The sequence below is a fragment of the Scyliorhinus canicula genome, chromosome 8 (assembly GCF_902713615.1).
Source record: "Scyliorhinus canicula chromosome 8, sScyCan1.1, whole genome shotgun sequence".
In the NCBI taxonomy this organism is placed as follows: Eukaryota; Metazoa; Chordata; class Chondrichthyes; order Carcharhiniformes; family Scyliorhinidae; genus Scyliorhinus; species Scyliorhinus canicula.
In genome coordinates, this window is record NC_052153.1 from 154,441,478 (window position 1) to 154,502,425 (window position 60,948).

The following is a 60,948-nucleotide window of genomic DNA, read 5'->3' on the forward strand; positions in this document are numbered from 1 at the left end:
CAATGTTTGATTTTCATCCATATTCATCTGTGAAATCCTGTCATTACATTTATTTACAAATTCCAAAGCCTTGCTGTGAACATTATCAAATGTTCTTTTCTGTTCCTTCAACTTTGTTGTAGCTGAATCTACCAAACTCCATGCAGTAAACATATCTAAACCACTTGTCTGTAGAGAACTTGATAACGGGGTTGTAGTTTCAAATATATACAAGTAAGTAAATGCTGTCAATATGGTTTCAAACTTTAGAAGACTTTGAAGTAAAACATTTTCGAACAGGGCAGCACGGTAGCATGGTGGTTAGCATAAATGCTTCACAGCTCCAGGGTCCCAGGTTCGATTCCCGGCTGGGTCACTGTCTGTGCGGAGTCTGCACGTCCTCCCCGTGTGTGCGTGGGTTTCCTCCGGGTGCTCCGGTTTCCTCCCACAGTCCAAAGATGTGCAGGTTAGGTGGATTGGCCATGCTAAAATTGCCCGTAGTGTCCTAAAAAGTAAGGTTAGAGGGGGGGGTTGTTGGGTTACGGGTATAGGGTGGATACGTGGGTTTGAGTAGGGTGATCATTGCTCGGCACAACATCGAGGGCCGAAGGGCCTGTTCTGTGCTGTACTGTTCTATGTTCTATGTTCATGTTTTGTTTTTGCATCAAACTTTTCTGAATCTTGTATCATTGATAAGCATGTCAATAGATTTACGAAAGTACTGGCAGCGGCATCGTCAAAACGTCCAAATATAGTTGTTACTGCATTGGATTTTCCTGACCATCTGGTCTCACCAATTAGCTTTAATCGTTTCATTTTTTCTTGTCCTAGATGTTTTCCAACAACTTCTATCCATACAACCATTCTCTTGTATGATGCTTTCACAAAAGTTGCTATATTCTGGAGCAAATTGAAAAAAGAAACAGCAGGCACAGAACATTTTGTTGTTTCAGTTATCACCAAATTCAAGACATGGGCATAGCACCATATATGAACATGTTGATCAGCCACATCAGCAATTTTACTTTGTAAACCATTATACTGGCCATGATAGCTTGCAGCGCCATCTGTGCTATCAGATAAACATTTTGGGGGTCAATTTTAAGATGCTGTAATGTTTCAATCAATAGATCAAAAGGTCCCTGTCCTGTACCATCATTACTTGGAATGGAATTCCCTTAATTATGCCCGACCCAGGTCCCCCTATTCCACACCCTTCCACTACCTCCCCTGCTTCGTTCCTTTTCATGCACTGCTTATTTGTGTCCTGTTCTCTCTTTTTTCTTATTCCTTTTTATTACTAAAACAGTTGTCTGTGTTTGTTTCTTTATTGCATTTTTATTTGATATAGGAGGCCCACTTCATCAGGGGCCCACTTGCCATCGGGCAAGGTGACACCCTAGCCAGTCTGCCACTGTCTTTAACCTGTCCCTTCTCCACTCCGAGGTCCCCACCTGCTTCAAGAAGACCACCATCATACCGGTGCCAAAGAAAAACCAGGCAACGTGCCTCAATGACTACCGTCCGGTAGCCCTGACTTCAGTCATAATAAAGTGCTTCGAGAGGTTGATCATGAAGCGCATCACCTCCATACTCCCAGAACACCTTGATCCACTGCAATTCGCATACCACCGCAACCGGTCCACAGCAGACGCCATTTCCCTGGCCCTACACTCATCCCTAGAGCATTTCGACAAGGACTCCTTCATCAGACTTCTATTTATTGACTACAGCTCCGCCTTCAACACCATAACCCCAACCAAGCTCATATCAAAGCTCCAAAACTAGGACTTGGCTCCCCACTCTGCAACTGGATCCTTGATTTTCTGACCAACAGACCACAATCAGTAAGAATGAACAACAACACCTCCTCCACAAGGCTGTGTACTTAGCCCCCTACTCTACTCCCTGTACACACGCGACTGCGTGGCAAAATTTGGTTCCAACTCCATCTGCAAGTTTGCTGACGACACGACCATAGTGGGCCAGATCTCAAATAACGACGAGTCAGAATACAGGAGGGAGATAGAGAACCTAGTGGAGTGGTGCAGCGACAACAATCTCTCCCTCAATGCCAGCAAAACTAAAGAGCTGGTCATTGACTTCAGGAAGCAAAGTATTGTACACACCCCTGTCAGCATCAACGGGGCTGAGGTGGAGATGGTTAGCAGTTTCAAATTCCTAGTGGTGCACATCTCCAAAAATCTGTCCTGGTGCACCCACGTTGATGCTACCACCAAGAAAGCACAACAGCACCTATACTTCCTCAGGAAACTAAGGAAATTTGGCATGTCCACATTAAACCTTACCAACTTTTGCAGATGCACAAAAGAAAGCATCGTATCTGGCTGCATCACTGCTCTGCCCAGGACCGCAAGAACCTTCAACCGCCCTGTACATCACACGAACCTGCCTCCCATCTATTGACTCCATCTACACCTCCCGCTGCCTGGGGAAAGCGGGCAGCATAATCAAAGACCCCTCCCACCCGGTTACTCACTCTTCCAACTTCTTCCATCGGGCAGGAGATACAGAAGTCTGAGAACACACACGAACAGACTCAAAAACAGCTTCTTCCCTGCTGTTACCAGACTCCTAAATGACCCTCTTATGGACTGATCTCATTCACACTACATCCCTATATGCTTCATCCGATGCCGGTGCTTATGTAGTTACATTGTATACCTTGTGTTGCCCGATTATGTATTTTCTTTTATTCCCTTTTCTTCCCATGTACTTAATGATCTGTTGAGCTGTTCGCAGAAAAATACTTTTCACTGTACCTTGGTCCACGTGACAATAAACAAATCCAATCCAATCCAAATAAAGGAAAATCCTAAATTGTTTTACAAGTACATTAAGGCATGATAGCACAGTGGTTATCACTGTTGCTTCGATGACCAAGGCCATAGATTTACGGTAAGGGGCAGGATGTTTAGAGGGGTTGTGAGGGGAAACTTTTTCCCAGAGGGTGGTGGGAGTTTGGAACTCACTTCCTGAAAGGGTGAAGGAAGCAGAGACCCTCATAACATTTAAGAAGTACTTAGATGTGCACTTGCAATCCCAAGACATACAAGGCTTTGGGCCAGGTGCTGGATAATGGGATTAGAATAGTTAGGTGGTTGTTTTTGACCAGCGCAGGTGCGATGAGCCAAAGGGTTTTTTCTGTGCTGTATAACTCTATTACGCTTTTAATTCCAGGTTTTTATTGAATTCAAATTTCACTTTCTGCTGTTGTGGGATTCGAACCCGGGACCCCAGAGCATTACCTTGGGTCTCTAGATTACTAATCCAGTGACGAGTCGGGGCTGGTTTAGCTCAGTGAGCTAGACAGCTAGTTTGTGATGCAGATCAAGGCCAACAGCACAGGTTCTGGTACTGGCTGAGGTTATTCATGAAGGCCTCGTCTTCTCAACCTTGCCCCTCTCCTGAGGTATGGTGAACCTTAGGTTAAACCACCACCAATCAGCTCTCTTCCTCGAAGGGGAAAGCAACCTATGGTCATCTGGGACTATGGCGACTTTACCAATACTACTACACCACTGCCTCCCCTGAGGGCAGTTCAGTTGGTGTAGACTTCAGTAAGGCTTCTGACAAGGGCCCGCATGGGAGACTGATCAAATAGTTAAGAGCCCATGAGATCCAGAGCAATTTGGCAAATTGGATCCAAAAGTGGCAAGAGGCTAAGGGTTTTGATCGAAGGTTGTTTTTGTGACTGGAAGCCTGTGTCTGGTGATGTACTGCAGGGATCAGTGCTGGGTCTTTTGCTGTTTATAGTGTATATTAATGATCTAGGTGGGAATATTGGTGGTATGGTCAGTAAGTTCACAGATGCCACAAAAATTGGTGGTGTGGTAAATAGCGAGGAGGAAAGTCTTAGATTACAGGGTGGTGTAAACGAGCGGTCAGATGGGCAGAACAATGGCAAATGAAAAGTGTGAGGTGATGCATTTTGGGAGGACTAACAAGACAAGGGACTATACAATGAATGGTTGGGTGCTGGTAAATACAGATGGCCAGAGGCACCTTGGGGTGCATTTCCATAGGTCCCCGATGGCAGCAGGACAGGTAGATTATGTGGTTAAAAAGGCATATGGGAGACTTGCCTTTATTAGCCGAGGCATAGAATATGAGCAGTTAGGTTATTATGGAGCTGTATAAAATGCTCGTTAGGCCACAGCTAGGGGATTGTGCAGTTCTGGTCATTACACTATAGGAAGGATGTGATTGCACTAGAAAGAGTGTAGAGGATATTCAGCAGGATGTTGCCTGGGCTGGGGTGTTTCAGCTATGAAGAGAAGCTGGTTATGCTGGGATTGTTCTCCTTCGAGCAGAGAAGGTGAAGGGGGATCTGATTGAGGTGTGCAAAATGATGAAGGATGTAGATATGGTAGATGGGAGGAAACCTTTTCCCTTAGTTGAGGGGTCAATAATCAGGGGGCACAGATTTAAGGCAGGAGGTTTAGAGGGTATTTGAGGAATCTGGAACTCACTGCTTGAAAGGGTGCTAGAGGCGGGAACCCTCACAGCATTTAAGAAGCATTTAGATGAATGCTTGAAACACCATAGCATACAAGCATAGATACGTTGCATAAGACCAAGTGCTGGAAAATGGGATTAGGATAGGTGCTTGATGGCTGGCACAGACATGATGGGCTGAAGGTTCTCTTTCTGTGCTGTAAACCTCTATGAGTACACAGACTGCTTTAGTATCTGAAGAGTTGGGAATATTGCTGAATATTGTATAACCATATGTGAACATATCCATTTCTGAGGGAGGGAAGGTCATTGATGAAATAGCTGAATACCGTTGGCCTCAGACACTACCTTGAGGAACTCCTGCAGTGCTATCTTAGAACTGAGATAATTGACCTCCAACAACCACAACCATCTTCATGTACTATTACCAGAATATTGTCAGGGTGCACCACCTGTGCAGCATAGAGTGCCTTCAGCTGTTTCTTGGTATCATGTAGAGTGAATTGAATTGACTGAAGACTAACATCTGAAAATGCTCCAGCTTTGTCTTTTGCGCTGATGTAATGGGCTCCTCTATTATTGAGGTTGGGGATATTTGTGACCCCTCATCTTCCAGTCAGTTGTTTAATTGTACACAGCCATTCACAATTGGATGTGGCAGGACTGCACTGCTTAGATCTGATCTGTTGCTTGTGAGAGCGCTTATCTCTGTCTGTCTTATGCTGCTTCCACCTTTTGGCATCCTACTATTCCAATGTTGTAGCTTCATCAGGTTGGCATGTTATTTTTAGGTATGCCTGGTGTTGCTCCAGGCATGTCGTCCTGCACTCTTCATTGAACCAGGCTTCAGCCTGGCACTGCTAAGGTGCCAGGAGCTGGCATTTTTTGCGTGATTGGGCCAGAGTTGCCAGTATGAATGTTGGGGAGTGTGTGCCAGGGGACCCTTCCATGTTGCGTTCGGGCTGGGGGGAAGTCGGGGATTTTTTTTGTGGGCCTCGGAGATCGGACACCATTTTTCTCTCGCTACAACGGGGAGTTTCGGCAAGCAAAACATGCCGCTAAATGCGCTCGCTCAGGAACTTTGTTCCCTTTTGGGGAGATCGCGCCCAATGTTTCGAGACAGTGTGACCTTTTCCACCAGATTGACTCTTTATCTGACTCCAAACATTAACTTTGTTTCTTTCCACAGATGCTGCCAGACCTGCTGAATGTTTACAGCAGTTTGTTTTTATTTCAGATTTCCCATATGCGCTGTATTATATATCGCATTGATGAATGCTGCAGAAAGCTCTCAACCCTCCGCAGCCTCACAGATGCTGCTGCTGCTTATGCTAATGTATTCATCAAGGCCCGCCGCAAGTTCCACGCGTCAGTCCCGGTCAGGCCAATCGGTGCGTGCGCGGCCCGATGCCCCCGGCCCTGATTGGTTCGCCTGCCCTCGCAAGATTCCGGAAGATGAGCGGAACCGCCAATCCGGAGGAGCGGGGAATCAACAGATCAGCCAATCAGAGGGCGGAGCGGATCGGGCGATGGACGCCGCCATCTTAGGCGGCTGTTCTGTGTTCTGCGGTTGCGCAGAGCTGCGGCTGAGGAGACAGCCCAGAGAGACGGACAGGCGCTGCGGCTGAGGAGACAGCTCAGAGAGACAGACGGATCGGCGGAGCCTGGGTGGTGGAGGAAACCCATCCGGCTTATAAAAAAAACATTTTCGGGGCTTTGTTTTAAATACCGGGGTGACTTTATTTATTTTTTAAACGTCGGGTGTTTATTTCTGGACGGTTTTGTGGTAAAGGCGTCGTCGTTGCTGCCGGTAAGGCCCTGGGGCGGGTGGAAGGCCGCTGGGCCGCTGACTGTGATGTAACTGCCGCCACTTTGTTTTCGCGGGCGGGGGGATTATGGGGAGGGGAGGGATTTTTAACGGGGTCCTCAATGGACGGGTGGGGATGTTCATCATCATCGGCAGGGCCGTGGTCCAGGGCTGTTGACATTCACGCATGACAGGTAGAACCCGGACCCCCATCTCCGCTGAAGGTGACCCACAACAGCCGTGTGGCTGGACCCCCCTATCCCCATCTCTCCCCGCTCTCCCCTCCTCTCCCCGCTCTCCCCTCCTCCCTCTCTCTTCCCTTCCCTGCAACATCGCCATCGGCCGGGAACATAGGAATGAGGAGCAGCCTGCTCTGCCATTCAATCAGGTCATGGCTGATCTCTTTCTGGTCTCAAATCCATCTCCCCACCTGTTCCCCATATCCCTTTAACCTGTTTTTTTTAAAAATCAGTCTCATGTGAACGCTGCTGTTAAAGAGGCTGATCACCATTAGCTGCTTGTCATGTTTATTTTAGTAATATGCCTATTAGTTCTGTGTTGGAATTCGAAGCCAGCTTACTCTCCATCCTCCGCCTCTTCTGATTTGTTTTTATTTAAATGTGCTTTGAAAGTTGGTGTTGCTGACTGCAGCTCATCCTTTTCCAACCCAGTTACAGTGTGCAGATGTATATTTGCAAACCCCCGCCCTGAACTGTGGCCAATGTTCCGCGGTGATTTGACACTGCCATTCAAAAGGCAGCCTACGTTCTATGTAAATTTTAAGTGTGAATCTGCCACCAAAGCTTGGATGTCTATAGATGATCCATATTTGCTTTCTCGATCGGTTTCTGCTTTTTACTTTTTCCCGTCTTTCAAAAAAAATCCCATCGACTTGGTTTATAGCTGAAGAAAAGCAAATATTTGAAGTTTCGGATAAAATGCCCCTATGTATATGTTTGTGTTCTATATTAATGATTTGGATGTGAACGTGGAGAGCATGATTGGGAAATTTGCAGATGACACAAAGATTGACACTAGAGGATAACTATAATATTCAAAATGATATTGGTGGAGTGGGCGATAACGTGACTGATGGAATTTAATGCAGAGAAGTGTGAGGTCATACATTTAGAGAGGTCACACCGTTATAGGGAGTACACAATAAATGGGAATATTCTAAGAGGGATAGATGAAGTGAGAGATCTTGGCGTACAGCTACACAGGTCCCTAAAGGCAGCAATTCAAGTAGGCAAGGTTGTTACGAAAGCACATTGAATGCTCTCCTTCATTGACAGAGATATGGATATAATGTTAGGATTGTATAAAACACTAGTACGGTCACAGCTGGAATATTAGGTGCGATTCTCTGAGCCCCGGCCGGGCCGGAGAATCGCCGCAACTACGACGCCGGCGCACACTTCTCTGACGTGCGGTGAATCAGCGCCGTTTGACGCGGGCCGCTGGAATCGGCAGGGTCGCCGATTCTCCGGCCTGAATGGGCTGAGCGCCCGTGCGGATATGGCAGAGTCCTGCCCGCGCCGTTCACCCCGGTCACTGTTGGCGAGAACTCTGTGCGAAGGGGTGGGGGAAAGCGCTCCTTCATGGGGGGGGGGGCTCCGATGGGGTCAGGCCCACGATCGGCCTACTTTGCAGCGCAGCCGGTCCCTGAACCCCGACGCCATGTTGAGTCGGGGCCGGCGTGCTTAAGAAGCCGCATGCGCAGGTAGGCGCGAGGCTGGAGCAACGTGAACCGCTTCAGCGCCGTGCTGGCTCCCTGTGGGGGACTGAATCGGTCTTCCCCTGTCTGTTTCGCGCCGTCGTGAAATGTGATGGCGTTCATGATGGTGCGAACACTTGGTCTCCGTTTTGGAGAATCGCCCCATTGTGTGCAGTTCTGGTTGCCACATTACTGGAAGGACATTATTGCTTGGGAGAGAGTGCAGGGAAGGTTTACAAAAATGTTGCCAGGGCCAGAAAATGTGGCGAGGAGAGAATGGATATTCCTTGGAATAAAGAAAGCCGAGGGACGACTTAATTGAGGTGTACAAAATTATGAGGGCAAGAGATGTGGACAGGATAAAATTGTTTCCCTTGATGGAGAATTCTAGAACCAGGGGACATAGATTCAAGATAAGTGGCAGAAGGTGAAGAGGGGACATGAGGAAAAACATTTTTACGCAGAGGGTAATGGAAGTCTAGAATGCGCTGCTCAAGTTGGTGGTGGAGGCAGAGACTCTAAAGTTTATAAAAGGTACATGGATCTGCACCTTGAGTTTTCTAAGCTACAGGGCTATGGACTGGGTGCTGGAAAATGGGATTAGAAAGGTAACTGGGTGTCCTCTGGCTGGCATGGACAAAATGGGCTGAATGGCCTCTTCTGTGCTGTAACCTTTTTTGATTCTATGTGTGCATATGTAGGATTGCATTTTATAAAACCTGTCATTCAAAATTAGTTCACAGATATATGGGGTGGCACAGTGGTTAACACTGCTACCTCACGGGGCCAGGGACCTAGGTTCAATTCCAGCCTTGTCTGTGTGGAGTTTGCACAATCTCTGCATGTCTGAGTACTCCGGTTTTTCCCCACAGTAGAAGGATGTTCGGATTAGGTGGATTGGCCAGGCTAAATTGCCCCTTAGTGCCCAGGGATATTCAGGTTAGACTACGGGGATAGGGCATGGTGGCTGGGGAAGTGGACCGATGTGGGGTGCTCTTTCAGAGGGTCGGTGCAGACTCAATGGACATCGTAAAGGATTCTACGATTCTATATTCATAAGAATACATCAGATTTTACTGAATAGTTCTTGTTTCTTGGCTTCCTCGCACCTATTCAACAGTATTCTGTACTTGATTACTTGCTCTCTTTGCTACACCCTGTGAAAAAGAACTGTTGCTCCCTGCTTCTATGTGCATCGTAATTGGGATATTACTATGCATAGAGTAATGGTTTGATCTGTTAAATAAGCTTAATTGATCCATAAAGTCTATATGGAAGGTCCTGCCCATTGGGAACTGAAATAACTTGCATGGTTTCATACATTCTCGTGCTCTACATCTAATGCTAGCCAGTGATTAACAAAACAAGTTTTTGTTGTCGTAATTCCCTTCAGTTCAGTTCTGCCCTTTCATGTCACCCCAATATAGCATTAAATGTATAGTTGGCACTAGGATTGGATGGGATTTGTTTATTACTGTGTTTACAAAGTATTGTTCCGCGTACAGTTCATTCCATACATGAAAAGAAAATACATAGGGCAAACAGGAGCTGTTTAGCACAGGGCTAAATTGCTGGCTTTGAAAGCAGACCAAGCAGGCCAGCAGCACGGTTCAATTCCCGTAACAGCCTCCCCGGACAGGCGCCGGAATGTGGCGACTAGGGGCTTTTCACAGTAACTTCATTTGAAGCCTACTCGTGACAATAAGCGATTTTCACTTTTTCACATCACATAAAATACACAATGTAACTACATAAACACAGGCATCGGGTGAAGCATACAAGAGTGTAGTACTAAGTAGAGAAGATGTGTGAAGAGATCAGTCCGTTATTATAAGAGGGTCATTTAGGAGTCTGGTAACAGCGGAGAAGAAGCTGTTTTTGAATCTGTTGTTGTGTGTTCTCAGATTTTTGTATTTCCTGCCCGATGGAAGAAGTTGGAAGAGTGAATAAGCCGGGTGGGAGGGGTCTTTCATTATGCTGCCCGCTTTCCCAAGGCAGCGGGAGGTGTAGATAGAATTAATGGATGGTAGGCAGGTTTGTGTGATGGACTGGATGGTGTTCATGACCATCTGTCGTTTCTTACGGTCTTGGGCCGAGCAGTTGCCATACCAGGCTGTGATACAGCCAGATAAGATGCTTTCTATGGTGCATCTGTAGAAGGTGGTACGATTCAATGTGGATCTGCTGAATTTCCTTAGTTTCCTGAGAAAGTATAGACGCTGTTGTGCTTTCTTGGTCGTAAGGTCGACGGGGGTGGACCAGGACAGATTGTTGGTGATGTGCACATCTAGGAATTTGAAGCTGTCGACCATCTCCACCTTGGCCCCATTGATGCAGAGGGGGGCGTGTACGATACTTTGCTTTCTGAAGTCAACGACCGGCTCTTTAGTTTTGCTGACATTGAGTGAGAGATTGATGTCGTTACACCACTCCACTAGGTTCTCTATCTCCCTCCTGTATTCTGACTCATCGTTGTTCGAGATCCAATCCACTACGGTTGTGTCGTCAGCAAATATGGAGTTGGAGCCAAATTTTGCCACACAGTCGTGTGTGTGTATAGGGAGTATAGTAGGGGGCTAAGTACGCAGCCTTGCGGGGCACTGGTATTGAGGACTATCATGGAGGAGGTGTTATTGTTTATTCTAGTTGTTGATTGATGTTGTTGGTTCCAGCAGAATATCAAGTAAACCTGCTCTAGTTCCATTTCTGCTTTCTTTATCTGACCCGGTCTCTTTATTGCAGACTGGATAAATCTAGTGCTATACTGTTCTATTACTGTGTTGTAAATAAAAGTTTGGGTTATATTCATCTGCATTCATATTCCTTTCTCTAAATATTTTTCAGAGGGATATCAAAGGTGTCTTTTGAGGAATAGTGGAAAGGAAGCTTGGAATTTCCACTGTTGACTAGTGTAAAAAGGTGCGACTGTTTCCCTGCCAATAAAACTTGGCCACACTACCAGTAAAGAAAGTGAAAGCTGGGAGAAAAATGTAGTTTGGCAGTTGACAGTCCGAAACATAATAGTTTCTCATTCCTCTATGCTGACTCTGCCTTGCTATAAACTAGTTTGAATTCTTGGCTGATTAATATTGGGCACCGCAGTCACCTTTTGTGCCAAACTGGATTTTAGAAACCCCTGCAAATGAAATCACTTTTACAAAAAAAAGTTACATTTATAGCGAATACATTGCTTCTTTGACAAATTTCAAATTGCTACAGCTACTGTTTATCCATAGAAGGGCACTTCACCCATGAAATCTGATACCTTTCCCCATGGGTTTCCTTCTCTAAAAGTATGTATGAATTCTAGTTTAACCAAGAGATTCACTTTGCACCCACATCTTGTATATTTAAAGAAATCTGTCTTTATTTAATTGTTTAGTCATAATCTGACTTTTCTACCTTTTCTGTCTGACCAATGCACACAAATTATCAGATAGTGATAATAATGTGATGAATCAGTGGTGCACCTTTTCCATATTTCAATATCCTTCATGTAATGTGTTAAAGTGTAGGAGATTGTGAAATCAAAGTGATTGGGAAACTATGAACAAGAAACAAGGTTCTGGGTGCTGGGTCACTGTCTGTGTGGTGTTGCACATTCTCCCCGCGTCTGTGTGGGTTTGACCACGGAAACCAGAAGATGTGCAGGGTAGTTCGATTGGCCATACTAAATTGCCCCTTTTATAAAAAAAAAGAAACTAGAGAGTTAAAAAAATTAACCCTGTAGGGTTCATCGCTTCTGCTCAATTTGTTCAACAACAAAATAATTGCACTTTTCCCCTCAGCTTGCCAACTGCAGATTCACGATAAAGTTTTTAACATAAACGTATGTATGTCATCACCTAATTAAACTTGCCGTACAATTAATAATTTGTCTTAATATTTTTACTTTGGAAACCTCAGCCCCTCAAGACTGGGGTTGTGGACATTCGGTGGTGGCCATGCATTAGACGGTCGTGTACCTGGTGACTCTCACCCGGGGGAACTTTTTTCGCCCCAAAGATCCCAATCAGACCTTTAAACAAAGTCCCAATTCTTGTATCTAATGGCATTGGCAATCTTTTGAGTGAGGTCTGGCATGCACATGACCAAGAGTAATGGTTTTTAAAAAAAAAGCAGCGGCAAGCAGACCGCAAGGCACTGGAGAGCATGGTGGAAGGCACGTTGGCGATGGGCCCGGTGTCGGCGTTCCCAGCCCAATGGTCCACATCTCAGCTGGTGCACTTTTTAACAGCTCAATTCCAAAAACAGAGGTTGGAAACCGCTTAAGATCTGGTGAGGGCCATTGATCCGATTTTTAAGGCGGCAGTGGAGTGTGTTGAGCAGTATCTAGAGCAGGGGTGGGCAAACTTTTCCGTGCAAGGGCCACATTCAGAAATTCACAATTTTAAAGGGCCGCATAGTATATTAAGTAAAATAATTAATATTTAAAATAGCCAAAAAAAAGGTTTTTAAAGGGAAAAAAAGCAATTAATTTTAATTAATTAATATTTTAAAGTAGAAACTTCACATGAAACACATGTTGTGCCGAGCAATGATCACCCTACTCAAGTCAACGTATCCACCCTATACCAGTAACCCAACAGCCCCCCATTAACCTTTTTTTTTCATGACTTGACCTTGGTGGGCCGCATAAAGACCTTTGGCGGGCCGCATGCGGGCCGTAGTTTGCCCACCCCTGATCTAGAGGCTCGGTGTGTCGATACAGAAAATGAAGGAGTCCGTTGCCAAACACGAGGACAGGCTGGCCTCGGTGGAAGCAGAGGTGGCTGATAGTTTGGAGAATCACGATCATCGGCAAAATATCTGAATAGTGGATCTGCCAGAGGGGTTGGAGGGCTTGCAAACTTCAGGGAGTATTTTGGACCAGTGCTACAGAATCTGGTAAGGGGAAAAGCTGGTAGGTGAGAAAAGTTTTCGGCCAACCTCTCGAAATTGCTCGAGCACACAGAGCACTAAGGAGAAAGCCAAAGGCGGGTGAGCAATCAAGGCCGATGGTGGTACGACTGCACCATTTCCTGGACAAGGGAAAAATACTGAGATGGGCTAGGCAGGAGAAGATGAGCTCGTGGGAGGGGTGTAATCGGAATATAACCTGATTTGGGGTATGGAACTGGCTAATCAGTGAGCCACATTCAACAAAGTCAAGGCTGTCCTGCAAAAGGAAGGTGTGAGATTTGGAATGCTGTATCCGGCCTGTTTGTGGATCACCTTTCGTAACCAAGAGTATTTTGTAGACACCCCAGAGGAGGCAGACAAGTTTTTTCAAGACCAGGGGATTGGGAATCTGTAAATATGTTGAAATGTGGCAGTTCTGCGATAATGATGTTGATAGTTTGGTTGCTATGCATCTCTACATCTTTGTTATGCTCTTATCTCTATCATTCAGTGGCAGCACGGTAGCATTGTGGATAGCACAATCGCTTCACAGCTCCAGGGTCCCAGGTTCGATTCCGGCTTGGGTCGTTGTCTGTGTGGAGTCTGCATATCCTCCCCGTGTGTGCGTGGGTTTCCTCCGGGTGCTCCGGTTTCCTCCCACAGTCCAAAGATGTGCAGGTTAGGTGGATTGGCCATGATAAATTGCCCTTAGTGTCCAAAATTGCCCGTAGTGATGGATGGGGTACTGGGTTATGGGGACAGGGTGGAGGTGTTAACCTTCGGTAGGGTGCTCTTTCCAAGAGCCGGTGCAGACTCGATGAGCCGAATGGCCTCCTTCTGCACTGTAAATTCTATCTATGTAATTCACCTTCCTGTTTTCTTTTTATTGAGGTGTATTTGGGGAGATGTAGAGGGTGGGATAGTGGTTATTTTTCATAGGGTTTGGGTGATATGGCAGGTTCAGGCAGGCCTCATGCTGATGTGAGTACCAGTGAACAGAAGGAATGTGGGGGACGAGGTGGAGTAACGATGGTAGGCTTTTAAAAATTCTTCTTTTTGGTTCTGTTTGAGGGAGATGGGGTGGGGGTGGAGTTGCATACGGGAATCTGACATTGAGAATTGGAATGTCCAGGGCCTAAATAGACTTGTTAAAAGGTCGCACATATTTGCTGAACCTGAGGGCGACTAGGAGACTCACATAAAAGTGGAAGACCAGATAAGACTGCGAAGGGGGTGAGTTGGTCAGGTCAACAACTCAGAATTTAACATGAAGATGAGAGGGGTGGCTGTGTTAATAAGTAAGAGGGTAGCTTTTTCTTTTTTTTAAATAAACATTTTATTGAGGTATTTTGTTGGTATCCTAACAACTACACAATAAACAATGTACATGAAACTATAAACATAGTGCAAAAGCCAACTACCTCCCTTACAGGTCCCACCTTTATTAACCCCCTACACTTCGCTAAACTAACCCTGAAAATCACCACCTCTGGACTCAGCGCCACCCTTGTTTTTAACACTGTGAACATGACATCTGCAAACCCCTGCCAAAATCCCCTAAGCTTCGGACATGCCCAGAACATGTGGACATGGTTCGCTGGTCCACCCCCACATTTTGCACACCTGTCTTCCACCCCAAAGAATCTGCTCATCCGGGCCACTGTCATGTGAGCCCGGTGAACGACCTTAAATTGTATCAGGCTGAGCCTGGCACACATTGCGAACTTGTTGACTCTACTCAACGCATCTGCCCATAGACCATCCTCTATCTCTCCTCCCAGCTCCTCCTCCCACTTGCGCTTCAGCTCCTCGGTCTGCGTCTCCTCTGACCCCATAAGTTCCTTGTAAATGTCCAAGACGCTCCCTTCTCCGACCCACCCTCTGGAAACTACGGTGTCCTGAATCCCCCTTCGCGGTAGGAGCAGGAAGGTTGACACCTGTTTACGTAGGAAGACCCCCACCTGCAGATACCTGAATTAATTTTCTCTCGCCAGCCAAACTTCTCCTCCAGCGCCCTCATACTCGGAAAGCTCCCCTTTATAAACATATCCTCTATCCTCTCAATCCCTGTTCTCCGCCATATCCGAAACCCTCCATCCATACTTCCCGGGGCAAAGCGGTGATTATTACAAATTGGGGACCGGACCGATGCTCCCACATGCCTCCTCCATTGCCCCCAGACTCTCGGGGCCGCCACCACCTGGTGGAACACCATGCCGGCGGGAACGGCAGAGGCGCAGTCACCAACGCATCCTGACTCGGCTCAAAAATTACCTTCCTTACCCGTGATTTCTTGCCCACCCAAACAAAGCCAGAGATCACTTTGTTGATCCGTTCAAAAAAGGACCGCAGAATAAAGATGGGAAGACATTGAAACACGAACAGGAATCTCGGGAGGACCGTCATCTTCACCGTCTGCACCCTCCCAGCTAATCACAACGGGCGCACGACCCACCTCCGAAAATTGTCCTTCATTTGGTCTACTAGTCGGGCCAGATTTAATTTATGCAGCCGGTTTCATTCCTGCACCACTTGAATGCCTAGGTACCTAAAGCATTGTTAAAGGAAGGCCTTTAACCCCTTCAGATCACCCTTGGCCAACCTCGAGCCTGCGCCCTTAGCTTCCTCAAGCACCCCCACAGGGAGCCGCTGACCCCGACCCTCAATTGGTACCCCAAAATTGATAACCTCCTCTGTCAGCAAAGCACCCCCCACAGACCCACGACCCAAAACCGCCCCTGCCGTGCACCAGCTTTTCAGTGACTTTTTCAAGACTTATAAGAATGTCAGTGGGGGATAGGTGGCAGGGTATAGCAACTATTGGTTATTGGGTGTGGGTATTTTATTTAGGCTAAAAATTCCTTGGGAGGGGGGGGAGATGTATGGCTGATGTATATATGGGGGGGTTCCTGCTATTATATTGCTATGGTGTTGTATGCACTGTTCCTGTATTATGGATTGTTCAATATTGTTTTTTGACTTCCTGCTTTTTGGATTTCTAGATATACCTGTAATCTTTAAAAAAAGACTGGTGTTGTAATTGATTTTACCCAAGACTATTGAGTGTTGCAAATACATCTGTGCCGGCAATTTTCAGGATCTGCAGACTGGGTGGACAATTGTCTAACATGTATTAATTAGTATGATTCCTTGCCCTCTAAGTGGATGTGTGCTTTTCGTTGTGCTGTGATACGACTAGACTTTATTCTGCAAGTTTCACTTGGAAAAAGGCACGTTTGATATTGACAGGTAATCTGTTCCCTCAAAGTTGTAATTTCTGTGTGGCTTTCCCCTGTGTGCTTTTTGATAAAGAAACAGAAGCTAAAATAGAACTATGAAGTTGCATATTTTTGCTTCATTGAGTGACTGGCTCAGAAAGCACATGGGTTACATACAAATGGTTATCACAGCTTGCTTTCTTTGGTTTGTATTCAGAATTCAAAACCACCTGTCGCTGAAGATTTAATTATGCAGATGCTACATATATTCATGAAGGCCTCGCCTTTTCAATTTTGCCCCTCGCTTGAGGTGTGGTGATCCTTGGGTTAAAATCAGCTCTCCCTCTCAAAAGGATAAAGCAGCCTATGGTCATCTGGGACTATAGCGATGTTGTAAATACCCAGCATGTACTGTTGCCAGCCCCAAAATTGATAATCAAAGGCATAAACAGCCAAATTTTGAATGTTTAATATACTATCCAAGTAAGTGTTTAGGATCAGCCTTTTTATCTTCCACCAATGTCTGGTGTTTCTTATTTATGCAATTTATAGTTTCTTGCGGTCTTGAACCGAGCAGCTGCCATGCCAGGCTGTGATGCAGCCAGATAGGATGCTTTCTATGGTGCATCTGCAAAATTTGTAAGAGTCAATGTGGACATGTCCAATTTCCTTAGTTTCCTGAGAAGGTATAGGCGATGTTGTGCTTTCTTGGTCGTAGCGTCGACGTGGATGGTTTTTCAAATGGATGAGACACAATCTCAGAACCAGCCAGTCATTCATGGGTAAATAAGAATGTTTTTTTTTAAGTACGTACCACCCAGTAAACTCACTGTACATACCATCATCTCAACTTTTTCTGTCCTTTCTCCATACTCCTTGACTCTGTTAGTGCCTAAAAATCTATTGATCTCAGTCTTGAGTGCAGTCATTGACTGAGCGTCAGCAGCCTGCTGATGTAGAGAATTATAAAGATTCACAACCCTTTTGAGTCAAGAAATTTCTCATCTCAATCTTAAGTGGCCAAACCAAGTCCAAAGATGTGCAGGTTAGGTTTCGGGGATAGGGCAGGTGGGAGTGGACCTGGATAGAGTGCTCTTTCGGAGGATCGGTGCAGCCTCAATGGGCCAAATGGCCTCCTTCTGCAGTACAGGAATTATATGATTCTAACCCCTTTATCCTGAGACAATGCCCTCTCATTCTAGACTCTTAAGACCAGGGAAAATAGGCTCTTAGCATCTACTCTGCCAAGTCTTCTTTATTTTATTTGTTTCCATGAGATCACATGTACTTTTTCAAACTGCCCATTCTACTCAATCTCCTCCTTGTAAGTCATCCTAGGGAACAACTAATAAACCTTCATTGCATCTGTTTGAAAGAAGTATATTCTTTTTCTGCAAACCAACTGGTCCAAGTTTCCTGGTGGTCAATTTAGAGCAAGATTGTATGAGAGATCCAGGTAGCTTTTGACATATGGAGAAAATAGGAATTTAATGCTTTCTATAAAATTATACATCTTCACTATATTGACAGTTGAGCAAACTTAACTTTTTCTGCTGTGGTCCCTTCCAAAGATCACTTCATTTGGGAACAATAGTGAGTAATATTTTTGACCCTTAATGTTTGTTGATTTTTTTTTTCTTCTACTGTTCCAAACAGGGTTAAATTTGAAACGGAAAAATGCTGTCCAGATTGTTCCGCATGCATGGACTTTTTGTTGCTTCTCACCCTTGGGAGGTGATTGTAGGAACGGTTACAATCACCATCTGTATGATGTCCATGAATATGTTTACTGGTAATAATCAGATTTGTGGATGGAATTTTGAATGTCCAAAGATTGAAGAGGTAAGAACACCACCACAAATATTTCTTTCCTGAGCTCCTGAAATATCGTTACAGACTTAAATGGGTATTTTTTCAGAGCAGGTTTTGTTTTGCAGAGAATGCTTCCCACTTACAATTGAAAACCAGTAAAGGCCAAAAAAAGTATTAGAAGATTATTTTTGCAGGAAGTGAGTGCTTCAAGATTATGTAATGGGTTTCATGTACAGTTACTGGATATTTAAACATATTCAAGCAAAATGCACCCTGAAAATTATATAACCCATATTTTCTTTCTAAAATTACTGTCGAGTATGGTAGCACAGTGATTAGCACTGTTGCTTCACCGCTCCAGGGTCCCAGGTTTGATTCCCGCTTGCGTCACTATCTGTGTGGAGTCTGCACATTCTCCTCGTGCCTGCATGGGTTTCCTCTGGGCGCTCCAGTTTCCTCCCACTAGTCCCGAAAGACGTGCTGTTAGGTAATTTGGACATTCTGAATTCTCCCTCTGTGTATCTGAACAGGCGCCGGAATGTGGCGACTAGGAGATTTTCACAGTAACGTAATTGAAATTTAAGCTTACTTGTGACAATAAAGATTATTATTAAAAAGAGTAGTGGTTAAAATTTTGGTGTTGCCATTCTAATATTTCAAAAATAACCATTCTCTTTGGAAAAAGTTTAATATCAATAATTTAAGTCTACTTGGTATACTCATAAATCCATTGCAAACAGATTAATGTGTCATCTAGATTTCTGTTGCATTTTAGATTTAAGATCAAAGCCTGGGACTTCCTGTATAGGGAGGCAGTGGCGCAGAGGTATTGTTGCTTGACTAGTAATTCAGAGCAAGATCCGGGTTCAAATCCCGCCATGGCAGATGATGGAATTTGTTGTTTTTAAAAAAGAACTCAGGAATTAAAAGTCTTAACAATGACCATGACCATGAAACCATTGTCGATTGTCATTGAAACCATCTGGTTCACTAATGTCCTTTAGGCCTCCAGGTGGTTGACCCTTAAATGCCCTCTGAATGGTTTTAGTTGCTCCACGTACTTTATAATCATGTTCTTTGTTAACCTAAAACCTTGCATAGAAATTGTGACCCATGTATAAATGGCTTTTAGCAAGAAATGCTCTTGGCGTCTGTGGAGAGAGAACAGAGGTAATGTTTCGAGTCTGGATAACTCTGTTAAACCTTTATTCACCTAGATTTTATTTCTCCCTCCTGCCTCAACTGGGGGACTTGATACTTTTAAAAATCCAATAACCAATGCAAAAGCAAAAATCCACATCTCTAAACCTTGCCCACTTGCACTGACTTTGAAGTGGCACTTTGCCTTGCCACTGAAGAACGAATGCAACTTCCATTTTTATAGTATCTTTACCATAGAAAAATGTCTCTGCTTCACAAAAATGGGTGGTGAACTAAAGAAAAAGATACTGGGAACGTCCAGGACGATCAGAGTGAATTCAAAGCACCATCCTTAATGATGCATAGAAAGAAGTGGGGTGATGTACTCATAAGCTGTATTAATTTTAAATGAGAACTGGAATAGTTGAGCCTTGAGGTCACAGAAGTATGGATGCAGGTTTTAACAACAGCTATGCTGAGGTAGGGCAGAGCTATTTTTAAAAAAATAATCTTTATTGTCACAAATATGCGTGGTAATGTTTTGAAAAATGAAAATCGCTTATTGTCACGAGTAGGCTTCAATGAAGTTACTGTGAAAAGCCCCTAGTCGCCACTTTCCGGCGCCTGTCCGGGGAGGCTGGTACGGGAATCGAACTGTTCTGCTGGCCTGCTTGGTCTGCTTTAAAAGCCAGCGATTTAGCCCAGTGAACTAAACCAGCCCCTGTTGGATGTTGATGTTGGCAATATTTATAAATCAAAGCAGAAAATGCTGGAAATACTGAACAAATCTAGCAGCATCCATGGAGAGAAAAGCCGAGTTGTGTTTTAGATTGCTGACTTTTCATCAAAACAGGGAAAAGTAAGGAATGTTTTAAGCAAGTGAAAGGCAAGAGGAAGGTGGTGAAAAAGGATGATCTGTGATGGGGCGGGACAAGGGGAGGGTAAGTGACGACTGGGAGGTGCAAGGCCAAATGGGACAAATGAAGAAGATGTGGCCAGTGAAGTTCTGAATGGCAGAATGATGAACAGCTACCATCTGAAAACAAAAATGAGGGGAAATTGAGAGTAAATCCAGAACCTGCAGGGAAAAAGGAAACTACAAGGGCAGAGATTACAATCTAAAACTATTGAACTGTATATTGTATCCAGAAAGCTGAAGTGCCTTAATAAAAAAATTGAGCTGCTGTCCTTCACCTGCACTGAGCTTTATTGGAACACTGCAGAAAGCTTGAGGACAGGGAGTGCTGTCTGCAAGCAAGACTGAGAATTACAGTGACACATGACCAGAAATTTGGTCATGTAGACTGAACAGAGATGTTGAGATTCTTGAGGGCCTCAGGTTTGATTTATTGACCCTTGGCTTCTATTTCACCCAAGCCCCAACCCAAGAAACAACTGAAGCTCTGAAATTGTTTCTATGTTGAAAGTTATTGAATGTTATTTATTCGTATGTTTAAGTTGTTAACAGTTCTTGTATTTGAATTTTGTACCTGAATGGCCTGAATCTCAAAAATTTGGTTAAATTTAGCTTGTGCACTATATTTTTTTAAAAATCACTTTTCAGCAAGCTGAGAATCTTTTGCATATTTTTGCATTGGCCAATCTGACATACATCTGGGAAAAATGTTAAATATGTTTATACGGAGGTACAATTTGAGGCACAGCTTTTCCTGTAACTGTCAGTGGTTTGCGGTGTTGACCAAATTTCACTGTTGTGACTTTGTTTTATAGGAGATATTGAGCAGTGATATCATTATCCTGACCATCACGCGCTGCTTGGCAATCTTGTACATATACTTCCAGTTCCAGAATCTTCGACAACTTGGTTCCAAGTATATGCTAGGTATGGTCGAAACATCTTTTTAAAAACAAAATGTGCGACCAGTGACTGAGTGCATGCCCTTAAGAACATAAGAACTAGGAGCAGAAGTAGACCGTCCGGCCCTTCGAGCTTGCTCCGCCATTCTATAAGATCATGGCTGATCTTTTCGTGGTCTCAGAACCACTTACCCGCATTCTCGCCATACCCCGTAATTCCTTTATTTTTCAAAAAAACATCTAACCTATCTTTAAATATATTCAATGAAGTAGCGTCTACTACTCCTTTCGGTAGGGAATTCCATACTTTAACCACCCTCTGAGTGAAGAAGTTCCTCCTTGATTCAGTCCTAAATCTGCTCCCCCTGATCTTGAGGCTATGCCCTCTTGTCCTACTTTCACCTACCAGTGGAAACATCCTTTCTACTTCTATCTTATCTATTCCCTTCAAAATTTTATGTTTCTATTAGATCCCCCCTCAACCTTCTGAATTCCAGTGAATATAATCCCAATCTACTCAGCCTCTCCTCATACGATAACCCCCTCAACTCCGGAATCAGCCTAGTGAACCTCCTCTGAACCCCCTCTAGTGCTAGCACATCCTTTCTCAAGTGTGGAGACCAAAACTGCACACAGTACTCCAGGTGTGGCCTCACCAGCACCTTGTACAACTGCAACATTACCTCTCTACTTTTAAACTCAATCCCCTTCGCAACGAAGGACAAAATTCCATTAAATCTGAACTAATGTTTGAATTTGCCTATGCATGCCTATCTGTAGTGTTTATGCAATTGAATTTTAACTTAAAATCTGTTCTTTTTAGGGATTGCTGGTCTCTTCACCATTTTCTCCAGCTTTGTTTTTAGTACGGTTGTGATTCATTTTCTGGATAAAGAACTAACTGGCCTAAAGTGAGTAAAACAATCCTCAACTCTGCATTTTGCTTTGCTGAACATTTTAGATGTGATAGTGCATTCACATTACCACCTTCATAGTGCAAATTTGTACTACATCAACAATGGACCAGATTGTTTTATATTTAATAGAATGTAGAATGTACAATATGTTTTGACATTTTAAGTGACCAGTAATTAAAATTTCAGACAAGCATACAAAGAAATAACGAACTTCCATTTAAATAGTGTCATTCACCACCTCGGGAGGTCCCAGAGTGCTTCACAGTTAATTAAGTGCTGTTGGACTGTAGGAAATTTGGCAACTAACTTGTACATATTAAAGTCCCATAATGGCAATGAAATAAATGATCAATTAAACTCTCCTTGGTGATGGTTGAGGGATAATGCTACCTGCACACCAGGAGAGCTGTCCAGCTTTTCTTTGAAAAGTGCCATGATGAGAACTTGCTTGTTGAGAGGGTAGACCAAACTTCAATTTAACACCACCTCTAAAAGATGGCATCTCCAGTGGAGCATACCCTTGGTATGACTGACTAATAATATGCCAAACTGGCCGACACGCTTTGCTTAATGGTAGCATTCCACCCTCTCAGAGTCAGAAAGCCATGAGCGCAAGATACTTAAGGATTTTAGTAGTTTGGCAGGAACGTTTGCACCAAGATTAACACTAAATTCTTATTTCTTCACAGTGAAGCCTTGCCTTTCTTCTTGCTGCTGATTGATCTGTCCAAAGCCAGTGCGCTGGCCAAATTTGCACTGAGCTCAAACTGCCAGGTACTGTATTACATTTGCCTGTCATGGATTATTTGCAGATGGTATTGAACCAAAAACTAGATTTAAACAATTTTGGTAAATCCAGACTGAGGACTGGTTACAAATAAACAAAATGGGAGCAATTTGTTTGCCTGACACCATGCAGTGGGCTGCTTTCTGTGGAGCCCACTGAACATTTTTCATTGCATCACATTCTTCATTGATATCAGTTAGTGGCCTGCAGTGCTGCTTACCCTCTGGGGAATCAATGCAATCTACACACCATGCTCTGTGAATTACTTTCTCTCCCAGCGTCTTTAATGATATGTTTCATTTTTAATTGATCCCTGCATTAGTGTGTAGTTCCAAATTACTTAATGCAAAGTTTGGTATAGTAGCAGCGTAAAATATTATTCTATATTTCAGTTTATATATGTAAACTGAAGAGAAATGCTTTCTCTAAATTATAATCTGAATAGTGGAGTACGCAGTACCATATACTTATAGTGGCAGAGAAATAAATGATTTTGGTCTGATCACTATTACAGAGACATGGTTACAAGGTGACCAAAGTTGGAAAATATTCCAGGGTACAGATGATTGAAAAAGATGGGCAGAATGGCGAAGGAAGAGTCACCATCAGCAAAAGGCCTCTTAAACTTTTGATTTTAAGAGTAAATTGGCCAGGAATATGAAAACCAAATTTTGTGTATGAAAAGGAAGTGAGTAGCTAAAGTAAGCATTGTTCCTTGGAGGCAAAGAAAGAACAAATATTTATGGGAACTAGGAAGTGAGCAGAGAGTTTGAACAAAGACACAAATTACATACTAGAAATAGAGGATAACCTAGAGACCAGTAAGAGTGAGAAATGTTAACAGCAGAGGAAAAAATATTGGAGAAATTTGAGGGACTAAAGTCTGAATCTCCGAGACCCTTGGTGTACATCTTTGAGTTCTAAACGTTGTAGCTACAGAGAGAGGATGGGCTGATTATAATTTTCCAAAACGCCATTGATTCTAGAATGGTGACAGTAGATTTGAAATTAATAAATATCGCACTCCTATACTGGAAAGTTGAAATAGTGAAAACTACAGGCCATTAAGCCTGACATTAGGCAGTGGGAAAATGCTGTAATTTTATTAAGGAAGCATTATATACTTGGAAGTCATAATGTGATCAGGCAGAGTTATTATAGTTTTATGAAAAGGAAATAGTGTTTGAACAGTTGGAGTTTTTTTTTTGAGCAAGTGTACTTGGATTTCCGAAAAGCATTCAATACATATGTACTTTTGTATGGTACTTTAAGAACTTGTGGAGTGAGTGATATATTAGCATGAATCGAGGATTGGTTAAGGCCTTATTCTTGAGTTTAGAAGGATGAGAGATGATCTCAATGAAACACTCACAACTCTGAAGGAGCTTGACAGAGTAGGTGCTGAACTATCCCAGCCAGTTGAAGCAACCAAAACACTGGGCACAGTTTCAGGATAAAGGGCTGATCATTTCGGATTGAGATGAGAAGAAATTTCTTCACTCAGTCCTGTCGTTAAATGTTCTGCTGTAAAATAAATTTTTCATGACTTGCTCTGTAAGTGCAAACTTTAACACATTGGGTGCGGTTTAACGGCCTTGTTGCGCCCAACCTAGTGGCATGACGAAGCCGATGAATCTCGCAAGGGGCCTCTCGAGTGATTCTCGATATTGGAGATGCGCGAGATTCATCCGGATCTCTGATTGAGATCCAGATCAGCACATATAAATGTGTTATATTCTCCCGGGGCCCAGGTACTAACAGTCTCGCCAGAGAAGCCTCGACCGGGCGCTGTTTAGTGTTAGTCCACACTAATGTGGACCACAGGCGTAACGGCTGCTGGGGGGGTCTCCCAGGCCTTTTGAGACGCTTAGGTAGTCGGGGGCAGGGTGATCCTGTGGCATTCCCTCTGGTACTGTGGAATTGCCAGGGTGCCTTGGTACCAAGGTGGCACTACCAAGGGTCTGAGGGACCATGCCCATGACAGGAGATGAGAGGAAGGTTTGGGAGGTGAAGGACAGGTATGAAGGGGCCTAATAAAGGGGAGGTGCTGTGGGGAGACCTGAAAAGGGAGAGGGTCCTCAGCGGCAGGGTGTCCTCACTTAGGGTGGTGGGGGGTAATGTCCATGTGTGCAGTGGTGAGGGGGGGGGGACCCTCAAGCTCACTTAAGAGGTCAGGCACCCTTTCAAAATGTCGGCAGATCTCTTGAGGAGCCAGCGAGTTCAGCTCCCCAGTGATGGAAAAACTTGTTTGGGGAGAAATTCGTCAAGGCTGGAAGTAAATATGTGGTTGAAAAGTGGTTGGGATCTGACCGAAAAAGCTGCTGAAAAACATCACGCCAAACTCACCCAAAATGCCACTTAGATATTTTTTGGTTGAAGCGCGCCTGTTAGTTTTATCTTTTGTTCAGTCAGGCCTGCAGATTCTAAATGTACATATTTTGATTGACAGGATGAAGTAAGGGAAAACATTGCACGTGGAATGGCCATTCTGGGTCCCACTTTTACTCTTGATGCCCTTGTGGAATGTCTTGTGATAGGTGTTGGTACTATGTCTGGTAGGTCACATGAAATTTTCCTCCTTACGTGCATGAGTGCGTCTATTATTAGTTTCATAGGAAGTTGCTGAAAAGTTAGTTTAAATGGGGTTTTGTGGAAAGGTGAATTTTAATCTTTAAGCTGTTCCATTTTTTCTGGTTGAATGTGAATTTGAAACTACTTTTGTGATGAGTGAGTTAATGTTCTCAGCACAATTCACAAGGAAACAGCTTGTGGAGTTAGGAAGGCATTGTTGAAAATCATTTAGCACTGATATTAAAGCAGCAGCAGCCTGTTTAAGTGGAAGGTGAGAATATTAACTTAAAAAGCAGGAAACAAAACACTTATTAACATTTTTGTTTCTTCCTTCAGGGGTACGACAGTTAGAGATCATGTGCTGCTTTGGCTGTATGTCTGTTTTAGCAAACTATTTTGTCTTCATGACCTTCTTCCCAGCTTGTGTCTCCTTGGTACTAGAGGTAAGCATGAAGTTAGATATTTTCCAATAACATTAACATGAGTTTGATGCCTGTCAACGTGCATTTATTGCATAATTTGATGTTTTTTTTTTCTTCAAACAAACCTTTGAAACTCTTTAGCAGCTTAAACATCACATTTTCCCCCATAGCTTTCCCGAGAAAGTCGTGAGGGTCGTCCAATTTGGCAGCTTGGCCATTTTGCTCGTGTCTTAGAAGAAGAGGAAGATAACAAACCAAATCCTGTAACACAGAGAGTAAAAGTCATCATGGTCAGTATTCAAAAGCATTTTCTGGATAAAATGTGGTAATAGATTTCACTCCCAATTCTGCATAACTAATTTTTTTTGCAACAAATTCAGTTTCTGGCAATATTACAAACAAGCCAAAACTTTCTAAGGAAGTGGCCCAACCAATATCTAGGTGTTTAGATATTTTAAGCGTTGTACTGCTAAATTAGTCAATTGAATTTTGTAGTTTTGTTGATTATCAAATGAAAGATTGAATTGTAATTACTTGTGGCTGGATAAATAAATTATGAATTTTTGTTTTGTCTGTATTCAGTCTCTAGGATTAGTTCTAGTTCATGCTCATAGTCGCTGGATAGCAGAACCATCTTCACAGGGTAACACCTTAGAGATGCCTAAATCTGGAACAGGACTGGATGAGAGTATGCCAAAACGAATTGATCCAGGGGTACCACTGTGGCAATTTTATCTTTCCAGGTAACTGAACATTAACGTCAGCCAATTGTCAGTTTAAAATATGCTGAACGTTGTTGCATCCATAAATAGCTACATCAAGCAAATGCGGAAGTTACTTGGACAAGGTAATTTAAGTTGTCCAGTATATCAGCCATCTTTAGGAGGAACCATTACCAAGTTGTACAAGTACAGTTGTCTGGGTGCTTCTGTTCAGCGTGCTGTGCTTCAAAATCTTGTTATTGTGATGGGGAAGAACTGGAAATTAGTTCTTTTGTCGAGCTATGAGGAAGAAGCACCACAATAAATGACTTCCAAGTCTGCCCTGTTCTGAAAATAGACTGAGGAACTCACAAACTTTCTAATTACTTGTATTTGGCGATCTAACATCATAACATTCTTCAGAATGTGGACCCGAGATTCCTATATTGGAAATCCTAAGATATCCATCAGAAGAGTAACGGTATATTTGAATGTTTAAAACATTAGAATCAGAATATATTGTTGCAAATGCCTTGTTTTTACACATTTTACAAAGTGTAAAATGGGGTATTTCGACCTCTGGGATTAAGTATTTGTAATGAAATAGTACACTGGGAATAATTCTCATTCTAAAATCATAAAAGCTCCAAACTTGGAAATGTGGAAATTAACAGCCGGTGAAGGCCAGCTGGTTCATTGAGCCAGTACCATCTTAACTGTGGCACCTGAAACATTATGATTAGGCACCCATGCCCAGATCACTTAAGTGATAGACAACTATAGCCTGATATAACATATAGCATAATTTACTTGCCTTTTACAAAACGTAGAACTGATTTTGCAAACTTCTGATGCATGTGAAATGTCTACCCTCACCAAGTGAATCAAAAGTCTATCTGTAGGTCGTTTAACATGCAGGGGGAAGGGCGAGAGAAAGAAATGCATAACATCTAACCTAGTCGAACCCTTGAATTGCTTTTACACAAGATCTCTGTCTGCCTAGTTGAAATAACCTCAAGGCACAGGAAGGAAGCTGCTTAATCTTTGTATATCTCTATAAAATCCCCATTATGTCTACTAGAGGGAATAGTGTAAGGATCCTGGTTTATTCCCTTATCTCCCCCCTTTTTTTTTTAACTTTCAATCCATGGGCATGTCTTTAAGGCAGGCAGCCTATATCTTTAATTCAAGCAGAAGAATCCAGAAACCTCTGCTGGTTTAAGCTGGAGTTGCAGACATGCCGGCATCAGTGAGTGAGAGAGAGAGAGAGATGTGGGCTGGAACTCTGGCTGGTGGCTAATGAATTGGCCTGAAAGACTGCTCTACCTGGTAATGATGGTGGATGTTATCCCAGTGGGATGGTGCAGAGACCCAAGGAGGATTCAGTTTTGATTCTGGCAGCACTGTGAACAGACCCAGCTAATTCTCTCCAGAAAGCCTGTTGGAAGGGCTGTCTCTCTCTCCAGTATCCTGTGGGTGCTGTGTTCCTGGAACTACAGATGCCTGAAGACAAACCATAAATTGAAAGCAGCGTTTTGAAGTGAAATAAAGTGCCTCTCCTAAGTTGTGTGGTGTGTGTTCATAAATTTAGAGTACCCAATTCTTTTTTTTCCAATTAAGGAGCAATTTAGCATGGCCAATCCACCTGCCCTGCACATCGTTTTGGGTTGTGGGGGTGAGACCCAAGCAAACTAGGGGAGAATGTACAAACGCCACACGGACAGGGACCCAGGGCCCAGATCAAACCCGGGTCCTTGGCGCTTAAGGAAGCAGTGCTAACCACTGTGCTACCTGAGTATGTGTGTTGCCTATTTCATTATAGCTGTTATAAATAAACTAATTGTGTTTAGTTTTACAAATCTGGTGGCTCTAATTATTGGACAGCCAATAATTGGGCATTTTTATAAGAATTATTGGTTAATCCATTTGTGTTGTGACTCGCGGACAATGGACTAGAATTTACAGTGCACTTGCCCGGGGTGTCGTAACAATAGATAGTCTTTTAGGTATTTCTGTATAACTAGGATCTTTTAAGATAGTGATTATCCTTGTGATTTTTTAAAGCTTTTGTATTGCCTGTCGTGTGTGCTAGACGCAGTGTTGTAAATTTATTCTAGCCAGGGTACTGAACAAGATAAGTTTGTAGCCTAACAAACCTATCACCGCTAGTTACTACATTTTGTGTTTTATTTCATTCGACAGGATGATCAGCATGGATGTTGAACAAGTAATTACACTTGGCTTGGCACTCTTCCTTGCTATCAAATACATCTTCTTTGAGAAAGCAGAACCTCATTCCCCTTTCTCACTGGTGGTGCAGAAAAAGAATACTGGTAATTGCATGAATAATACTGGAGCTACTAGATTCCAGTCTTGTCCAGCAGATGAAGAATTAACCAGTGAAGAAAATACAGGTAAAAGTTACAGATGTTGTTACAGGATTTTGTGCACTGTAATGGAACTTTAACTAGAACTCTATGTTGAGGGTCTGGGACACACATAAACTGGACTGTTTGGGGATGGCAGATTTACTTTTCTAAAGTAATTTAATGAGCCAGTTGGGTTGTTATAATTTGTTTCATATTTTTAACAATTTAAATTCTCAAACTAGCACTCTGAGCGTTGAACATCTGGGGCGGGATTCTCTCGGGCCGGGCCAGAGAATCCCCGCGACCGCCCCAAATCGCGCCACACCAGCACACGATTGGCGCCGGCATGGTTGGCTGGGGGCCGAGCGGCCGTCGGGAACTCAGCGTGGAAGAGGCGGGGACGGCCCTGTTTGGGGGGGGGGGGGGGGGGGAGATCCGACCCCGGGGTGGGCCTTCGCTGTGGCCTGGCCCGCGATCGGGGCCCACCGATCGGCCTGTCTGGCTGGGGGCCTCGTTTCTTCCTCGTCGGGGCCGGCGCATTGAAGGAAAGCACTACGCAAGTGCGCGTTGGCGGCGGTGCCAGTGCGCATGCGCGGATCCCTCAGCACCCAGTTCGAGCCGGGTTCAACAGCTTTTGAAGGCCAGAATTAGTCGTTGGGTCGGCCCGTTCATGCCGTTGTAAAACGTGACAGCGTTTACGACGGCGTGGACGCTGCCACGGGATTAGAAAATCCCGTCCCTGGTCTCCTGGCTTCTTAGTCCAGTCTAAGACTAATCACTACATTACCATACAGTTTAATATATTACCGGAGCCGAACTCAAATATGTTATGACTGGGTTTAAATAACCTTCTGAACCAATGCACTAGAGAATTTATACATGTGCTTGAATCGGTTCAAATCGGGGCTGGTTTCCCACCGTGGGCTAAACAGCTGGCGTGTAATGCAGAACAATGCCAGCAGCGTAGGTTCAATTCTTGTACCAGTCTCCCCGAACAGGCGCTGGAATATGGCGACTAGGGGCTTTTCACAGTAACTTCATTGAAGCCTACTTGTGACAATAAGCAATTATTATTATTAAATATGTTTCTTCTAACCTGACCAGTGACCAATTTGAAATAACAATACTTTATTCTACCACAATACTAATTATTCTCTCAGACCATGCCCCCAGTTGGTAGGACAAAATCTATAAATACTTTATCTTGCACATGTCGATGTAACACACATTTCAACTGTTGGCTGAAATCCTGGTGGCCAAAGATAGTGCAAAACATAAGAAAATGCCCCATTCCACAGTATGATACTGACTTTGATAAGGAAGTACAAAATAAGGAAAGACTTGCGTCACGGGCAACAATTAATGAAGTTTAATTTGTATTTTTCCTATGCAGTAACTTAAGTTGGATTTTGTTGCAAGCTCAAGTGAGAGTTAGGATTGATGCTTTTTGGCTACCTTGCTCCCTTCTCCTTTTTTCCCCACCCACACAGGAGCTTTTTCTTTAAAATCCCACATTGCTACATCTTCTCCCATGCAAGTTGCTAAAAAAACAAACTCCTCCCAATATTCCCTCTGTTTTGGGACCAGTCATAGCTGAAGCTATTAAAGTCTTTCCATAAATGGAATTGTTAACAGATTACTTCTATCCATCAGGCACTGCACATATTAGCCTTGTTTGCATGTCATTGGCAATGAGACACAATTTATTTCTATTGTAAAGCCTGTGCTTCCACATAAACTAATCATAAGTTATTTTTCTTGTAGATGAAGTAATTAAGCCCATTGCGTGCTTTATCCCCAATTCAACCGAATGTATGTCGAAAGCAAATTTTGTGTTGGGAGACTACACTCCACCTAGCTCTTCATCTTCAGGAACACCTGAAGAGCAGGATACTGAGTTTCCATTAGAGCCAAGGTCAATTGAAGAATGCTTGCTCATACTCAAAAGCCCAGAGGTAAAATATTTTTAATTTAGTCATGGTCTCAACTATTTTGTATTAGAATTCCTACAATGCAGGCAGAGGCCATTCGGCCCAACAAGTCTGCACCGACACTCTGAAAGAGCATCCTAGCTAGACCCATTCTCGCATCCCTGGACACCAAGGGGCAATTTAGCATAGCCATTCCACGTAGCCTGGAGCACCCAGAGAAAACCCACATAGACGCTGGGAGAAAGTGCAAACTCCACACAGACAGTGACCCAAGGCCAGAATTGAACCCGTGACCCTGGCACTTGCGGCAGCAGTGCTAACCACTGTACTACTTGATTGGTCTCTGGAAGGAATTTGAATATGTTCTGGGATGTATTCCTGGTAGTCAATTTGCCTCGAGATCTATCCAGATCTCGCAAGATGTGAGAATCAGGATCACATGCACAATGGATGTGACTAGGTCACGCGTGCCTAGGTAGATTTTAAATCTACTTGGGCACCCCACCCAGGTGTCATTCAGTACTGATCCACACAACCAGGCGGAACAGCACCCAAGGGATCTCTCAGGCTATCAGGGTCCCTGGATAGCCATGGGCAGGGTGCCCCCCTGACCCTCTCCCTGGAACATGGGCACCTTGGCACTGCCATACCAGGACCTCTGAGAGGGTGGGGGGGGGTCTTGTAATGGTGTATGGGGGGCCCCTCAGTGTCCCCATAGTGGTGTGTCCTCAGTTTGGGAAGTCTGGGTACTAATGCCCATGTGTGTGGGAGGTGACATTGCGTGGGGTGGGGGGTGCAATCCAGCTTACTTAGATCGGGCACCCTTTCAAAATGACGGTCCGATCTCTTGAGCTGGTCTGGCAAGCGAATTCAGCTACCCAGTGATATAAATAATTACGTGTGAGCTAAACCGGTGAGAAACTCCCGAGGGCCCAAAAAAGTGACTTGTGTGTCGTTGGATAGTGCTGGAGAGCTCGCCGGCCAAGCCGGCGAGAAATGCCCAGCAAAACCCACCACAAATGACAATAAGAAACTTTTTTGACCGTGCTCCTGTATTTGAATCTTATTCAGTGACCATCAGTTTTGTGAAATGCTGAAAATTATTAGGCCTCCATTAAATTCCATTACAATAGATTCAGTGACTTATTGTAGATATTAGATGCTGAATGTTGATTACGTTAATTTTTGTCCTGTAAGTCTTCAGTAGTTGTGTTGAACTTTGCAATTCTCTGAAGTTTATTGTCTGTCCTGCTGGAATAATTGTTTGGGAATTGTTCATTTGAGATGAATTTGAACACTTAGTTACTTGGTAATGTTTGTCAATAGCTAAGCAGAGTATACAGTTAATTACATTTTCAGTGGCTTTTAATGTTAATTAAAATATGTGACTGTAATCTGAATTGATCAAACTAGTGCAGCACAGTGGGTAGCACTGTTGCTTCACATTGCCAGGGTCCAAGGTTCGATTCCTGGCTTGTGTCACTGTCTGTGTGGAGTCTGCACATTTTCCCTGTGTCTGCGTGGGTTTCCTCCGGGTGCTCCAGTTTCCTCCCACAAGTCCCGAAAGACGTTCTGTTAGGTGAATTGGACATTCTGAATTCTCCCTCTGTGTACCCGAACAGGTGCCAGAATGTGGCGACAAGGGGCTTTTCACAGTCACTTCACTGCAGTGTTAATGTAAGCCTACTTGTGACAATAAAGATTATTATTATTATTATTAACTTTGAAAAAAAAATTTTTAAACGCATTTTATTCAAACTTGTATCAAAGTAGGTTACAGCAAATAAACACCCCGGGAAACATTCTTCCCAACAATCAGCTATACAGTTTGTACAGATTTTCCTCCTTTTTCACCCACCCCGCTGCGACGAACAGCTCCTCAAACACGGTCACAAACATCCCCTACCTTTTCTCAAGCTCCCCTGCTGAGCCCCTTGACTCATACTTTATCTTCTCTAACTGCAAGAAGTCATACAGGTCACTCAACCATGCTGCTACTCCCAGTGGCGTTGCCGACTGACGTCCCTTCCACCCTAAAATGCCTCCTCAGCTGATTCCATATCTTCACCGTGGACTGCACCACTGGGCTCCCTGAATACCTACTCGGAGCCATTGGCAATGCTGCCGTCACCACAGCGCGCAAACTAAACCCCTTACAAGATTCCTCCTTCATCCTAACCCACTCTACCCCTTCTCCCTCCCACCACCAGCACACCTTGTCCACATTCGACACCCAATAATAATGAAGCAAGTTCGGCAACGCCAAACCCCCCCCCCCCCCCCCGGAGCAGGGTCCTCCCCACCCTCGGCACCTTTCCTCCTTCCCTGCCCATACAAAGTCAGAGATGATTCTGTCCACTTTCTGAAAAAAGACCTTTGGTATAAATATCGGGAGAGCCTGAAAGATAAACAAGAACCTCGGTAGAATATTCATTTTCACTACCTGGACCCTCCCCGCCAACGTTAAGTGCAGTCTATCCCACCTCTTAAGATCCTCCCTGGCCTCCTCCACCAGCTTCGTTAAGTTCCACTTATGGAGCCCCGTCCATTCCCTCGCTACCTGAATCCCCAAGTACCTAAACCTATCCCTCGCTACCGTAAATGGCACCACCCCCCCCCCCCCCCCCCCCCCCCCCCCCCCAAATTAGCCCTCTGTGCCAGCTCATTTACCGGGGGTACCCCTCTTTTCTTTACATTCAGCTTGTATCCCGAGAACCCTCCAAACCTCCCCAGCAGGCCCATAATCCTTCCCATACTCTCCAACGGATCTGAAACATATAGCAAGAGGTCATCGGCACAGAGCGACACCCGATGCTCCCTCTGTCCCCTCATTATCCCCTGCCATCTCTGCCGACCCCCTGAGAGCCATCGCCAATTGCTCTATGGCCAGCGCAAACAGCAACGGCAACAGCGGGCACCCCTACCTCGTAACCCTGTGTAAGTCAGAGCTTCGTGAGCTCATTTCATTCATCCTCACCCTCCCTCTCGGTGCCACATACAGCAACCGCACCCATGCCACAGATCTCGGCCCAAAACTTCGAACAAGTACCGCCACTCCACCCGATCAAATGCTTTCTCCGCATCCATGGACACCACCACCTCCGGTACCAGAGCTCTCCTCTCGACGGATTCAGCACCACATTCAACAGCCATCTTATATTACTCGCGAGCTGCCTGCCCTTCACGAAACCTGTTTGATCTTCTGCAACCACCCCCGGGACACAATCCTCCATCCTTCCCACCAACAACTTAGCCAATACTTTCACATCCGTGTTCAATAGTGATATGGGTCCATACAACCCACATTCCACCGGATCCTTCCCTTTTTGGGGGATTAGTGTGATTACTGCCTGCTTCATCGTCTCCGACAACTCCCCCTTCTCCAGTGCTTCATTGAACGCCCCCCACAGATGTGGTGTCAGGTCCGCCGCAAATTGCTTATAAAATTCTGCCGGGTACCCATCCGGCCCAGGGGCCTTCCCCGACTTCATACCCCTGATACTATCCAGCACCTCCCTCAGCCCCAGGGGCTCCTCCAATGCCTGTCTCTTTGCTTCCTCCACCCAGGGAAATTCCAGCTCGTTCAGAAACCACCCCATGTCCCCCTCCTCTCCTCCTGGGTCTGCCTCATAAAGGCCCTGGTAATACTCTCGAAATGCCTCATTTATCTCTCCTGGCTCTGACACCACATCTCCAGTCGCAGTCCAGATCTTCAATATGTCCCTAGACGCATCCTGCCTCCGCAGCTGGTGCGCCAGCATGTGGCTTGCCTTCTCCCCATACTCGTATTGCACCCCTCAAGCCCTACGCAGTTGACCGACCGCCCTCCCTGTTGTCAGCCTGTCAAATTGCCCCTGCAACTTTTTCCTCCTCGCCAATCCCTCCACGGTGGGCACCCTCTAATATTCCCTGTCCACCTCCACTATCTCGCTCACTAGACGGTCATGTTCCGCCCTCCTTTCCTTATTTGCACAAACCGTGAATGAGAGAATTTCTCCCCGGACCGCTGCTTCCAAAAAATGCCCGCCGACACCTCCCCATTCTGATTGAACTCCACATAATCCCTAATTGCCAACCGCACCTTATCACAAAAGCCTCCATCCGCCAACAACCCCGAGTCAAACCTCCACCCCGGCCTCTGCTCTCGTCCAGTACTGAACAAACCGAATATCCAGCCAGTGGGGTGCATGGTCCGACATAACTATCCCCGCATATCCTGCCCCCTCCACTCCAACCAAAATCTCCCGACTCACTACAAAGTAATCAATCCTCGAATACACCTTATAGACGTGTGAAAAGAAGAAATACTCCCTTCCCTCTGGATTCTGAAAGCGCCATGGATCCACCATACCCATCCCTCCATAACCCCCTCCCCTCCCAGCTCCCTTGACATTCATACCCTACCCATCGACCTGCGGCTCGATCTATCCACCCTCGGCTCCAGGACACAGTTAAGATCTCCTCCCATGATCAACTGGTACATGGCCAAATCTGGGATTGCTGACAGCAACCCCCTCCTAAAACCCACATCCCAATTTGGGGCATACACATTTACCAACACTACCGGTGCCCCTTCCAATACCCCACTCACAATCACTTATCTCCCACCTGGCTCCCTCACTTCCTTCGCACTCTCAAATCCCATTTTTTTTGCTCATTAAAATCGCCACATCCCTCAATTTCAAATCAAACCCCGAGTGAAAAACCTGCCCGACCCACCCCTTCCTTAACATAACCTGGTCCTTCACATGTAGGTGTGTCTCCTGCAAAAAGACAACCCCCGCTTTCAAGTTCCTGAGGTGCGCTCTTTTACCGGCCCATTCAGTCCCTGGACGTTCAACGTTACCAACCTTACTGGAGGCTTGCCCCTCCAATCCCCTCTATCGTCCGTCATCTTCCCCACTTAACTCCTGCCCCTTTAATTCCACTCTGTACATAGCCCATCCCAGATGGCCCCTTTCTTCGCCCTTGACCATGTCATTTCTCACCCCCTGTCGCGTTGCAGAAACCTCCCAACTTTGAACTAATCTTTAATGAACTCTTCTAATCTGCATCGTAAACTGGCAGTTTTACTTCATGGTTTGTATCTAATTTCTATAGAATTATGAAAAAATATTTATTGTAGAACCCTTGAGATTCAATTAGATGTAAGATACCAGTGATTTAATGTTTTTTTTTCTCTCTAGAAAGGAGCAAAATGCCTTACTGATGCTGAGGTAATTTGTTTGGTGAATGCCAAACATATTCCAGTTTACAAACTGGAGAATCTGATGGAAACTCCCGAGCGTGGTGTGTTCATACGTAGACAGCTTCTGGCTCCAATACTCCCTAAACCCACTGCACTACAGCTTCTTCCCTATAGGGACTACGATTACTCATTGGTAAGTCAGAGCTCCGTGTTAGAGAATTACGATCTGGAAAAGTGAGGCAGGTTGCAAACACGTTGAAATGTGGAAGTGTGTTTTGTTAAGAAGTGGGAGGTGAGCCATTATTAGTTTGACTCCAAATGAGGTAAGGGTTAATAGGCTAAGCATATGTTTAAAAGGAAAACTAATTACCAATTTTAAAACCTTTCTCAAGGTTGTAGTTTTAACCTTTGGTTATTTTTAGTGATGCAAATTTTACTTTTTAGAAGGAAATTGATTTTCCTAGCATTTTTAATGAAGACTTGATATTCAAGAACACAGTCTATTGAGTTGCTGTGTGCTACTTTAGTTTACTTTATTTTGGTCCTTAATGACTCAACCATGTAACCTGAGGGACCTGAGATAGGAAGAAAGTAGAAACTTTCCACACCAATGGAACTCTTCACATCTCCATAAAGAATCATCCCTCCTCCAGGATCTTAAATCCATAGATTAGGGGATCAAATTTATATCGTTCTACTCTACGACATCTTCCAGGTATACTGGTGTACTCATTTTATTCTAGTACTTCGTGTGAAGTTACATGAATGTAAATTATTTTGAATGTTGCTGAAAAGCAACAAGTTGCAGAAACCTTTCATCTTGCACTCGGGATAAATGCAAGAACATCAAATTTCAAACACTCGCAACAATTTATACTAATTGTTGATTGGTTGCTGATTGGCTAGTCAACAGAGAGGAAAGATTGTAAGGGGGGGTGAAATGCCTCTGTGGCTAAGCAAAGCAAAAATTAAGGCATACCATATTGCAATGGTCAGAGACAGACTGGAGGATTGGGAAACTTTTAAAAGGGGGCGAAGGTAAGTTATGAACGCAATCTAGCAAAAAATATAAAAACTGATCGAAAGGTTCTATAAATATATAGGTAAAGTCACCATAGTCCCAGATGACTATAAGCTGCTTTCCCCTTTTGAGGGGGAGAGCTGACAAGTGGTGATTTAACTGAGGATCACCACATCTCCGGGTGAAGGGGGGAGTAAGGTTCAGAAGGCGAGGGACGGCCTTCATGAATAACCTCAGCAGCTACAGGAATTGAACCCGCGCTGCTGGCCTTGCTCTGCATTACAAACCAAGTGATCTAAACCAGCCCCCATGTATAAATATATAAAAAGAGAGTAGCTAAAATCAACTTTGGTCCCTTAGAGGATGAGACCAGAGAGTTAACAATGGGAAACACAAAGGCAGAGATATTAATCAATATTTTACCTCCGTTTTCATGGTGGAGGACACTAGAATAATCCCAATAGTAACCGATGATGCGGAGATTGTTGAAAAGGAGGATCTTAAAATTATTGTCATCACTAGGGAAACATTACTGAGCACATTTTTGGGATTAAAGGCATACGAATCTCCAGGGTCCAATTGTCTATATCACAGGGTTTTAAAGGAAGTGGCAGTAGAGATAGTGTAGGCATTGATTTTAATATTTAAAAATTCCCTGGATTCTGGAATGGTTTCAATGGAAAACACCCCTGGTTCAAAAGGGAAAAAGGCAGAAAGTAAGAAACTATAGACCAATTAGTTTAGCGTCTGTTGTTGGGAAGCTGTTGGAATCCATTATTAAGGAAACAGTAACCGGGCATTTGGAAAGTCAAAATACAATTTATCAGAGCCAACATAGTTTTATGAAGGGTAAATAGTGTTTGACTAATTTGCTGGAGTTCTTCGAAGATGTAACAAGCTGGCTTCCGGTGGCAGCTTTGTAGTGAGCAGTCGCACATGCAGTGGCTCCCGCTAGGGCACTTTGATTTTGGCTCTTTTTGGCAGGCTAATGCGTGATGTTGGGGGGGGGGGGGGTTTGTTTAGTTTGATGGGATAGGGTCCCCTCACAAAGGTACAATACAAGGCAGAAGTTGGGCAAGAGATCGTCGTCAGATTCCGAGGCCCCTCGAACCTCAGTTGTGGGGCGTGGGGGACATGGTGGAGGCTTTTGCTGTGTCGTTGGCCTCTCCATGGTCGAGACATTGGCTAGCTTCTTGTCGGTCGAATTTAGAACCGCGGCAGGCGGTCCCTGAGGACCTGGAGAAGGCAATGGCTTTGACCCCTATTCGGGAGGCCTTGGAGAACGTGGACCGGTGAATAGAGGAGTAGCGTGTGATGATAGAAGGTGTAGGTGGCGCTCTCAGATCATAGTGACCAGATGTCTCCCTGGAAGCAGAGATCACTTTGCTGGCTGGAGCATAAAGCATTGACGGCCAAGGTAGATGACCTGAAGAACCGCTCCAGACGGCAAAACTCATTGGGCTTCTGGAGGGCTCAAACTCCATTGACTATATATCCAATATGTTTTGAAAGGGGGAGGGGTTTTGCCGTCCCCTCCTGAATTGGACCAGGCCCATCGGTCGCTGAGGCAGAAGCCCAGATCTGGGGAGCCACCACAGGCGATCATCGTCAGTTTTCACCGTTACCAAGACCAGGAATGGGTCGTGAAGTGGGTGAAAGATTACTGTGAGTTTAGATCAGGGGTGGGCAAACTACGGCCCGCGGGCCGCATGCGGCCCGCCAAAGGTATTTCTGCGGCCCACCAAGTCATTAAAAAAAAAAAAAAAATTTTTAAAAAACAATTTAAAAAAAAAAAATTTTTTTTTTAAAGGTTAATGGGTGGGGGGGCTGTTGGGTTACTTACTGGTATAGGGTGGATACGTTGACTTGAGTAGGGTGATCATTGCTTGGCACAACGTCGAGGGCCGAAGGACCTGTTCTGTGCTGTACTGTTCTATGTTCTATATGAGGCGCCCACAATCATAACCGGGTGAAGTAATTATTTTACTTAATATACTATGCGGCCCTTTGTGAATTGTGAATTTCTGAATGCGGCCCTTGCACGGAAAAGTTTGCCCACCCCTGGTTTAGATGCTATCGGGATATAGCAGGTCGTTGGGGCAGAGCTGGCGGCATTCAATAAGGTCAAGGCCGCGCTGTACAAGAGTAATGTGAGATTTGGTGTGGTGTATCCAGTTTGTCTTTGGGTTACTTTCAAGGCGATTATACTCTGCACCAGTGGATTGCGAAAGGTTTTGTCAAGAAACATGGACTGAGGCTGAAAGTGCTTGTGGATTAAAGTTAGATACTTGTTCACTGTTGGGTTCATCCGTATCTGTGCTTGTGGGATTTTTGTACTGCGGGGGAGGTCATGGTGTTGTTATAGGGCTCTGTTGTTGGGTGTTTTTTCTGGATGAAGTTATTGTTTTTAATATTATACTGTTGGGGGTTTTTTGTGGGGTGGGGGTTGGGTGTTTATTTTCCTCATGTTTTGTATTAAAGTTTTGTGTTGGTGGGAGGCTGATTGCTGGTATTTTGTCGAGTCTTTGATTGTACCCTCTGCTGGGTCATCCTGTTAGCGGTAAAGCTAGTGAATGGGAGTGGAGAAGGAGGGGAATCCACAGCTTGTTACTGTTTGGGTGTTTTTTTTCCCTTTAAAGGAAATGAGTTTAGGATTTCTGTTGTCAGTTTGTTTAGGATTGGGAAGGGGGCTTTTGTTCTTTAGCTTTGGTTAGATAATTGGAGTGGGACTGGGAGGTGTGGGGGGGGTGGGGAGACTGCTGACAGTGACCGTTTATTTGTCTTTGTGTTGGCTTTGTGGGGAGTACGGTGGCCATCTTGGGTGGGCCAGGAGCTGGTGCAGGCTGAGGGACTGCTGGATTGCCTCAGTGTGGATATGACTGATCGTGAGCTTTTCTTGTAGGTGGGGGAGGGAATGGTCTGAGACGGGCCTGTCCAGCTGATAACTTGGAACAAAATTTGGTTAAACGGCCCAGGAAAAGGGTCCTTGGTGTTTGTGCACCTGAGGTGGTAGGCTTCCTCCCCGGAGATAGTGTAGATCTGGGACTCGGGCTGTGGATTGGTTTCTGCCCCAGAGAAGGTTAATGAGGCATTTGACGCCTTCTACCTAGAACTGTACAAGTCAGAGCCCCCTGAGGAGAGATCATCAATGATGCAGTTTTAGGATGGGTTGACCTTCCCGGAGGTGGAGAAGGAGGGAGTTGGGAGGTGTTGAGAAGCCAAAGGAGCTCATGAACTGTATTAGGTTAATACAGACCGGTAAAGCACTGGGTCCAGATGGATTCCCTGTTGAATTTTACAAACAGTTTGCTGGTCAGTTGGTCCCACTCCTGGATTTGTTTATTGAATTAGCCATGATCATTTTTAATGGAGGTGCAGGCTCAAGGGGCTGAATTGCCTACTCCTCCTAGTTCTTGTGACTCTGGCCAGGGTGTTGTCATGGAAAAAGCAACAGGGGACTGTCGGCTCCTCAATCTCCTGGGTTATTCAACAAAGGCATAAGGCTTGAATTTATTCCTTTTTGCAAGCAGAGAATGGGTCCCTGTGTCCGAACGTTTGCCTCTACAGCAAATGTAACTGCCACATTTGGAGCTCAATTGATTAATTTCAATTCCCTCTAAGTTCAGTGCTCGTTAACATTCTCTTTGTTGGTTTCTTTGAGAAACATATTTTTGATTAAATGAACCCTAACCCTGTGCACGTATCTGATATGCGGGTGATGTGTTCGGAATCTTTCCAAGTGCAGCTGCGTTGAAATATTTTCTTCTACACCTTTAATATGGTTCAACCCAGGCTCAAATTCATTCTTCCAGCTGTCTAACTCATTTCCTTTCCTCAATGTACAAGTTAAGAAATCCATTAATAGTAGGTTTCCCAGCATGACTGGCATCGATAGGCGGCAGATCCTGTTGGAGGAATCTGTTCTGCTGGATGAGGGAAATTGAAAGTGGGAGAGAGATTTGTGACCTATAGTCGATGCAGAAGTGTGGAGTGAGGCTCTTCATAGGGTGAACTCTCTGTCTTCACATGTGCGTCTCAGCCTAATCCAGCTGATTGATTGCCTGCTGGAGAATTCTGCTGGGGTGGAGGTCTGCTCCTCCCAGTGCCTTGGTATGGTTGGGTGACCTAATGGAATTCTTGTACCGGGAGAAAGTCAAATACAGTCGGGATCGGTTGAGTGGTTCTACCTGAGATTCATTGCCTATATTAGGGAATTAGTCATCTTTGCTGAGGGGGGGTTGGTATTTTTCCGTTCTTTTGTGGGGTGGGCAGCACGGTAGCATAGTGGTTAGCACTGTTGCTTCACAGTGCCAGGATCCCAGCTCGATTCCCGGCTTGGGTCATTGTCTGTGCGGAGTCTGCACGTCTCCCAGTTTCTGCATGGGTTTCTTCCGGGTGCTGTGGTTTCCTCCCACAAGTCCTGAAAAACATGCTATTAGGTAATTTGGACATTCTGAATTCTCCCTCTGTGTAACCGAACAGGCACCGGAATGTGGCGACTAGGGGCTTTTCACAGTAACTTCATTATAGTGTTAATGTACTTGTGACAATGCAAGATATTATTATTGGGTGCATATGGTTGGTGTTTTTGTAACATTGTTCTGTTACTTCTGCGGTCGTGTGATGTTGGCTTTGTTCTAAAATTTATTGTAAATGGAAAATCTTTTTTAAATTTAGAGTAATTCATTTTTTTTCCAATAAAGAGCAATTTAGCATGGGCAATTCACCTAACAAGGGCAGCACGGTAGCATTGTGGCTAGCACAATCGCTTCACAGCTCCAGGGTCCCAGGTTCGATTCCGGCTTGGGTCACTGTCTGTGTGGAGTCTGCACATCCTCCCCGTGTGTGCGTGGGTTTCCTCCGGGTGCTCCGGTTTCCTCCCACAGTCCAAAGATGTGCAGGTTAGGTGATTTGGCCATGATAAATTGTCCTTAGTGTCCAAAATCGCCCTTAGTGTTGGGTGGGGTTACTGGGTTATGGGGATAGGGTGGAGGTGTTAATACTGGATAGGGTGCTCTTTCCAGGAGCTGGTGCAGACTCGATGGGCTGAATGGCCTCCTTCTGCACTGTAAATTCTATGTAAAACATGCACATCTTTGGGTTGTGGGGTGAGACCGAAGTAGACACGGGGCGAATGTGCAAACTCCACACAGACAGTGACCCAGGGCCATGATCGAACCAGGGTCCTCAACGCGGTGTAAATGAAAAATCTTGAATAAAAATATATATATTTTTTTAAGTGTTCTCAACTGTGTCCTACCGCAAGCCTACCTAATGGTCAGTATATATGTTGGGATTCATATAGCTCCTCACATTATTAAAATTGGCCTCAACATTCTTGTAATAGGTCTCTCAACACTTGCCCACCTCCTAAGGGATCCGCTCTCTGCAATCAAAATGAATACGTTCAATCCTTGAACCTTTTTTGAATTATCTGGGTGTTTGGGGAGCCTAGTTCTCCATGGAAACGCTAGAGGGAACTTGTTAATCAATCAGCATCCTTTTCTCTGTAGTACAATTTGGCATCCTTGCTTTCATCCTGATTGAGTGCAAAGACGAACGGTTTCAGCAACATGTCTTTTCAGCAACATTTAAGGAAATAATTTTATTGTCCCCCCAACCCTCTCCCGCCTGCCTTTTTTTCTTTACCTCTGCGCCTCCCTCATGCAGCCACCACCACTCAATGCTTGACTTTTTTTTCTGTAGTACAGTAAAATACACAGGAGAAACCTTTCCCATTCCTTTCATCTTCATTCAAGTGCGCATGTTCCATCTGCAAGGGTAGATGGTGAGTGCTCGAGACTTCTAATAAACCAGTGAGGTTTTATCGTAACATTTTACTTGACATCCAAATGTGTATACGGTACTGTATTCTGGAATAGAAATCCCTGGTTAGTTTATTTTTATCAAGGGTTCTGAGGACATTTATACTGCCTCTGAACTGCAGACTGGAGATCAAACCAGGAGAATCCAGTTAACAACTCATCCGTAACCTGCAGAGCTTTAGCAGAAGTTGTTTAAACCTAGGATTTATAGTTGCTGTTGGATTTGCAAATTTAATTCTTAATTTGTGTTTGTTTATTTCATCTAACTTGAATCTTTAGGTCATGGGCACTTGCTGTGAGAATATCATTGGCTACATGCCCATCCCTGTGGGTGTTGCTGGACCACTTTGTCTGAATGGGAAGGAGTTCCAAGTGCCTATGGCAACTACTGAAGGCTGTCTTGTGGCGAGTACTAACCGAGGTTGCAGGGCAATATGTGTAAGTTGGGAAAAAAAAATTGCCAGTATTATTTCACATGTGCTTTGTAATTGAATACTTTCTCGCATCAGAATTGTAATGCAATCTGTTTAAAATACTTTATCACATTTTATTTAAGCTTGGTGGTGGAGCACGGAGCCGTGTACTGGCTGATGGAATGACTAGAGGGCCAGTTGTAAGGCTGCCTTCTGCCTGTGAGGCTGCAGAAGTAAAAGCTTGGCTGGACAGCCCTGATGGTTTTCAGATTATAAAAGAAATGTTTGATAGCACTAGCAGGTGAGCTTTTGTGTATACTTCCAAATTAGTGAGACTCTTGGTGATTGTCAGTGTTGCTATTTGGCTGCCATAAGGTGGTAAATTGGATCAATTATTTTTGTTCCCTCTGTCCCCGTCCTATCTCCACTTAATGGTCTTTTGTTTCACTGGTCTTGTGGCCTTCTAGCAGAATGTGCATTTCTGTTTGCGGTTTCTTCTTTGTTACTTTGCAAGTCTGGGATCTGGTCCTTATAAAAGCAAATTACTGCGGATGCTGGATACTGAAACAAAAGAGAAAATGCTGGAAAGTCTCAGCAGGTCTGGCAGCATTTGTAGGGAGAGAAAAGAGCTAATGTTTTGAGTCCAATGACTCTTTGTCAAAGCTAACAGACAGAGAAAGTGGGAAATGTTTATACTGTCAAGTGAGAATGAACGAAGAGTCATAGCCACATGAAACCCAGGAAACCTGGGTGCTAATGGCCACAGAAACCAAGGGGAACGAGTGCTAATGGCAGTCCCCAGAGAGAACAAAAGTGTGAAGGCCTAACAGCAGAGAAACTAACCAGAGGGTGAACCTGGTCCTGATTCTAATGTCAGCCTGGAGGAAGTTGCCTCGGGCTGTGTTTGTTGGAAGTGTAACATAGGTGCAATATAGTTTCGCTGATGCTAGAATTGAGAATCTGGCTGGGCCCTGACCCCAGCTTGACTCCTTGAAGGAAAAGTTATCATGTAGATGCAACCAACCCCTCTCTGCTTGAACTTGACAGCATGCACAGATTGAAGCTTGGCTTAAAGTTGTCCAGAGGGTATGGTTCTTTGAAAACCCAGAGTCCGTTTCAATCTTGCCTGTGAATTATTTGAAATATTCAGGGAACACCATTCTGAAAACTTATTCCCCAAAATTCTTAGATTTCTTCAAATTTGGTGCAGTGGGACACTGCGCTGATCAGTCCTCAGTGAATAAGACAGCCACTCTCATAATTGGGGTGGGTGTGTCTCTAAAGGTTTGACAAAGGGTCATCTGGACTCAAAACGTTAGCTCTTTTCTCTCCCTACAGATGCTGCCAGACCTGCTGAGATTTTCCAGAAACTTTCTCTTTTGGTGTCTCTAACGGTGCTTTATGCTGTTCAATCCAACAGTTGGGAGGAAAATTGAGCAATGCATTGATGCTTCAAATGGCAGAAATGAGGCCCAGGAAGGACCAAAGAGGAGTGGCGTTAACAATTTTTTGGGAAAGTAATCATTTTCCTCTGGGGGGGAAAGTGAACTGATTGCAGTGCTTTTCCTGTCCCCACAGACCTCAACACCTTTTCAGTGCACGTGTTCATTTCGGCTGAACTTGTATAATTGTCAGAATTCCCCTCGGCTCACCTTGGCAGATTGGAGGAGACATGGAGGATTCTCGTTCTCAAGCCCTCTACCCATTCCTGCCCAAAACCGTAACCCCATAAATCATTGGATTGTTCTGTGAAACCAGACAGTATTTGCATGATATCAGGTGGCTCAACTTCTGACCTGCAGAAATCCACTGTATGTCTTGCATCAAATCCCAGGTTTTTTTTAATGTCTCCATTATATTTTCAATTCTAATACATAGGTTTGCCCGGCTTGAAAAGCTGCAGATTGGACTTGCTGGACGCAACCTTTATATCCGTTTTCAATCCAAGACTGGAGATGCCATGGGCATGAACATGATCTCAAAGGTAAGTACAATTTAAATAAAAAATACTGGAACAACTCGACAGGTCATGTAGCATCTGTGGAGAGAGAAGCAGTGTTGATGTTCAAATTTATGACCTTTTGTCAAAACTGGAAACAGGTTTAAGGCAACCACAGAGGCAGGCAGGGCAAAGGGGTGGTTAGGAAACAAAAGGTCTGTGATATGCCAAAATGGAAAATGCTTCTGTGATCCTGAGCTTTGGGCAGCTTGCATTTTGATTCTCTGTCCCACTCCCACTATGACTCGCTGTCTCTCCTCCTACACTTTCCAATGAAGCTTGATGAACAGCATCTCCTGTTTCGATTAGGCACTTTACAGCTTTCCAAACTAGCACTTTCTGATCATTATTATCTCCAGGAGCAAGTCCTGGTAATGGTTCTGCTGTCACCCTTTCCAGTCCCTCTGGACTCGCCTGTTTCTCATTCTGTTACTGCCCCCTTTTGCTTTGTCATGTAATCTCTCCTGCTTTACAATTTATCACAGACTTTCCCTTTTGTTCTTTCTTCCTCCTCCTCTTTCCCCTTCCTTCCCTCTGCAGTTGTTTAAAATTTATAGTACTTTCTACTTCTGACGAAAGATCACAAACTTGAAGCATTAACTTTTATCTCTCTCTCCACAGATGTTGCCAGGTCTGAGTATCTCAACATTTTCAGTTCTATTTCAGATTTCCAGCATTCACAATATTTTGTCTTTGCCAATAAAAATGTCTGACTAAAATAACAACCTGCAGTTTAAACATGAGTCAGCACCGCATTGGCAGGCATCTACTTGTTAGTTAAATTTCTTCAACGTTTGCAGGATTTTCAAGAATGGTTGTTTAGATATTTCTCTGAAGTGCAGTATATTACAGTATTGAATGGTTGAGAGATTGAAAATGATGCTGAAACCAAAATGGAGTACAGATGTGAATTTATTTTTTATAAATGTTTTTATTGGGTTTTTGAACAAAGTATATTTACGTTATGTACACAGAATAAGTATAAAGAGAAGGGCACACACAAACATACCACAAAAAGAATAATAAAAAAGAAATTTAAAAACTGGTACGGTATTATGCACCAGCTCAACAGCAGCAACTCTGTAGAATTGGCAAAATTATTTACAACACATAAGTAGGCATCTATTTGTGGGTGGGTGGGGGGAGGAGGAACTGGGGAGGTAGATATACATTTTGGGTGCCGGAGAAACAATTACGGAGGGCAATACGTGAATGGGTTTGGTGTTGGTGTTGTCACTTGCTTCTCCCGGACGGATTTAGCTGCCGTTGTCGTCTCGCGATCACCTCCGCTTCAGCCGTTCGTCCTGTCTTTCGCCTGGATGTTCCTGTAGATACCAAGTTTGTTATCGTTTCCCGTGCCCTCCTTCCGGCTGTCATTCCCCTACCTCCTACACCCCTTGGGGACAGCCATTTTCTTCTGCATTCTCCTAGAATCCATTTTCCAGCCAATCAACATTCTTTTCTTGCAGTGTAAATTGTTGCCATTATTGTTGGTGCTCTTGTGATGTCTTTTACTAATAATCTTGATTAGGGTCACAAGTAGGCTTGCATTAACACTGCAGTGAAGTTACTGTGAATTCCCTAGTTGCCACACTATGTTCCGGTACACTGAGGGAGAATTCAGAATGTCCAATTCACCTAACAAGCACATCTTTCGGGACTTGTGGGAGGAAACCAATGCAGACATGGGGAGAACGTGCAGACTCTGCACAGACAGTGACCCAAGCCGGGAATCGAACCCGGAACCCTGGCGCTGTGAAGCAACAGTGCTAACCACTGTGCTACCGTGCTGCCTGTGTTTTTACAGTGATGCTCTAGTTCTGTACAAATTGAGCAGCCCTTACTTATCTGAAATGCTTGGGGCTGAGTGTATAGAATTTTGGAATATAATGTGCATCTGTGGCGTGTTGGGAACTGCACATCACCTAGGGACTTTTGACATGTCAGCGCTTGAAAAAAAGTGCTGATTCCGGAGCTTTTCGGAATTTCAGATAAGGAATGATCAACATGTTTCACAAACAACTTTACGATGCATTAGCTAAATAGATAAGAAAAGTTTACAACCCATGATAGATGAGAGAGGTTCACTAATCCCAGAAGACGAATGGATAGTTGGCATGGAATGTGTTGATCTCATTAGCAATATCATACTTTCTGTCCAAAGTGTTACAAAGGATGCCCCTAATCTTCGAGCACTCATTAATATACTTTATTTCAAGGCTCTGTCACTTGTTTAAACCTTGCTAACCGATGAGTGCAGGAATGGTACCCAAGATTTCAATATGGTCTGCACCCTTCTCCCGTTGAGGGTCATATGCTAGCTCCTACCAAGCACTCTTATCAATAAAAAGGACCCCAAAGGTGCTGTCCTACCGAAACGACGACTTGGAAATGTCAACATTAGAAGCTGGAACCAAGAGACCTCAACATTTCTAAGGACTCTTTGTGTTTCCTACAGAGAACGAGACTAGTTTCTCTATAGAGGTGGTCTTGTGTTTTGCCTATCAATTCCATAATACTTATTCTGAAAGTGTAATTTATTAAAGGTCCCATGTCATACACACAGTAACTTTATAACTTAACTATGTTGCCTTTAGGATCATGTTCATGCCCATGGCTGTTTCAGATAGCACAATAGTCTCTTCATTAACATTTACACCTCGTTAATAAACAGTTTTTACACAATGCACTAAAGGCATGCATGCCATTTAACTACTATATTTGTCAATGAGCTCTTTGTCAGCTGAGAACAGAATATCCTAAAAGGCTCCACACCCTACCTTTGATGAAGAGAAAGTAGAGAGAGAAAGTGAAAAACAATGAAACAGGTTATGAATACTTTTCACTGTACCTCGGTACACGTGACATTAAACAAATCCAATCCAAGGCTACCATTTTAATCTGCAGCACCTGAATATTACTTGATTTCAGCCTGAAGGAATTCTGTGAACTTTGCTGTTAAATATGTTAGTAAGCTTCAGTCTGATGAAGCGTGTGTATTGATGTAGATAAGCACTATATTGTGGAAAGCAGGAACTGGAAATGCTGTGAAAACTCAGCCTTTTTCTGTGAGATGGATGGATGACTAGAGAGATCCTTTTGCAGTGGTCCAGAATTTGACATTGTCTTTTCCCCTCTTTTTTTTTTAGGGCACAGAGATGGCTCTCACCAGGTTGCAGGAAGAGTTCCCATCTATGCGTGTTCTAGCAGTCAGTGGCAACTATTGCACAGACAAGAAACCTGCTGCAATTAATTGGATTGAGGGAAGGGGGAAATCTATAGTCTGTGAAGCAGTCATTCCAGCCAAAGTTGTGCGTGAGGTATTTCAACACCATTTTGGATTATTTCATCTTTCTTCAGAAAGTGTTATGGATGAATGAATAGTATTTAAGCTTTCATCTAAGGTTTTCCAATAATGGACTGTAATTAATGTAATTAACTTGCAAAGCAAGGATGGTATTGGCGTCCCATAGCACGGTGGGAGGCAGAGGAAAAGCTTGCCATGTTCCTGATGGTTCTTATATGTGATAGTTCTGATGACCGTTAACTTTTAAGCCTGGGATTTTGTTAACCGGGCAAGACTCTTCACACTAGAATAGAGCACTCGAATGGAAATTGTTTTTATGAACAGCCAGATGTGGCAGGGCACACTTCAATTGTAGAGCTGATTGAGCATTCAATTAAGATTCGTAAAATGGCATGTTTTGCTATTGTAGGTCTCGCTTACCTTGCTCTACAACTTACCCTCGTTGCATCTTTACATTTTATATTCTTTAGGTATTAAAAACCTCTACGGAGTCTCTTGTAGAAGTGAATATCAGCAAAAACCTGGTGGGCTCAGCTATGGCTGGAAGTCTTGGTGGTTACAATGCACATGCTGCAAATATTGTTACCGCTGTTTATATTGCATGTGGGCAGGTAGGTGCAGGGATCCTTTGAAACTTTTATTTTACTGCTTGTAAGTTTGCATTGATGGGACTAACAGAACGTAGCAATTTTCCAATAATTAAAATTATCATTCCTTCACAGAGACCTTACCGGAATTATATATTTGTATAGTAGCTATCTAAGGAGTAAGTGTTCAAATGTTGATGTGGAAAACTAGTAAATGAGAAATTTGTCTGTAGTTGATGTCTCTGTTGAATAGACTTTGATTAATATATTTAGGGCAACAGTGTCTAGGGAAACCATGTGGTTTACCACAAAGCAACTTAATAGTATAGAGTATTGATGCTGCCTCAAGAGCCTGAGACCTACCCAAAGCTGGCCTTTCCAAGACCATGTAACCATTGTGCTACTAGTGATATTGTCACTTGGTTAGCAATCTAGAGAACAAAGAAAATTCCAGCACAGGAACAGGCCCTTCGGCCCTCCCAGCCTGTGCCGATCCAGATCCTTTATCTAAACCTGTCGCCTATTTTCCAAGGATCTACTTCCCTCTGTTCCCCGCCCATTTATATATCTATCTAGATGCATCTTAAATGATGCTATCGTGCCCGCCTCTACCACCTCCGCTGGCAAAGCGTTCCAGGCACCCACCACCCTCTTTGTAAAAAAAAAAACTTTCCACGCACATCTCCCTTGAACTTTCCCCCTCTCACCTTGAAATCGTGACCCCCTTGTAATTGACATCCCCACTCTTGGGAAAAGCTTGTTGCTATCCACCCTGTCCATACCTCTCATAATTTTGTAGACCTCAATCAGGTCCCCCCTCAACCTCTGTCTTTCCAACGAAAACAATCCTAATATACGCGACCTTTCTTCATAGCTAGTGCTAGAGGTCCAAGCTAGTGCTCTGGGGACATGTGTTCATGCCATACCATGGCAGCTGGTGGAATTTAAATTCAATTAATACACTGGAGTATAAACATGGTCTCAGTAATAGCAACCATGAAATAACCATCAAACCCATGTATCATTAATGTCCTTTTAAAGAAAGAAATATGCCATCTTTACCCGGCCTGGTACACAGAAATGTGGTTGACTCTTAATTGCCTCTGAAATGGCCTAGCAAGCCACTCCGCTCAAGGGCAGTTAGGAATGGGCAACAAATGCTGGCCTTGTCAGTGACGTCCCCATCCCATGAAAGAATGAATAAAGAAAAAAAACAGAAACTCATCAGTTTGACTTTGGTGGAATCCTACAAATAACCAGTTACTGATGCAGTTCTCAAATGTAAATAGGCTACAAATGACTCCTATTCACTGACTTTGACTCCTTAAAACTTCTTCCATGAACTAACATGTTGCCACACTGAATGTAACCTCTTGGTCCAATTAAGCTTTACAAGCCACCTGTATGCATATTTAAAGTGTTGGTGAAAAACCTAACCTGGGTCAGTATCTCACAATTTTGTCTAATCATTTTTTTAAAAACATTCAAACTACCAAGATTGTTGTAATTTGCAGGTGCCTAGGTACTGTACTACAGGATTTGATGCTATATTTTTCTAATTTAGGACCCAGCCCAGAATGTTAGTAGCTCAAATTGTATAACGTTAATGGAATCAACTGGCATGTGTAATGAAGATTTGTACATTAGCTGCACCATGCCATCCATAGAGGTTGGCACTGTTGGAGGAGGGACCAACTTGCCACCACAACAAACCTGCCTGCAGGTGAGAACTCGTGCACATATTTTGTTCTTAATGTTCAGTTTCTTACTAAATATTAGGATTGTCATCACTAACTATGCCAAGGCATTTGGGGAGGGGGGGGGGGGGAGAGCGAGAAAACAGCAACACAAGAAATGGGAGCAGGAGTAGATCACAGGCTCCATCGAGCCCACACCACAATTAAGAATGATCATGGCAGATCTTGGCTTTTATTCCATTTTCCAACCTACACCCCACATCCCTTAATTTCCCGAGTGACCAAAAATCTGTCTGTTGCATAAATGTATTCAACATTGGAGATCCACAGCCCACAGAGAATTCCAAAGATTCACAACCTTTGATTTCAATACCCTGACCAGCAGAAACAATTACCAGAGGAATCAAATTGCTCTGGAGAGAGTGCAGAGGTGGTGTACAAGAATGTTGCCAGGGCTAGGAAAATGTGTAGCTACAAGGAGAGATGGGATAGGTTGGGATTATTTCCCTTGGAACAAAGAAGGCCGAGGGGTGACTGATTGGGGTGTACAAAATTATGAGGGGAAGTGATAGAGTGGACAGGATAAAATTGTTTCCCTTGGCAGAGAATTCTAGAACCAGGGGGCATAGATTCAAGATGCAGAATAATAATAATAATCACTTACTGTTGCAAGTAGGCTTCAGTGAAGTTACTGTGGAAAGCCCATAGTCGCCACATTCCGGCACCTGTTTGGGTAGGCTGGTGTCCGGCACCTGTTTGGGTAGGCTGGTACGGGAATTGAACCCATGCTGCTGGTATTGTTCTGCATTACAAGCCAGCTGTTTAGCCCACTGTGCTAAACCAGCCCCTAAGGTATAGACATGAGGAAGAACTTCTAATGCAGAGGGTAGCGGGTGGCTGGAATTTGCTGCCCGTGTTGGTGGTGGAGGTAGAGACCCAAACTTTTTTTTTTCCTGAGGTACTAAGTGCTCTAAGCTATAAGGCTATAGGTCGGATGCAGGAAGGTGGGATTCCAAAGGGCACCTCGGTGTCCTCGGGCTGGCATGGACAAGATGGAACAAATGGCCTACCACTGTGCTGTAATGTTTCTATGGTTCTAATTTGTGTCCGTCATTTCAAGTCCCTTCAAAATATTGTAGGTTTCAATTCGCTTCTCATTCTTCTAGACTCCAGAGGATAACTCCCTCATCTCTGGGATTAATTTGGTGAACCTTTACTGTGCTGCCTCCAGTGCAAGTATATCCTTCAATATGGAGACCAAAACTGTGCACAGTATTCCAGATGTGATCTCCCGAAAAACCTTGTACAGTTGTGTCTTCGGTTCAAGACTACGGTTGCACAGTGGTTAGCACTGTTGCTTCACAGCGACTGGGTCCCAAGTTTGATTTCTGGCTTGGGACACTGTGTGGAGTCTGCACGTTTTCCCAGTGTCTGCGTGGGTTTCCTCCGGGTGCTCCGGTTTCCTCCCACAGTCCAAAGATGTGTAGGTTAGGTGGATTGACCATTCTAAATTGCCCTTAATGCCCAAAAAGGTCAGGTAAGGTTACGGGGATAGGGTGGAGATGTGGGCTTAGTAGGGTGCTGTTTCCAAGGGCTGGTGCAGACACAATGGGCCGAATGTAAATTCAATGAGATTCTATGATTCTTTATTCTTGTCATCCAATCCCCCTGCAATAAAGTCCAGCATGCTGTTTTCCTCCCAGATGGCTTGCTGACCTTCTATGTTCCTTGCATGAGCAGACCCCAAATAGCTTCAACATCAATATTTAAAAGTTTCTAACCTTTTTTAAAAAAATAAAAAAATCTGCTTTTATTAAATTCTGCAACCAAAGTGAACAACTTCACACTTCCCAATATTATACTCCACCTGTCACCTTGCTTTATTCTCACCTAAACTGTCTATATCTCTTTGAATCCTTTGTGTCCTCCCCACAGCTTACCTTTCCACCTGGCCTGGTATCATCAGCAAACTTAGATGTGTTACTCTCTTTCTCTTCTTCTAAGTCATTCATTAATATAAACTGTAAATATCTGAGACCTTACCACTGATACTTGTGGCACTTCTCTAGTCACAGCCTGTCAACTTGAAAAACCTTGTCTGTGCCCATTCTCTGTTTTCTATCCATTAACAAATCTCCTATCCACGCTAATGTGTTACCCCAACATCATGAGCCCTTATTTTGCCTAATTAATCTTCTATGTGCTATTTTAACAAATGCCTTTTGGAAAATTCAGATAATGTATCAATTAATTCCCCATTGTCTACCTTACTAGTTACATCCTCAAAAAAAAATCCTAATAGATTTCCCTTTAGTAAAACTGAATTCTCTTTAGTAAAAGTAGATTGAAACAAAATTTAGTTCCCAAAACACAGACTAGTTATGACATTGGAAATGGAAATGGTGGAATTATGTTTTTTAACAAGTAATATTTTTCTTGCTGTGACGCCGTTCACATCTGGAGAACATTCTAGAATAAAGTGTAATGACAGGTACAGATTACTCAGCAAGATCCTTCAAATAAGTACGGCACGAGATTATTAACCTGATGTGGTAAACAAGACACCGGAGAACTTTCCTGCTCCCCTTTGAAAAGGGTTGTAAAATCTTTCATGTTCACCGAACCAATGTAGGTGGGGCCTTGGTCTAGAAGGGTGGCATAGTGGTAAAGTCACTGGGCTAATAATCCAAAGACCCAAGCTCATCCTTTGAGGGCATGCGTTCAAATTCCATCATGGCAGCTGGTGGAATTTACATTTGATGAATAAATCTGGAATATAAGGCTAGTCTCCGTAATGGTGACCATGACATTATCATTGATTTATCCCACGTTGTTCACTAATGTCCTTCATCTGCCATCCTGACTCTGTCTGGCCTACATGTGTCGCAAAATCCACAGCAATGATATTGACTCATAGCTAACCTTTGAAATGGCCTAGCAATCCACTCACTTAAGGACAATTAGGGATGGGTAATAAAGGCTGGCCTTGCCAATGACATCCACACTCCATTAACAAGAGGCAAAAGATAGCACCATCTATTTGAATTATGCGCACAGTCATAATCATGGGGGCTGTGAATTCATATCTTATTAATGAAGCTCCTGTATGCCAATTGAACTAGACGATTGGGAGTATTCTGGCCCCGACGCAATTTCAAATTATTTGGAAATTTGCGTGTTAACCGCAATTGATGCAGATGAGCTGTTGTTCAGTTGTGGTAACCTTTTAAAAAAAAAAAAAAATTTTAAAGTGCCTAGTTTTTTTTTCAATTAAGGGGCAATTTAGCGTGGTCAATCCACCTACCCTGCGTATCTTTGGGTTTTGCGATTGAGACCCACGCAGACATAAGGATAATGTGCAAACTCCACACGGACAGTGACCTGGTGCCGGGATCGAACCCGGGTCCTCGGCGCCGTGAGGCAGCAGTGCTAACCACTACGCCGCCAGTCAGTGTGTTAACCTAATGGAAAATTCTGTTTAAAAGAAATACCCAGACTTATTTTCTTCTCATAGATGCTTGGTGTTCAGGGTGCCAGTAGAAAATTTCCTGGTGAAAATGCACGTCAGCTGGCAGAGATTGTTTGCGGCACAGTAATGGCAGGAGAGCTGTCTCTTATGTCAGCACTCGCAGCTGGACATCTGGTAAAGAGCCACATGATCCACAATAGGTAAAGTGGGTTTTCATTTAATTTTTTGCTAGTAGTTAGTTTTGAAAATCAAATGTAATGTATACATTTACCACACAATCGTTAATGCCTTGGTACCTAGGAAGACTATTCAGCCCATTGTGCTGGGATGCTATGTTAAACCTGTGTTTTTCTTGTTGCATTTTTAAAAAATTATAATTCAGTTGAACTGCCCACACACACGCACACAATGATTACATGCCTTGGAATCCAGTGTCATGGGCGATGGTCTTCTGGAACTTTGTCCAATGTGTCCTTAATGCATGTGATTCAATGGCGGGTGTCAGCAGGCATTTTATCACCATGGAAGGGGACATTTATCCAAGCAGAAGCCAAAAAGGGCCACTGGACTGCAACAAGGAATGAATCTGGAAGTGGTTTTCTCTTCTCCAGTGGGGTGCTGAAGACATTTACTGTGCCATGCCCTCATCATAGATTACATAGATTACATAGAATTTACAGTGCAGAAGGAGGCCATTCGGCCCATCGAGTCTGAACCGGCTCTTGGAAAGAGCACCCTACCCCCTATCCAAGGTCAACACCTCCACCCTATCCCCATTACCCAGTAACCCCACCCAACACTAAGGGCAATTTTGGATACTAAGGGCAATTTATCATGGCCAATCCACCTAACCCGCACATCTTTGGACTGTGGGAGGAAACCGGAGCACCCGGAGGAAACCCACGCACACACGGGGAGGATGTGCAGACTCCGCACAGACAGTGACCCAAGCCGGAATCGAACCTGGGACCCTGGAGCTGTGAAGCGATTGTGCTATCCACAAGGCTACCGTGCTGCTTAGTGGACAGTCAGCTTGAGATATCCCAACCTCACCAAAGCATGCAGTCAACCAAATCATGGAAGTTTGCCATAAATTTCAGAAGCATGGCAGTCCTGAATAATTGCCTGCTACTACCTCATTTTAGTTTATGTAGTTATAATGGTTGAACCATGCAGACCTGGAAGACCCCACTTTTGATCCCTGGTCAATGCTGGCTTGGCGTCTCTCAGCAGGGATTGCTATGGCCTCTACATATCTCCTCGTTAATGCTGAAGGGAGTAATCTGTGAGAGTTCTTGTCCTTTGTTCCAAAGTCATGCTGGAAGTTTACCTTTGAGTCCTGTTAAATATTCCACTCACTGAGGAGGCAAACATAATGACAGTTACTTGAGAGATCAAACCCATAGTTCAGCAAGAAATTTATACCTTTATAAACGAGGAAATTGGAAAGTAAGGGCTATTTTATATTTATTGGTTAAAATAACAATATGTAAGCTAAACTGCCTCTTCTACCGTTGGGTCTTTGTTGAACCTACATGTGAAGATCACTCGGTGATCCTAATGATGTGCTTAAATCTGGTTTCTGCAGGTCAAAAGCTAATCTCCAGGAGCTCCCTGGCAACTGTACGAAGAAAGCAGCTTGATCGCTATAGGCTCTTGCAACTCAAAAGGGATTCAGTGTAAAGACGGGCACTTGTACACTGGAAAGATGCTTTGGATTTTTCCCTTTCAAAATAATGGGACAGTTTGGTGTTTCTTCGTGATCAATTTTCAGGATTGCTGGAATGTTATTGTTTCAGCTAGTGTATCTGAAATTGAATGCACAAGGGTTACTCCCAAAGCAAAAATACCAGTATCCAATGGTGTGACCAGACATTGTACAGTAGTACATAGCACTGAGTAGCCTGTGGGACATAACATGGGAAGAAACTACAAAATAAAAGGACCTTGTGAATGTTTGCTATTCCTACTTACTCTGATGGTCTTATGATGCTTTCTTTGTCTTTAAGTTATTTGTATGTATTTTTGAAGTCGACTTGGTTTCAAAGCTTGCAGCAAGCCCAGTGTCTTTGGTGAAAGAGTTACGAGGAAGAATATGGCAGTCTCATGATTTTTTAAAAAATTCCTGGCGGCAGGCCTTTTGTTTTTCTTTTGGTTGTTTAAGTGCGGCTAATCTAGCCAGAATAAGACAGATTTTACCGTTTGCTTTTGAAAATTTAGATCACTTTGTGCAGTGTACATTGCTCTCTGCAGTGTCTTCTCAGGAGAAATTACAGTTACATGCCCAAGACATTAGGTACATTGACATTTCATCCAGTCTACCCCTAACTTCAAATATACTCGTACAGACTGTTTTCAGGTCTTAGCCATTGCCAAAAATAGAGATTTCAAATAAGGGAAAACTACACATTTAGAAATTGCTCCCAGAATATGTGATAATGTGAAAATAAAACATTCCCTGCCACTTGCTGCTAATTCCACTGTAGCTTGAAGAAAACTGAATTTTAACCAACCGTTTTAATGTGTTTATCAGCTACCTGAAGTAATCTACTGGTCCTAGCAGCTGCATGTTTGAAAACTGCATTGAATGTTTGCCAATAATTGACCTGGAATTTCCTGACCACTGTGCATGGCACAAAAGATCAAGGAAAACTTGGGTGTGACTTGCACCTAGTTTTTAATGGGAATCTCCTTGATCTTTTAGTGCTGATTCTGTGAAACCTCTGTGCATTAACTTGGTTCCACCCCATGTTCAAGTGTAGTTTGCACGCATTTCCAGAATTTACACCAGCTCTCTAACCAAGCTATAATTATTGTCATCAAAGATTAGGCACAACAGAACTTTGCAAATTACGTCTGCTGGTCTTGGTATTTTAAAAGTCTTTGGATTGACTATCTTTCTCATCTTTACGGCATCATTGATTTGCATGGTAAATAGAACAACTTTTCAAAACAGTGCCTCGTGTTTGGTTTCAAATGTTCATTCTTGCAGGAATGTGGTGCATGTTTGTTGCTTTCCTTAGGATCACATAGAAACTGAGAGTAGGAAGAGGCCATTTGACCCTTCGAGCCTGCTCCGCCATTCATTATGATCATGGCTAATCATCCAACTCCATGGCCTAATCCCGCCTTGCGCCCCCTCCCCCAATACAATTTGATCCCCATTGCACTATATGTAACTGCTTCTTGAAGCCATACAATGTTTTAGCCTCAACTATCCTGTGGTAACAACTTCGCAGGCCGACCACTCTCTCTGGGTGAAGAAATTTCTCCTCATCTCTGTCCTAAATGGTCTACCCTGTGTCCTTAGACTGTGGCCCCTGGTTCTGGACGCCTCCATCCCATATTTACACCAATTTGCTCCAGTGTATGGAAATGAATGAAAATTTCACCAAAAAGCATTGGAGGACTCACAGTAGATTTTAACATAAATTGCCAACTTAACTTGCATCTGTGAGAAATGTTGGAAAATTGCTTCCTGGTGGATCCTCTCAGCATTTGACATTGTTGAATGTTTTTTTGTTCTTTCATCCAGAAATTCGCATTTTTACTTCCATTATAGGTGATTTCTTAAACGACGCTACATTTTAAACTAATCTACATGCAAATCATTCTATCTATCCATGGGTATCCAGGTTTGCAGATGTGAAATGAGATGTCAATCTGGCATATGAAACAATCCCCTTAGGCTGTCGACTCCATTTCAGAGTAGCACTTTTGTAGTTAAAATTAATTATCTACCTCATCCTACTTGTGCTGAGGAGGGGCTGAACATTTCTGCATAGTCCCTTTCTAGATCATCCACTTCTGCTGAGAAGGTTCACTTTCTTTAAAAAAAAATCTTAAAACATCACACTCAAATTCTTGCGCCAACTTTTCCAGATATTTGAAATTGTGGTAGATGTGGATTGTTCACGCAAATCTTCCAGCCACAGTTGGTAAGAGTTTTCTGAAATGTTGCTACCTAGAATGCTCAACATGGTGATCCATTGAATAGTCACTGACTAGCCTTCAATTTGCTATGTCAACATTACTGAAAATTCATTTGACTAAAACAGAAAATGCATCTCATACACTAATCCTCATTCACAGTTTGAGTATTACTCTTTAACCAGGAAGTCTAAGTTCTTGAGGATTTGAAAAATTGGTGGTTTCTCACTTTCCTAACTGTTTTGGAATATACATGCAAACACTACATGATTGAGATCACATGCCCAATGACCAATCAAAAATGCTAATTGGACAACACCATCTTAGAATAAAGTCAGGCATTTGATGACATGTCCAACTTGCCCCTGCTTGTTATAAAATATAAACACATACTGTTGACAGCAGATGCATTAAATTGATATTTTTTTTTGTTCTTTCTGCTACAAAGAAAACATCCCTAGTGGATGAGTACCTGTTTTCTCATTGTTACTTCCCTCCTACTGCTCTTTGAACAGTAAATTATATATAATATATATGTTGACTTCTGGTTGGCTCTGGTGTTGTACACTACCTAATGGGACATGATGTATTTAGACTCAACCCTGAGGCACTTCATATGCTTGAAACTATAACAAAATTGTGACTGTACAGTGATGTATTTAAATTGTAAAAATACTGGGAGTTTTTTGCTAATGAAAGCACATTGAAAACAACTACCAGTATTGCATAATTCTAGTAAGTGCTTTTACAATGTATGTTCATTAAATACATTTTTGTAAAAAAAAGCTTTTTAAATGTTATTCCAGCATTTTGTATAGAATGTATTTGTCTCTGATATTGATTAAGATAGACTTTTAAAGATTTTGTCCCTCCCTAATATGTTTCCAAGTATTGCTGAAAAGAGACATGTTACTAAAGCTTTTTATATTTAACTCATGAGGACCAAAGAAAAAATGTCATTTCAAACAATCTCAATTAATACTACAGGTGAACGGGTTGATAAGTTGACTGATTGAGAAGGCAACAGCGAACTATAACCTCTACAAGCTCCTGGGTATTTCAAGAAAGATGCATGGCTTCTTGAACATATTCCTTTTGTTTGCAGATGGGTGGTGCAGAGCATTGGTGTGAGTATGACTTATTAAGTAGGTTAGCTAGCGATTGGCACACCTGCATTAATCAAACAGCTGTTTCACAAGCATGGAGCTGGTTAAATGCAGTATGTACTCTGCATGTTATGAACATGGGAATGTGCTATTTGATCAGCCATTCATTGGGGTGCACTGACCAATGCACTTGGCACTGACATCCATTCACAATGCCTTTTTGGACTGACAGCAGCATCCTGTTAGTGGAAAATACCACTTAGTTGCAGAGTGAAATGGCTTGCTTCATTTTTGAGATACTTTGCCTTTATAAGGTAATTTTGAAAAGGTCTATGCCCTTTTATGGTCAGAAGGCTTTTTGATTGAACTTCTGAGTGTATTAGACCCAAAGTAGTGCCAGTTAATTTGCAAGTGCATTGGCCATGTTAAGGTGAATAATAGAGCAATCGTACGGGATGAGATGGAGCATATTTGTTGCAGGGGCATGCCCTTCACGGCACTTGGTCTGATATGCAGCCTTCTTTCATTTTTTTTATTTGATCCATTTGTGTTGTTCTGCATCAAAAGTAAGATAAGCATGCCCGCACTGTAAACTCATTTAAGCAGAAATGTTTCAGCAGCACAAAAGACACCAGCAAAAATGTAATGAATTTGTCTAATCATGTACTCTCTTTAAAAACAAGAAGTTTGTCCTGGCACGTGGCTTCAACTTTGTTCCTATGTCCCACATCAAAAGGGAAGAGATTTTTTGCCAAATTTGAACTCTTCTCAACTAAAATGCCACAAATCAGCATCTACTTAAGACACTCGAGTCCTTGAAAGTGTGCCTAGAAATCCTAGTGCATGCAAATTATGGAATGCTTAATGACTTGTCTGATTTTCATATGCAATATGTTATGTTGTTGCAAATTCATAGGGACAACCCAGATATACCTATTTACAAGAATGACAAAGGGATAACAATAATCATTCTAAACAAGTGTGATTTTGATGAGAAAATGCACATCTTAATGATTCAAACTTTGTATGTATTGACCTGCCTTTAAGCATAATCACATGGCTTTGCTCCAAAGCAAACAACAAAAATGTTTGTGTAAGAATAGCAAGCTACCTTGCAGCGTAGATGGCAGAGTACATCCTCACGCTTCATTCTGTTCATGTTTTAATAAGCTGCCAGTGACACACAAACTATGCCCTACTACACTATATTGAATGACCAGTTCTGTGCAGCATGAATTGGCCAAATGGTTGAGTGAATTATTACAGCCAGTTCTTACTGGGTTTTCCACTTACAAGGTGAGACATTACTTGAACTTTCAAAGACCATATGTGACCTGATACCAAGGTCTTGTCTACCATAATATGAAAGCAAAATACTGGATGCTTGAAATCTTAAAAACAAAAAATGCTGGGAAACTCCAGGTCTGGCAGCATCTGTGGAGAGAAAAATTGAGTTAATGTTTCAATCCATGTCAATCGGTTTGTTCCCTTCTAGATCTAACATTAACATTTTCATCAGTTTCCACAAGAAATGCTTTCTTGGTGAAATGAGCCCTACCTAATCCACCCAAACATATTTTAGATGCATTGATGATATACCTGTGATCTTCGAATTTGTAACCACATACGAGAATTTCAATACACTCCCTTCTCCACACAAATTCATTTCTGAAATAGAGCAGTCTAATTTACTCCTTTCTTCTACACACAAATTCATTTCTGAAATAGAGCAGTCTAATTTACTCCTTTCTTCTACTTGTTAGTTGAGAAATCCGCTAATGGGCTTTCCACTACTGCCCAGTGCAAGCCATGCACCAATTACCAACTCAAGCACAATTTTAGCTCTGACCGCACCAA

The 60,948-nt window shown here is 43.5% G+C and overlaps 1 protein-coding gene across 1 annotated transcript; it reads left to right on the top strand.

Moving 5' to 3' along the window:
- Window positions 1–6,028: 6,028 nt before the first annotated feature.
- hmgcra (3-hydroxy-3-methylglutaryl-CoA reductase a) lies at window positions 6,029–58,770 on the top strand. Its single transcript, XM_038805491.1, has 20 exons — window positions 6,029–6,268; window positions 17,738–17,923; window positions 20,765–20,876; window positions 21,675–21,762; window positions 22,458–22,542; window positions 25,005–25,110; window positions 25,463–25,569; window positions 25,719–25,838; window positions 26,131–26,291; window positions 28,452–28,663; window positions 30,383–30,573; window positions 35,736–35,930; window positions 42,863–43,021; window positions 43,140–43,297; window positions 44,875–44,980; window positions 48,145–48,315; window positions 48,773–48,913; window positions 50,454–50,612; window positions 54,101–54,255; window positions 55,644–58,770. Exons 2-20 carry the CDS (start codon window positions 17,759–17,761, stop codon window positions 55,696–55,698), a joined length of 2,646 nt encoding a protein of 881 aa, XP_038661419.1. The 5' UTR covers window positions 6,029–6,268; window positions 17,738–17,758; the 3' UTR covers window positions 55,699–58,770.
- Window positions 58,771–60,948: the final 2,178 nt, after the last annotated feature.

Coding starts and splice junctions, on each gene's coding strand:
- hmgcra (XM_038805491.1), top strand. CDS start 17,759: ATGCTGTCCAGATTGTTCCGCATGCATGGACTTTTTGTTGCTTCTCAC. Junction 43,022..43,139: donor GAGGTTGCAGGGCAATATGT/GTAAGTTGGGAA, acceptor ATTTTATTTAAG/CTTGGTGGTGGAGCACGGAG. Junction 48,914..50,453: donor TTTATATTGCATGTGGGCAG/GTAGGTGCAGGG, acceptor TTTCTAATTTAG/GACCCAGCCCAGAATGTTAG.